We start from the raw sequence: 72,089 nt of genomic DNA, 5'->3' as shown, positions 1-72,089 counted from the left end.
CCTGGTTATAACTTGTATCCTGGTTGATAAAATGCCAACTGTAGGCTACATTATTTGTGCCTCCTGTGGACTGGGCAGCTGCTGGAGACACTCAACAGCCACGTATTTGGGGGCATTTCACATCCCTGGTTTCTGTCCAGTCTCAACCAGTCTCTAATGTTGTGCTTTTTTTTTTTTTTAAACCCGTTTCCCTCCCCATTTTTCATGACAGGTTTCATTCTTTAGAAAACAAATCTCCTCTCTATTCTCTAAACCTGTCCCACCACACCCCTCCTTATCCAGTGACAACCTTGCCTTTTACTTCATGTTGACATTAAAGCCAACAAATGAAAGAGCCTTCCACTCCTTGCCCCCAAAATACCAAGCTTCACAGTATCTGTAAACTTTATTCCTTCCTTCGTATCTTTAAACAGCTGTCTCTTTTCCTCTCTAATGTTAATACCTTTTATCTCTTTCCTTCTGAATTCTGATTCTTCCACATTGCCCTCTCTATTGACTCCTGACAACTTGGTTTATTTATTTTGGGGGACCATGTGAAAGAAGAAATAGAAAACAGAAAGCATGACCCCCATCTCAAACTGGCTAACTCAAACACTGATAAACACTGGACAGCCACACTAGAGAGAGGCTAAGACTGGTCCCAGGGCTTAAAGCCCCAGAGAAAATCAAGTTTGGTACAAACCAACCTTTTCCGTGTGCAATGGCCCACCACCTCCTGTAGTACCCGCACCATATTACTCTCCCAACAGTGATACAGAGCCTTCATTATTTTCTCTGGATTGAAATGACACTATATAAAATTTCCATTTCAAAGTTTCTCAGTTACATCTAGTTGCATTAGCACAGTTTAGAAACCTGTTTGACACTGACTTTGTCAATAATTGAACTGGCACAGATCAGATCCGTGTGTATGTGGCTATATTTGTTGGACTCACTTAGGATAATTTAAGTCATGCAAATTGTGTGACCTCTGGTTTAGCTGAAACAGTCCTGGACTTCTCAGAAACCTTGATGAAGTCTTCCACAATTGCATAAGTTAGATAGTTTAGGAATTTCAAACTTTAAGTGATCGTTTGGTTCCTTTTCTATTTTATTTTTATTTTGGTTAAGCAGGACTTAAAGAATTGAACTTTGATCTTTGTTTTAAACACTATTAAAAATTTAGGTGTATATACATGTAGCTCTTCAAGACCCAGAGTTTCACTACACTCCAGAATATGGTCTCTGTGTGGTACGTATAAAGCTGCAGGCTGATTTTCCTTGAGCACTTAATCTATTAATTTAAAATCTTAAACTTTCTTCTCTGGAATTTACATTTACCTTCAGTTACCAGTCTTTCTCCCCTTTCACAGACTAATTCAAATAATTGTCTGGATTTTCTGTCCTTAGTATTATACTTACCTGCTACATACAATCTCATTTCTACTCTTACCACTCTGAGGAAATTGCTCAAATCAATGAAGCCAATGCCCCCTTATTGCTAAATACAATAAATGCTTTTTCCCTTAGCTTCACCTCTCAACAGCACTTGGGAAAGCTGCCCACTCCCTTTTTCTTGAAGCACTTCCTTTCCTTGGTTTCCATGACAATGCATTCTCCTGTTTTTCTTTCTACCTCTCTGGATGCTTTGTAGTTATTCTCTACCCATCTCTTAAGTCTTCTCTTACTACACACTCTCAGATGGAGAGGAGAGAGAAATTGTACAGCCGTCTGACAATGCTACAAAGACATCCGCACCCACCAGTGTGCCATTTCTTTAGCATTCTAATTTTCTGAAATGCAGGCTGCAGGTAGTTGCCAGACTGCTGACGGTGGTTTAAGGCCACCCTTTTTTTTTTTTTTTTTTTTTAAAGATTTTATTTTATTGGGGTAGGGGAACAGGACTTTATTGGGGTACAGCGTGCACTTCCAGGACTTTTTTTTTTTCCAAGTCAAGTTGTTGTCATTTCAATCCCAGTTGTGGAGGGTGCTGTTCAGCTTCAAGTTGTTGTCCTTTCAGTCTTAGTTGTGGAGGGCGCAGCTCAGCTCCAGGTCCAGTTGCCACTGCCAGTTGCAGGGGGCGCAGCCCACCATCCCTTGCAGGAGTCGAACCAGCAACCTTGTGGTTGAGAGGATGCGCTCCAATCAACTGAGCCATCTGGGAGCTCAGTGGCAGCTCAGATCAAGGTGCCATGTTCAATCTTAGTTTCAGGGGGCGTTGCCCACCATCCCTTATGGGACTCAAGAATCGAACTGGCAACCTTGTGGTTGAGAGCTCACTGGCCCATGTGGGAATCGAACTGGCAGCCTTCGGAGTTAGGAGCACGGAGCTCCAACCGCCTGAGCCACTGGGCCGGCCCTAAGACCACCTTTTAAGCAAGTTCTGCAAAGATCATCCAGCTTTACTCCTTAGAATGTGGGGGTGGAGTACTTTATACTCCATCTTGGGACTGTCGTTGCAGCTGAGAAAAAAAATCTCATTTAACGATCTGTTAGAAATATGTATCTTTTTTTAATGTTCTCATTTGAAGTCTTGTTTTTCATTCCAAACTGTTCTTTGTTCTTAACATTAAATGCATCTCTCTAGCCTGTTTGACAAGCCAGACAGCTTGCTGAAATAAAACTTTCATTAATGTCTTAGTTTTTACATTCTTCTTGATGGCCATGAGACTGTGCCCTTGACCAAGTGAATTACTAAGCAAGGAATAAGTATTAAATATTTCCAAGAGTCAAGATGAGTTCAAGAACAAATCAGGGTGCAGTGATCTCATTATATTTCTGAAGAGGCTGTTAGGTAGTTCAGGGAAGTGTGTCCAGGCATTATGAATATGTGCTTCTACAAAACATTTGACAAGGTCTCATGAAATTCTTGTGAACATGATAATATTGTCTTGGGTTCAAGGCAATTATGACCGAGTGATGGTGTGCAAAATGTAGATTAAATAATTGATGTCTAAGTGGAAGAAAGTTCATAGTGTGTGTGTGTGTGTGTGTGTGAACATGGATATGCATGTATGTTGCCTCAGTGTGGAAGACAGTCTAGTCAGAAGTCAAGATTGTGGGTAGTGGAGCCAGACCATCCTGGGTTTAGATGAGGAGACATCTATAGACTACTGGAGTACGTAGCACAGCTCCTGAAATTTAGTCAGCCCTCATAAATGTTATCTACGTTTATTGCTATTACATAATTAGCTGTATTTGGTAAAGATGTAGCAAGTCTACTTAGCCAACTTACAGGTGACATATTAAGAGGGAGAGATCCTAAATGCTTTGAATGACAAGATTGGGAATGCTCTTAATAGACTGGAATGATCATCAGGTGATATTTGTCAAAGATAAAAATGTAAAATCTGCTCAGATCTCCCGAAAGCCAACCGCATGTTATAGGATGGGGTGACATACTTACTGAGAACATTCCATCCAACGTGGATCAGGATGTGATGTAGAAAAGTAGAATCTAGAACAATACTCTTGGTTATGTAGCCATTTAACACATGTGGCTATGCAAAATGAAATTAGTTAACTAAAATCAAAATCGAGCTCCTCAGTTTCATAACCACATTTCAAGCACTCAATAATAGCCAAGAGTGGCTTGTGGCTACTGAGTAGGAGAGCAGAAGTATAGAACATTCCACCATCACAGAAAGTTGCATTGGACAGTAGTGGTCTAGAATGCAGGCAGTGGTCATGTGTTTCTACACTGCCCTTGGTAAACCCACATCAAGGGTATGGTTTTGTCAGAATCTGGGTAACCCTCTTCAGACCAAATGGAGCATGTTAGATCAGAGGGCCTGGAGAGCAAGATAAATAAAAATCATGTCATATGATGAGTGTTGAAGGACCTGGGTGATTAGCTAGGGGAAGAGATAACGCTTCCTCTATGCTAAGTACCAAGGCTATCCAGTGGGTGAGGAATTGGATGTCCTCATGGCACAAGGAATAAACCAAGGACCAACTAATAGAAGCTAGAGGAAGCAGGAATCATTATGCTACATAAACCCAATAATTTAGAGGGGTTCTGGAGTTAGAGAGTTTGTGTCCATCCCATACGGTCTCTTCCTTGTTGAGGGGCCCTGGCAGGCCCCTTAAACTCTCTCAGCCTCAGTTCCCTCATCGGTAGAAGAGGATAATCTTAGTATCTTCCTCACAGCATTGTTGAAGAGAATAAACAACATAACATATACACATATGTTATATATACACATATAATATATACACATAATGTACAAATGTTAGCCATTATTATTATGTCATATTCTGGCTGATACAAGGAAGAATCATTGAAACATTGAATGAGCAGCTTGGGACTTAGTAGGTTCCCATCACAAGAAATGTTTAATGTGTTGATGACTTTTTGGCAGGGAGTGTAGAGGGCACTGAAGCTTTGAGTAAGAGGTTGAATGGGGGTTTTAAGATGCCTCCCTATATATGCATCTATGGTTATTTTGTTCATTTCAAGTTTATTTTTACCAAGGCTATCCCCAAGCCTTGAGCATTTTTTCCATGGTCAGGTAGCAGTTAATAGTGCGTTGCTGACCTTGTAGGATGGAACAGGAAGGAGAGGAAATGAGAGAAGGAGAGGGGAATGATAGTTGAGGCTCGGCCTCTGTGTCCTGCCCAGTACTTCCAGTTTGTATACCTCCAAAAGGGACTAGAGAATCTCTGAGACCTTTCCTCAAAATAGAGTAGATATCCTGGCAAGAATGAGAGCTGGGGTATCCTTAGAGTTTGTGGAAGGAGTTCTGAGTGATGTCCCGGATGGTGTGTGCCTGTTCTCGCAGCAGTTCACCTAGTGGCTAAATGTGGATTTCTAGCGGCTGACAGCAGCTCTAAGTGCCCCCTTTGAACAGAATTAAGGGAATTAGGGAATACGGCATATAAGAAAAGTCTATCAGGTCAGTAGCTGAACAATTGGATGGAAATATATTTTCAAAACTACTTCTTGCAAAAAGAAGGAGATAGGCATGGATGGGAAATATGATGAGTGTATGTTTATGTGTGACAATATGAGCTAACGTAAATACTTCATACCCGATAGTTAAGTTATTGCCCACCTGGACAGTATTCAAGTGTAAAATCATAGGAAAATACCAGAAATTAGCAGGGGCTCAAATGTAATTCTCCAAATGTAATACTACTCAGATGTAGTAGTAGCTGAAGAAATTTTAGTTTAGTTTGTGAATATTGTATTCTGCCTTAAACTTATGAATCTTGCATCCAATGTGCCCCTGCTTTGCCTATTTCCTGTCATCTGTATTCGCCTGGTCTCCTCTTGGAGGAGGAGCACACCTGCGTGGCTCATGAGGATATGCTCGGCTGGTGGCTGAGCACAGCGGCTGCACACCAGGGTTTCTCTGTAGGGAAGGAGCCCCCTGGGGTGTTCAGGTTCTGCTACCCAGGTTCTGCAAATGTGTGACCAAATCACTGTGTGTTGGGTTCTTAACTTAGTAGGATGTTTACTCACTAAGTAGTAAGTATATATTTACGCATTGTAAGATTTTTCTGGTGTCATTTTAAAAATATTCAAAAATGTATTTTATTGGTCACTGTCAGGAATGTGCTATTAGCACGTGCAGAAGAGTCTGTGGATGCAGGGAAAGGATCTGAGAGTTGTCCTGGCATTATTTTTTGAGCGGCAGACCAAGAGGATGCAGAGTACCCGCAAAGCACCTATTTTTAGAACAAAATTCCAAATATGGTGTTTGTTAATTGGCGACGCAAAAAAAAAAAAAAATTAAAGAAGTCATCATGTGATATTATAGAAATGTCTAACCACTATGCTGTACTCCTGAAAATAATATAAAATAATATTGAATGTCAACTGTAATTTAAAAAAAAAAGAATAAGAAAGAGAACAATAAAAAAAAGAAAAGTCATCGTGACTGCTTCATCTAGGGTTACTGACAGCGGTGATAGAACCGAGGGAAAGATGGAAACTCCAGAGCCCCAAATTCTATACTTTGAGACATGCTTCCTGTGGAATAATTTGTGGCTGGGTTCATCAAGTGTATTTTGTCAACTGTGGAGCACAGACATAGATTTATCATTTCTCTATTGTTTCTCTGGTTTATCCCTCATTATTCTGTCCCTAGAGTTTACCCAGTGTCTGGTACAGGATAAGTCCTTAATTGTGTTTTGTGTTAAACTCTGTGTTTCCCGCTTGCCCTCTTCTCACTTAAGTGGAATACAGCCTGGATCTCAACTGCAATTTGGTTTCGTTTGTTCAGAGCAGAATAAACTTCCTTGAGACGTTTTCAGCCTAACCTTGATAAACAATCACGAACGTTGGCAGAAACCGAGGCCTACTTAATCGCTGTACAAAAGTGCTTTTCAGTCCCGTTGCTGGGTGACAAGCAGCCTGGGCTGGCCGACAGGCTGGCCACATCTCTCGTGCTTCAGTAGGTGGCACTCCTGTTCTCTGTGTGCTGAAGCTGGCGGCCGCGCGGAAGCTGTGGGTTTGGGCAGGCAGAAATGCAAATCATCAATTCCAAGCAGCTTTTTTGGGGCAAGCGGCAGCGCAGACTCATTATCAGTGTGGTGGCAGCTGTCCCTCCTTGCAGGCAGTTGCAGAGTGAAGGCCTTTGGAATCAGACTGCGAGAGTGTAGATGTTAAGGACTGAAGCCACTGGTCTAAAACAAGCAGGTTAGGAATCAGTTATCTGGTTCCCTGCAGACACATCCGCGAGCGAGCCAGCAGCGTGGAGGCTGGGACCAGACCGCAGGCCGGCCCCTCCCTCCTGGAACTCTGGTTTGGAAAAATCTCATCAAAAAAGCTAACTCTCTAAAGCCACATCTTGGAACCAAGTTAGTGAAAAATCTAGGCTATGTTGGATTGGTGACAGAATTGTATTTTTCATATGTGTATGCTGGCTTCTCCTGGTCAGTCTTGATTTCTAATGTTCTGTCTGATCGCTGGTATAAGAGCATGAGCTCTTGTCAGATAGTGCCACTCCTTGGGGTTCAGAAAATAGGGTCATTACAATTACAGTCCATCGCCTGACAGCTGAGCCTCAACCAATGTTATGGACTGAATGTTTGGTCCTCCCAAAAGTCCTATGTTGAAACCCTAATCTCCAAATGTGATGGTATTAGGAGGTGGGGCTTTGGGGAGGTGATTAGGTTATGAGGACAGAACTCCCATGCCTGAGGTTGGTGCCCTTATTAAAGAGGCCCCCCAAGAGCTTTCTCACTTCTCCCACGTGAGCAACAGTAATAAGGTGGCCAGGTGGGAACCAGGAAGCAGGTTCTTATTCAACTGCTGAGTCTGTAGGCACTTTGATTTTGGACTTCCCAGCCTCCAGAACTGTGAGAAAGAAATAGCTGTTGTTTAGAATCTGTCTAATCTGTGACATTTGTTACAGCAGCCCAAGTGGACTAAGACAATAAACAACGTGCCTCCTCTCTCTAATTCAAACTCATAAACCCTTATACAAAGTGAGGGGGAACCTTGAGCCGTTGAGATTTGGGTTTTACTAGTGTTTTACTTTATGGGATGAATATCTGCCATGTTAGCACATTTTTGTCTACCTTCAACAGAGAAGCAACAGCTGTGTCTTTTAAAAATTTAAGTGGATACAAAGAAACTACACACGTATGCTGGCATGCACACACACATGCACATAGAGCAAATCCGTGTTGTTATACATCAGAAGAGTGGTTCCCTCTAGAGAGCAGGGGAAGGGATGAGGGATCTTCTAGGATGCTTGGCTATGTTCTAGTTCTTGACCTGGGTCGTGGGTTACATGAAAGAATTCACTTTGTATTAATTCATTGTTTTTTCAATAAAGAGTTTTTAGAGATAAATTGAGAAATGATGTGAGAATGAGATTTTTAAAACATTTTGATATAAGTTATTATACTTTTAAACTTTTTGGTGTGTCCCACGTTAGTCATTTGAGTTTCCCATCTCTGTTATGCAGAACTCTTTGGATGCAAATGACAGCAACCCAATTTACACCCTCAAACGAAAAGGGAAACTATTTCATCTAAAACGACCAACTGGATCTAGGGGCTCAAACATGGTTATCGAATTATGTTTCTCCTTTCCTTCTGTAACTCCTTTTACTTCCTCTTGACTGTATTCTGCACTGGGGTTATCTCCATGTGGTAGGCAGAATTCCAGCAGAAAGACCCAACAGCTAGATTAGACTGGACCATTCTTGGTAAATTTAAGCACCCTGGGTAGGAGGGGTTCAGTGCCCGCAAACCCCAAGATAACATGAGTAAAAACAGTCTGGTTGCCATGAAGCAAATGAACTCCACGACAAGTCAAATACCCTCTCGCCCCTCTCTGAAGCCCCTTCATGATGGAAGTCTCGGAGCTGCCACTGTCTGAACTAGATATTGTGTCCTCACGCGGCTTCAGGCCCCACCCTGAGGCTAGGACTGCGTGAGGAGGCTCGGGCTCTGTGACTGACAGTCCCATCCCAGACTACATGTACTCAGGCACAGTGCTTCCTCTAAGGAAGGATGCACGCAGGCAAAAGCCATGCATCCACTCTTTGCTAAATCATTTGTATTTTTGCACATTAGAAAAATGTACTAAATACTGTCAAATTGCCCTTCGAAAGAATTCCTACAAATGAACAAGAAAAAGACAGACACCCAGTAATGGACCAACATTTTATGAGTTATGCATTTGCCTTCATCCTTGCTAATAGGGGATATTATCAATATTTAAGTTTGGTCAGTCTAATGGGCAAAAGTGATATTATCTCATTGTTTTGTTTTTCTCATTTGCCTGATATGTTTGGTTCTTTGCTAAACGTCTATGGACTGCCCATCCCATCAGGTGCCAGTGGGGAAATGGAACACACTGAGAGTGGTCATGTCTGGCAGGGAGGACAGCTTTGCCACTGACATTAGTCAGGATTGCTGTGCATGGCGGGAGTAAAAAGCAGACTGGCTTGTAGTCATTTTGTTACTGTTTTTAAATTCCCTGTAGACAGTGCCCTCTGCCCACCATTGCCTGCCCGTGAGTGGGCTGCTCCCACCGCCTTCCCCACTTTCTTTTGAGTTGTCTTTCCTTCGTGCTTTGTATGATTTCTGTTTGTATTCTGGACATGAATGCTTTGTTGTGTTTATTGTGACCATCTTCCATTTTGTTGTTGTCTTTTAATGTTACTGATGCTCAGTTGTTTCTGTCCCTTTAACTTTTGAAGCTCATCAGTTAACTTGTATGGCAGACAATTCATTTGTTATAAAAAGCTCTCACTCTCCTTCCTTTGGGTATTGCTTTAAAGTACTCCCAGGCTGACTCAGAAGACTTCTGGATCAGTTAGCTGATAACAGGCAAAGGGGCAGCCAGATGGTCCAGCTATGACAGCACAGCTAGTCAATAGTAGGTATTTTGGAGCGATGAATTGTATCACAGCAAAAAACCGTCTCTCTATGCAAAGGATGAAACGTGGGCCTGACTGATTGGCTGGTCGCATCTGCAATCAACTCTGGTTTGCTATCTTCTGAATCACTGATTCAAGCATAAATGGATTGGACACTTTCTCTTTTAATACAGGGAAACATTAATACTCAGGGGCTTGGTTTCGGCGGGATGATAGTTTCACAGAGATAAAGGAGACTATAACTTTGCTTCCAAGGATGCCAAGTTTGTTAGAAATAGTGGCCATGTAAAGAGCTTTTCTCTCGTTTAGAAAGACCAGAATCAAGGTAAACTGTTTACAACATTTCATGTGTTCCCTGCTCAAGCTGTGGCTGGTCTATGTGAAGAAGAATCACACTGAGAATTTATCAAGACCTACCATTGCCTGAGGATGGGAGTTGTGAGTCAGTGGTGGCTGTCTGCTTCGGCTGGTGGTAGGTACAATTAGTTCATGAATAGCTGCCACTATACTTGCAGCCTCATCCACCTGCCTGTTTGTTTGCTTAGAAGGCAGATTATCAGCCAAAAAAGAATGAGCCCTGTGACCCTAAGGAAAAGAGGATTAGTTGTGCAAACAAAAGTCTGCAACAGGACATGATCCTATTAAAAAACAATCTAGTCACATGACTAAAACCACATCTGCAGTGTGTCAGCTTTTCAGTTCCCAGCCCCATCACGCATATGCCATGAATTCGCACACAACTACACACATGTACATAGGCTCGCATCAATTTATTATGCATAAATACAGTCACATGCAATGATAAGCATTCACATAGAGCTCCATACATACACACACTCTCACAAAGCTACACAAGTAAACTGGCACTCATACATACCCTCCCACACCAGTATGCACTGACACACATATTCACGCACAAGTAACCACACACCCATTTCATAAAACCCTCCTTCTCTTCTAGGAACACAGACTTTTCCACTTAGAGATCTGGGTATCATTTGTAATGAAATGCTTATAGAGGTTACCTTCCTGCTTTTCTAATTACTGAACATTGTGGTTAAGTGGGACCTCTCGGTGTCTCTCGCAGCCCCTTTCCTTGGTAATGAGTCCCTAGTGCAGGTAGTGGAAGGAACCTTAGGCCAGAGTCAGATGACCAGGTGCTCTGATCCTGGGTGGTCTGGAATCCTGTGTTTAGCCTTGTAACCACTGCCATCCCAGGGACTAGCACACAACCTCACAGAGAAGGCCTTCATTGTTTGTTGAATAAATCGAAGAATTTGTGATTTTTCCCTTAATGCTTCCTTTATCTAAGTTTTAGAAATAAAAACAATTAAAAAATACTTTCGAGTAATTTCCTGTCTCCTTCTCCTTGCCTGTTTTTTAATAGTGGTGCCAAAGGGAATGTGTAGATCTCTTAGAAGAAGATCCTCCCCAGCGAGTGGAAAGCCCTACATAATTTTGTAAGTCTCTTGAGGCTTTCACCAGAGATGCCAAAACCCTCAGACATCATCTAGTCCAAGGCTCTTACTTTATAGATGAGTAAACTGAGGCCCAGAGATGTTAAGTCATTTCTCCAAAGCCACCCAGCTGCTTGACAGCAGAACAGAGACTGGGGACTCAATAGCTTGATTGCTAGACTACTGCTATCCAACACTTTTCACCTTGATTAGACTTAACTGATTTTATTCCAGGGAATAATTCCTTGGTAAGAATGTTAAGAAAACAAGTGCATTGAACATGAATTTCTTTACCCAGGGCATTACAATAGTCGGTGAGGACTCATACTGGGTTGGGTAGAGCAATTGCAATATTCTAATAAATCTAGTCCACGATATCTCACTGGTAGTCCTCCATCTTACACGTTTCACCTCATGCCTTTGGGTGGAATGAAAATCATCTCTGTGGTACTATTATGTCTATCAATCTGAACTCTGACTTTCAAATTTTCTTTTTTTAAAAAGCGATAAATTTATTCACATAATCATGTTCTTTTTATATAATTGTTTTATTTTTCGTTTAGAGTTGACATATAATATTTTAGTTTCAGGTGTACAACATAGTGATTAGATATTTATATAACTTAAGAGGTACATCCCAATAAATCTGGTAACCATCTGACACATACATAGTTATTACCATATTACTGACTATATTCCCTATGCTGTACTTTACATCCTCATGACTATTTTGCAGCTATCAATTTGTGCTTCTTAATCCCTTCCCCCTTTTCACACACCACCCTGACCACCATCCCATCTGGCAGCCATCAAAATGTTCTCTGTATCTATGAGTCTGTTTCTGTTTTGTTTATTCTGTTTTTTAGATTCCACATATAAGTGAAATCACATTGCATCTGTCTTTCACGGTCTGACATACTCCGCTGAGCACAGTACCCTCCAGGTCCATCCATTCTTGCTGTCACAGATGGCAAGAACCCATTCCTTCCATGACCAAGCAATATCCCATTGTATATATGTACCACCTCCTTTTTATCCATTCTTCTATTGACAGATACCCACCCAGGCTGCCTCCACATCTTGGCCATTGTAAACAATGCTGCAATGAACATACGGATATATACTTCCCCTCGATGTAGCATTTTGGGTTTCTTCGGATAAATACCCAGAAGTGGGATTACTGGGTCCTTTGTCTCTTGTTATAGCCTTTGTTTTAAAGTCTATTTTGTCTGGTATAAGTATTGCTACCACAGCTTTTGTTTGTTTTTTCCATTTTCATGAAACAACTTTTCCCATCCCTTTACTTTCAGTCTGTGTGTGTCTTTCAATATGAAGTGAGTTTCTTATAGGCAGCGTATATGAGGGTTTTGTTTTCTTATCCATTCAGTCCTCCTGTGTCTTTTGATTGTAGCATTTAATCCATTTACATTGAAAGTAATTGTTGATAGATATGTGGCTGTTGCCATTTTATTATTCGTAATTTTGATTTTTTTTTTTTCCATCTTGAAGAAGTCCCTTTAACATTCCTTGTAATACTGGTTTGGTGGTGATGAACTCCATTAGCTTTTTCTTGTCTGGAAAGCTCTTTATCTGTCCTTCATTTCTAAATGATAGCTTTACTGGATAGAGTAGTCTTTGTTGTAGGTCCTTGCTTTTTATCACTTTGAATATTTTGTGCCAATCCCTCTCACCTGCAAAGTTTCTGTTGAGAAATCAGCAGATAGTCTTATGGGAGCGCTTTTGTAGGTAACAAACTGCTTTTCTTTTGCTGCTTTTAAGATTCTCTCTTTGTCTTTAAGCTTTAGCATTTTAATTATAATGTGTCTTGGTGTGGGCCTGTTTGGGCTCATCTTGTTTGGGACTCTGTGCTTCCTGGGCTTGTATATCTATTTCTTTCACCAGGTTAGGAAAGTTTTCAGTCATTATTTCTTCAAATAGTTTCTCAATCCCTTGCGTTCTCTCTTCTCCTTCTGGCACCCCTATGATGCAAATGTTGTTATTCTGGATGTTGTCCCAGAGGTCTCAAACTCTCCTCATTTTTATAGATTCTTTTTTTCTTTTTGCTGTTCTGATTGTTTTTTTTTTCTTCTTTTTTTTCTGCTATCTTCTCTTCCAAATCACTGATTCAATCCTATAGTCTGCTGGTGATTCCTTCTAGTGCATTCTTCACTTCAGTTATTGCATTTGTCACTTCTGACTGGTTCCTTTTTATGGTTTCTATATCCGTTTTTTATGCTTGCTTTCTCTTTGTTGAAATTTTCACTAAGTTCCTTGAGTATCCTTATAACCATCGTTTTGAACTCTATATCTGGTAGGTTGCTTGCCATCACTTTGTTTACTTCTTTTTCTGGAGATTTCTTCTGTTCTTTCATTTGGGATGAATTTCTTTGTTTCTTCATTTTGACTGCCTCCTTGTGTTTGTTTCTACGTGTTAAGTAGGGCTACTATGTCTCCCAGTCTTGCCTTGTGGTTCAGTGTTGCTAGTCACCTGGGCTGGGTGCTCCAGGAGTGTCCCTTGTATGGGTTGTGTGTGCCCTCATGTTATAGTTCACATTTGATTACTGTTGGCATGTCAGTGGGTGGTATTGACCCTCAGGCTGACTGGCTGTGGAGTTTGGCCATGTCCATAGCTTTTAGGCTGCTTTGCAGGGGGCTTACCCCACAGAGCAGAATCTGCCCCAGTGGGCTCTGGTAACTGTTGAGACCACCCTTTGTGTGTGCTGCTTGTGGGGCTTATTGGGTGCTGTTCTGCTGTGGTCTAAAGCCAAACCCCAAGTATGTTGGTTCTGGGGCCTCTTGGGAGACGCTCTAGTGCAGGCCCCAGTTAGCCACTGCCTGTGACCAGCTGGGGAGCGCCCGGTAGATGCTACAAAGTGATTCATAGATGGTCGCTGCCTGTGCTAAACCTGGAGGTGTGTGGGAGAGGCCACACTGTGAACCGAGGAGGGTTGCCACCAGTACTGGGTCTGGGGTAGCTCTCCCAAAAGCCAGGACACTCTGTGGCCTGCTGCCACCTGCCAGCTCCCATAAGGTTCAGCTGCTGATAATGCCTCCTGCAGTTTGCAAGTTAGGTGAGGCAGAGTCCCAGCTGAGTCAGCAGGGCGGAGGAGCAGAGCTCACCAAGCCAATCAGATTCAGATTTGGCCTGTGGGTGTGGGCTCAACAGGGGAAATGGTGCCCACCTGCCAGCTATACGGGAGGAGCGCTCCATACAGAGAAAATGGGGGCTGTCCCTCCAGTTCTCACCCAGAAGTTACACAACTCAGTCTCTCCCCATATGTCTCCGATGCCCAGAGAGTCACCATCCCTCCACTGGAGTCCAGGGTGAGTGCCTGCACAGGCCCTGTAAGAGGACGTCTGGGTTTCCCACAGCCTTCTGTCCCACCTGAATGTTTGGAATCGCCATTGTTTTTCACAGCCACAAGTTGTAGGGGCTCCTCTTCCTGGCACCAGTACTTCAGGTTAGGGAGCCTCGTATAGGGGTTGGGGTCTCTCTCTGCTTTGTGAGGAAACTCTGTGGCTTGAGATAGCTCTCCTGATTTTCAACTGCCAAATGTGGGTGTGGGACCAGCCCATTTTGTGTCTCCGCTCATCCTACCAGTCTCGACGTGGCTTCTTTGTAGCCTTAGTTATAAAACCTCTGTTCACCTAGACTTCAGATGGTTCTCCAGGTTGATTGCTCTATAGTTTAGTTGTAATTTTGATGTGTTCATGGGATGAGGCAAGCACAGTGTTTATCTACTCCATCATATTAGATCTCCCATTGGGCTGCTCTCTATTTTCTAAATGTTCTATAATGTAGTTTAATTGTTTTTATACTGAAAAAATGCAGTTATTATTTTAAAAGAAATGCAAACAAGAAGAAAGACAATACAGCAACAATGTGGATAAACATGTCTAAAAATTCCTCAGGTTGAAGCTGTGATATGGAGTGTATTAATGTCATTTTACAGCTCTTGCCTTCTGCTGCCATCCTGCTTTTACTTTAGGGTCAACCAATTTATGTGTCTCTTCCTTTTACTGTTCTTAATAGTCTTAAAGTTTTATTTTTCTTTTGTATAATAGCTATCAGATTTAAAGCCTTTTTTCTTCTTACTTTCCCTTGCCTAACATAACGTCTTCTTGCTTGGCTTTTATGGTAGTTTTGTGTTGTTTGACATAACATGTCATTAATTGACTGCCAGTTCTGAAACAATGAATTTTACACCTAGGTATGTTTTAATTATGATACGAGGTAATAGAACATTATAATATATATTACTTTTTTAACAAGTCAAAGTTAAAATGGGATTGACATTGGTGTTAATAGAGAGCTGAGGCTCTAAGCTCCAGCAGGAAGTACGACGTGCACCTGGGTTTAACCAAGCTCGATTGTGTTGTTGAAGTGATTTATCTAGTTTCTTACTTCCTGGTAGAATGAAACAGCTTCTGTGAATAATTTTTTGTGCCACGGATCAATGAATTTGTAGGTTTGTTTTGCTAATTAAGTGTTTCTATCAAATATCTTTATTCACACAGGAAATGATTCCTTTTTGTAGTTTGTTCTTGTCAGTAAAGATCATACTAAGTATCCATTGAAAATACAGGTAAAAGACTCACCTACAGGAGCAAAATTAGGTCAAATTCTATACATGTGAGTTTATGTGTATGTGCGGGAGTGTGTATATTCACACAAACATACAACAGCAACCAGCACTTGTAGAACTTCTATCAGGAGATAGCACCAACAAGACTGAACTTTAGGTACTAAAGACACAATTTACCGGGGTTGAGAAAAAATTGTTGTTATTATCATTTATGAATGTTTCTATTCTAATGGAGTGTCCTCCTGGTTGATCTAATAACTGATTTTTGATTCTAAATTATGAAAAAGAAAATAAATTAAATCTTGTGCAAATTTAACCCATATACCCAACTTGCTTCCTAAATTCTACTTGCCAGTTTATGATGGGAACAAATTTCAGAGACCAAAGGCATCATTTTTATTTCATATCTTCTTTTAGCAAATTCTTTATGTTTCAAATTATTTTTCTTTTTCTTAAATACTGGATTTAACTATTGGTTAGAGTTGGAAGGGCTGAGGAGATTTTCCTGAAATTTCTCTAACGATCTCTTAGTTCATTGCAGCCTCAGTTTTGCAATGAACACATAATACTTTTATTATCTCAAAAAGAAAACAAAAAAGGGGGGGATCTATTTTAAAACTGTGTATCTATACTAGGCAAAAAGGAGCAAAAACAGCCTTAAGGACAGCGTTGAATCTTTTTTCCCTTCTAGCCAAGCAATCCTCTTCTCCAAGCGTGATAGGAAATGTCATGTTCAAGAAGCCCCTCCTGGATCAGTGTGGTCCGGGGAGAGAGCATACACAAAAGGCAGAATGGTTGGGCCTCTTTGGGTCTTGCTAGAGAAAATTCTTGCAGCAGTTAGAAGAACGGAGTAGAGGCAAAATGAGCTGACACATTCTACACGCCCTCCCTTATACTTCAGAGTATTTCTGAGAGGACACATGGCAGAGAAACTTGTGGAAACATAGTCTCGTAGGAGACTGACACTGAAGAGAAACATTGGCCGTGTGATAACTGTCTGCCATCAGCTGGTAGCCAGGCAGAGGGGCATGGATCTTGCTCTCTTGTTAGCCTGGGCAGTTGTGTTCACTCTCTTGCTCCCTTTCTCTTTCCTTCTCTTTCTCTCAACACACACACATACACCAAAATTTTCAAAGTATTCACATTACATTCTTCTTACTCAAGAGACCAAAAATTCAACCAACAATAGAATAAAACCATAGTCTTTCCTAGGCATTGTTGAAGCATAGAAGTAACAAAAGTAAACATAAAAAAGTAAACATAAATATAAATGAAAATAAAAAATAAATAAAACCACTGCTAGAGCATTTTGGAAGAGAAGTACCTTTTTAATGGATACATTGATTGTAGTTATTTCATTTGCAAAACACCAACAATTCTAGTGTTTCTGGTAAGTAGTCTTGGTATCTCTAGAAATAGTTACATGAACTTGATAAAGACCTTCTTTAAGGTCTTATGAATTATTGTTACAATGAGTAAGGCCCAATTTTAACACAAAATACATTCTTTGAATATTAAAATAATTCTCCCAAAGCCTCTATTAAGCTTTGCAAATTTCAGGAAAATTTTTGTATCTGAAACTCTGCCCAAGATATATACTGGGTAATGTGTTGCTATGAAAGCTTTTTGGATGAGGAAAAAATGAACTTTGGGTCTGAGAATATTTGATTTACTGGATTTTGGCTCTCTCTTCCGTTTCTCTTGCTAAACGTTTAGACTGAGACTTTACTATGATTATCTAATCTTACTCCATCTTGGAAGTCTAGCCTTTGTAAATAGTGAAAAAGGAGACCCTCCTGGATTGTTATGGTGAATATTTGGCTCTGAATTAAATGAATGTTTAAATCTCTAAGATTTCAAGTAATGTTGAATTTGGCTGGGTACCCTGTGGTTATAATATTTTAAGCCTTTAGAAATACATGGGTTCTCAAATAGCGATATGCTTTTTTTTTTTCCTGACTAGCATTTTGTTATTACCCTCACTGTCTACTTCAAACAAATTTTATGCAGTTTACAATTCTTGTAGCATATGGTTGCTGCCTACAAGACTTTGTGTGCCTTGGCAGACAGCCACATGTGACACCGAAGAATGATTTCCTGCATGAGTAGTAGAAAATGTTGCTTTTATCCATTTTTCTACTTGAGTTCAACTTTTAAGGTAGGCCTGGGTTAAATCTTTTTTTCCTTTCCTCCCTCCATCTTCCCTTCTTCTCTTCCTTCCTATTTCTTTGGTGTAGTCTCTCTTTACACCAAGTAGAGTAGTTTGTACTGTCAATATTATTAGAGGTTCTTGTCGAGAAATGATAATATAATACTCATGTACTCGTAGACAACTCCAGGTGTTTCTAACTTTTGCCTTCTCCTGAATCCTCACCTATTTTTCCAAGTCATTTTGAATATGGACCCATTTGTCCTTTGCTTTGTTTGTTCTTCTGGCTATAGAGAATTTCTCAAAGCAGAGAATGTGTTTGTTTGTAAGCCTCACCACTTGTATTGAGACCCTGTGTGGATTTCTGTTTTGGAAAAATAATAGTTTTTACTTAGCAATATCTGAGATGAGGCCTGGGTATAATTTCCTACTGCAAAAGAGGGGGTTAGAAAGAAGGAGCAGTTATTCTCAGAATATAGACTGAGGCAGTGACAGCAAGAGGTGGTGGGAAACTCTTTGGAGACAATGGTAGGTGACAGGGAGGGAACCGAGGAGTTGACAGGGGCAGGTAAATATTCTGCCTCAAGACTATTATTTACAAACAAACTCATTCTCTGCTTTGAGAAATTCTCAAGACTTTGGTAGCACAAGAGGCAGGGGATGAGCATAGCCTCTTCTCAGTCTGAGGACCCCAATTGTTCCATGCCTTAGCACTTTCACCCCACTTCCTTTCCCACTTCCAACCCTTTCCTTGCAGGAAGCCATGAGTGGGTTGAGTTGCAAGGCATGGTCTGAGTTGTGTAGAAGAAACAGCTGGAAAAAGTGAGCAATTTACAGCTCCGAGCATTCCCCTGTTCTGTTTATGGCCTCTTGTGGTCATCTTTGTATCTGTGCATTCTACACAGATTTGCAATCTAACCCAACTGTTGTTCTGTCATTCGATCAATTGGTTGAATTTATTGATTGATAATTGAGTTACTTATTTTTGCCCTAAATACTTGTGTTCCGAACCTACTTCTGATTTCATAGGGCATTAGTCTACTGTAGTTTCAAGTGCAAGTAAGAGAGCATCTTTTTGACTGGCATCTAAATATTTTGCATGAGAGAAATTCAAAAAAGGATGAGAGAAATGTATGTAAATATATACATACGTATGATATAAGCATGTGTATATATGTGCAAAAGCACATATATGTATATATTCAAAAATCAATCCATAAGTATATATGCACACATATGCATATATTATTTATATAATGTTTAAATGGAACCTGGACGTCCGTTATTTACTATGGAACTTATTAAACTATGGAAATAAATACAACATCACATTTTCAATAGTTATATATTGTAGTGGAAGTCTTTAAATACCTAATATTACTGTTGATTAACAAATTGAATTAAGTCCAATGTTAATGGCAAATTATAATAATATAAATTTTCTATTTGTATGTTTTGTTGCCATCCAGGAAAATTATACCATCAACCAGTGTTAAATAGAAAAGCTCCGTATCAGTTATAAATTGAGAACAAATAGCAAAGGCTGAATGTGCTCTATATAACATTTAAAAATGTTTTGATTCTAATTAAGTCTCTTCCAATAGACATCCCTAGTCCTTAATGCCTCTTTCAGAAGAAAATCTGTTATGACAGAGATGTGAAGTCAGGAAGGTCAGCCTCCAAGGGCGCGATGAGGGTTAGTCTACTTCCTCTAGATTGGGGTCGGACACTTTGGGCACCTGGGGTCTGGCTGAGACCCCTTGTAGCAGACCCTCTGCTGCTGCTGGTGGAGGCTGCCTATTGGGCTCACAGCCAGGAGCTCCAGCTGGAACTTGCTCACCTGCTGAGGGTGGTGGGGCAGGACCATTTGCCTCCATTACCCACAGGGAGGCCTCGGAGGGGGAATGTGGGGCCTGACTGGAAGCTTCTGCCTCTGGCTTCCAGGGCTGCTGATCAGCCTGTGCTTCAACATGGAGACCCTGGTCTTGGAGCTCTGCTTCCAACACTACAGGGGGATTACTGGCTCTGGGGGGCTGTTGTGACTCATTGCTTCCTTCTGCCTCAGCTTGGGGAATTGGGGGAGGCAGGGGACTGTCTGAATGGCATGGAGGGCTCAGAGGGGGTTGTTCTGGCTTTTTGAGGGCTGCATCACTGGCCCCTGGAGGACTGCCGAATTCTGGCTGGAGTTCTTTGGACAGGTCGAGGGGTGACCCAGGATAATGAATTACCGCTAAGGCTGTGGCCAGACTTTTCACAGCATCTTGAACTCTGTTGGCGTCCTCTGTGTCAGCCTCTTCACCCCCTGAAACAGTTGGCTCTGGCTCTTCGTCCGAGGTGTGCTGAGTTTCATCATCCTTTTCAGGCATTTTCGCTTCTCTAATTTTTTTGTACAGTTCATTTCTCTCTTCTTGTAAAGCTCGACAGAGATTCTCTAGCCTCCCAATTTTCATCACGAAGCACTCATATTCTTTTGCTCTCAGTGCTTTCTGTGATTTGAAAACATACACATGCATAAAACATCATGAAAAGCAAAGCTGCCAGGATGCTTTTTGGAGACAAAATCATTGGTCCAGGAATTTGTCTACCAGGCTCTCGGGTCTGACCACAGACTGGTGGCTGGATAGACCCTTGGTCAGAGACATCAATTCTTTTTTTTCTCATTATGTGCTAGACTCTGGTAGAATTTTAGTCATTCTGGCAGAGGTTAGGAAAGAAAGATGGCAAAGCCTCTCTCTGCTTCAGTCCAGGGCCTCTAAAATCAAAGATGATTTTTCTGCTTGTGAGACAGCATGTAAGTGAAAGCTTGTGGCAAAATGAATGAGATGGACGGGCACTTGGCCATCAGCAGGGCCTTATTTATCCTATGGATAAACTGCCATATGCTAATCCAGTAACTGTCTGATTGATATTGATGATAATAAGCTCATCTCTTTGGAATTGGTTGCAATTTGGGATGAATTGTTAGAACAGTCATTATAACCAGAGAAATTTACCACACACTAATTCATGATGCTGGCTGCTCAAACTGTTCACTTTTCCTTCTTTTCTCTAGAAATGACGGTGTGTTTGTGCATGACATTGTTCTGACTCCTTCGGCCCATCTTTTTGTTGCTCTGTACCCTTTAAGACTTTTTTTTTTTTTACTTGTTTACACGGAGAGACCTCCACCTGTCAGCCTTGCCTCTCAGGTCAAGGTTCAAGTATCGTTGCCTGCATAGTCTCAAAACCTACTTGGAGCCTGATGTAGTATCAATGTTTAAATGACCGTTGGAGGAATTAATCCATCTCCACATCTGTCTATAAAATAGCACATATCCTGGGTGCTTGGGCTAAGGTTTTCTCTCAATATGTTCAAATCAGTGAACTAATTCATTCTGTACCTGTCGTGTGCTAGGCACTGGGGAAAATCAAAGACAAGTAAGACACCTGCCAGGCCTTTGAGGACTTCACAGTCCAGCGGGCCTGCTGCTGCTTTGGGGACAGCTTCGGGATCCACAAGTAGACATGGGAGTTGGGAGTCACAATGCTCCTTGGGAGCCTGGACCCAATTCTAAATTACTTTGCTCTAATTATTTTCATTATATGCTCATCTATCACATCCCAGAAAAATGCAGGCCTTTTTCAAAGGTAATCACTTATACTATTAAGTTATAATTTTCTACGTCTGAATGTTTTGACGAGCCAGGGGAAAATAAGCTAAGGGAAAAGCTTCCTCACCTCTTCAATCATGTCCAACAGAGCTTTGTTACAGCTCTCAAACCGGGCTTTCCACGTGGCTGTGTCCTTTTCCAGCTTCTTCATTTTCTTAGTTGTCTACAGAAATTAGAGTGCTTTAATATTAACCCTGAAGAGTTAATATATCAAAGAAGCTATTAGTTCCATATGTGATATCAAGAAAAATCCTTTTGTTACCAGCCGCTGAAGTAAATGCAAGTTTAAGGTCAAGGAATGAAGACTGAGTAGGGAAAGTCACAATTTATTCCCGAATCATCTAGGTCAGTGGTGAACAAACCTTTTTGGCCCTGGAGCCAATTCAGGAAACTTAGGGCCGCACTGTTTTGTCATTGGTTTTTCTTTCATTTAAAATTAAAATAGCAAAATCAATCAATCAATAAAATGAAAATAGCTTAATTTAGTCCCCCAAGCTTGCGATTTTGATTATTTACTTTACTGAGTAGAAGACTATGAGTGAGAAAGCTGGCCTGGCTCTTTAGCCATTACAGTGTCAATAATATCTGGGTACATCGGAGGAGTAGCCACACAAGGCAGCTTTCTACTTTCTCAGTCTTTACGTTTGTCGAGTGCAGTAGGGTTCACAGAATGCAGTTACACAGCATTTCATCCTTGAAACAGTCCCCCAAGGAGGTTCTTTTTTTCACCTCCACTTTAAAATGGGGCTGCTGAGGCTCAGAGAGGTGGAGTAATAGTCAGGCGAGTTAGCAGAGACTGGGGCTGGAATTATTTCATTCCATTTAATGCAACGGAATGACTGGTCGTCTCCAGGCTGGGGCTGGGTACGTGGGATACAGAAGTGAATGAAACACAGCCTGTCTTTTTCAATCCTGAAACTACTCGCATTTCTGGTTGTAGGATCAGCTAGAGCTCTCTGCTTGGATAAAGGACAAGGCACGTAATCAGGTGCAGTTTCCCTGGTGAACCACAGCTGGGCACTTGCTGCCTTGTGCCAAGCTGCCTGAGGCTGGGGGAGGCCAGATGCTGGGCACAGGCTCTCAGCTCCTGGGCTCTACTAAGAAGCTAGGTGAGCCTCGAGTGGTTTTTCATTTTGATTATTTTTTACCCAACTTGTTAGTTGATAAACTTTTTAAGGTCATCAGCCCTTTTCAGAATTTGATGAAATTTGTGGGGTCACACTCAGAGAAATGCAAATATGAATGTGAAATTTTTTTGCTTATTCTCAGATTTATTACTGAAAGTCTATAAACTCCAGATTAAAAACTTGTGCTCTTAATCATGAAGATTAAGATTTCTCTTTAAGATTTATTCCAATCTTAAAACTATGTAATTTTTAAATAAACATTTTTCCTGATCTAATATTTATTTCAATCTTAAAACTCTATAATTAAAATAACATTTTTTTAATTGGGTAAATCCATCCAGGAGTGGGAAAGCTGTAACTGTTAACAAACGTTGGTCTACTTAAATTTGCTCACTGAATTATGAAAGTTCTCATTTTGTGAAAATGTTTTGAAAAGGAGGCTTTCTGTGCTTAAAAATGGTTCATGCCAATGCTTGTTCAGAAGCACAATTCTGATGCTGATCTTGTTTTGGGAAAACAGTACATTGAATAGGATTTAAATATTATATCCCACAATACTATGAACACCTTATATTTGTAAAAGACTTTTAAAATGTTTAAAACCATTTTAAAATATATTCATTTATTTGAACTTCCCACTCTTGTGAAGTAAGCAAGAGAAATAGTACCTTGATTTATAGATTTAAAAACAAAAATTGAAGGAAGTTGAGTGAATTGTCCAATACTACTTGATGAGTAAGAACACACCCAAAATTTAATTTAGACTTCCATATTCTCATTCAAACGCTCTGTAAGTTACATCATACTACATATTTTCTCTTCTAAGAAGGGTCCTATGAAATGGTATTTTCTACCCTAATATTCCAGTCTTGCATATTTGTGTAAAATTTTTTCAACTTTTTTTTTTATTAGTTTCAGGTGTACAGAACAATGAAATAGTTAGACATTTATTATTTATATCCCTCACGCAGTGACAACCCCCTGACCCCCTCTACTGCCCCTCTGACATCGCATACAGACATTACATTTAAATTTTTTTTATCTACAGAACAGATATTTTTTTTATTTCAATATAAACAACATAATGTTAAACTGCTAGTTCTTGCCTTTATTTATTTGTTTATTTTATATATATTTTAAAGCTATCCATGGACTAGGGAAAAAAATAGTCTTCCTTGGAAAGAAAATGTATCCTAGTGTTTTTGGACTCTTCTTAAGATTAATTCACCAGATACTTGCCAATAAAAAAAATACAGCCCAAATCACATTGGCACCTATAAATGTTTCATTACTTCATGAAATGCACTGGAATATGTTAGCGAGAGAAAAATGAGCCCAAAGGAGAATTGCCTGTCAAATTAGAAAATGTCAACGTTTCGTGTGGGATAAGCAATACTCACTTTATCCATTTCCTGTTTGAAAGTGGCAAACACCTCATTGCTTTTTGTCAGTGTGCTCTGGAACTCTTCAAACCTTCCAGAGTAGAGAGTGAGCTGTAAGCAGGGGAAAGAGTGAATCTATTTTAGGGCTGCTTTCTGAATGCTTCCAGAACAAAACAACATGTCATTGTTCATTATTTGAGAAGAAAAATGATTTAAGGGAATTCTCAATACAGTGTCAGTAATACGTTCAGTTCTTTTATTGACTATCAGATCAACCTAGGTCAGTGACTATAATTGAAGTACTCCTTTAAAGAAAAATGAAATAATCAAACACGTTATCACCATTGCATGATATAACTTTTACCAACAAACATTTATTGAGCTCTGAACTTATGCATGAACTCTTATGTACAAAAGAATTTAACGTGTGGCTCCTGCTTTTAAGGGACCTGCACTCTGGATGGGAAGACAATCCCAAAGACCACTTGACTACAGGACTGTGACTACAAAGTGACAAGGCAGGTAAGTGCAGTGCCTGGTCAGTGAAAGAGCCATGTTTGTGTAGAGATGGTGAGCCTTGAACTTGGTCTTGGAGGAAGTGAGGATGTAGACAAATGAAAATAAGTGATACAAGAAATGTGGGCAAGACATGGAATAGGGCTGCTGCCATTACGCAGGTTGTGCCACTCTAAACAATGACTATTTCCATTTTAGACATTGTGGTTTTGTATATTTATGAATCCAGTGTTCTAGCCAATAGCAGTTAAATGTCCTTTTTCATCAAAATCAGTTTCTTATACCAATTTTCTACAGATGGAAATAATGAGTCTTGAGGAAGGAATGTCTTTTTCTCATTTGTACAAAAACAACATCGTATGTATGGGTTAGCACTGGCCAGTGCGCGGCTCACCACGGGAGGATAGAGAAGAGCTTTTGTACCTCCACATCCTTAATTCCAAAGCTTGCCTTTGGGGATTGGGTAGGATAGGAAAGGAAAGTTGTCAATGCTTGATTGTTAGCGACAGTAACACAAGAATAAAATTTTGCTTTTGAAAATCATTTTAAGATAGCATGTTTTGAGTGAGTGGACATTTAATATGCATGGTTCAGGTAAGTAAAGCCTGCATTTTCAAATGAGCCTTTGGTGCCTATAAGTGCCTGGAACTGCCCCAAGTCCTCCGATGGGCACAGAAACGTCTTTTGTGTAAAGAAGCAAGCCTGCAGCATCCAGCAACAAACAAGAACTTGAGGCTGCCCTTGGTAGGTAGGCTGGGATGCTTGGGTTATTGGCCAGAAGGCAGGCACCAGCTGACTAGCTGCTGGTACCTGTGAGCCTGTCCTTGCAAAAGCAGAGAAATGCACACCAAATGAAAGCCAGCAGAATGGAGAGTTCTTAGTGTTGGGGTGGGAGTTAGAGGGTGTGTGTGGGAATCAAACAACCCCTGGAACCCAGAAAGTATGCTCATAAATGGTTCATTCTCAAATGATTCAGAATAGTAAAGGTTTTGCTGCACACAAGAACAACAAAAGGACACCATAAAACCTTTTCATAAAATACAAATTTTCCGAAGAAAAGTCAGACAACAGCTGACCATCATTGTGAAATCATTCATTAGCACTGTGAGCATGTGACAGAGTTTGGGGCAACCAACTCTGGTGATCTAAAATGTGTTTCTCATGATTCCTTGGCACACAGATTACAGATGCCTGGGGAAAGGGGCTTCAGGGAATTTATGGCCAGGAAGGTTTTGCACGCGTGTGCATGAACACACATGGTGTATAAGACACTATTTGCTCTTACTATGTGCTATGCATTCTCGATATATTTAATTCTGTTTCATTCAAAATACTGGCTGGGATCCACTGAATTGATTTCAGGGCCCATGGGTAGGTCAGGCCTCTCAATTTGAGAGGCTCTACCCTAGTGTAAGCTCCTGTGGGACTAGCTACTAATACTGCACACAATCCCGAGACCTAAGGTGGGGGCAGCTACCCCCAGCTGATCCTTTCACCTTCTGTCACAAAAATCTGATGATTTTATTCTTGGCCAAGCACTCCTATTAACTTAGTTGTCTTACTTCCTCCCCTTTCTTTTTCCAACGTTTCAGTAATTCCAGCAGAGTTACATGAGGGTCACAGATTCTATCTATGGTCTTCTGAACTGGTCCTCCCAAGCCTCTCTTGTAGTCCTGTAGTTGCAGGCTGCAGACAGGAGGGGGCAGGAGTGAGCAAATGTGCGGTCCCTCTCACAGAGACAAACTTGGCAGTGTTAGCCGAGCAGCTACACCCGCCCCAACCAGCTCTCCCTTTGTTCGGGCAAAGTGTTCTTTTTGTTGTATCAGTTGGGCAGGTTGAGAAGACAGACACACCCAGAGGGCCAAGAAATAGTGTCTTGCTTCATTACCACCTCTTCTGGCCTTTTTCTAATGATTTTTTTTCTTTCATTAAATTTTGGTAAAATATACATAACATAAAATTGACTTGCGTAACCATTTTTAGTATTCAGTATTTTAGAGTTCAGTATTGTATATTCACACTGTTGTGCAATCATTCTCCAGAATTTTTTTTGTCTTGCAAAACTGAAACTCTGTACCCATTAAACAAGAGCTCCCCATTTCCCCCTTCTGGTGATTGTTTTTAATGTTCTGCTTTTTTTTTTCTATTTGACCATACATCACAAAATCTGTGTGGATTATAACTTTCTCAAGTAACCAACTCTAACTCTCCCACTATTCTATCTAAAAATGTACACTCCCTGTTTACTGAATGGATATTTGTTTGGTAGTAGTTTCCCTCTCACTAGTTTGCTGACGTGATGCATGTTTGGTTTGGTGTGTCATGTTCCTACTCTCACTTTGGTATTTCAGGAAAGCATGGAGGGGACATCCACAGTACCTCTCCTGCCAGAGATAGAAATAGAAAGCAACTATTCTAGCGTTGGTAATAATAATTGCCTCAACATTTCACTTTCAAATGGGCTGAGTGACAGACATATTCCTTTAACTGAGCACCGAATTTTAATTATAAACATTCATAGCATATAGGAAACAGAATTGTGTCCAGGAATGGTCTTAGCAAACTTGTGAGATTTGGTTTGGGAACAAGTCAATTATGATAGCAGTTGCAGAGGAATCTCCTCTCGTCCTATACTGATAAGGTGAGGACTTCTGAGTTGAAAGATCATGATGGCCTGTCTTTAACAACTTACTCACTGATCTTTCCCCTTGGGCAGTATTTTGTGTCTGCGTTGTCAGGTATTGCTGACTTTCCACATCAACTACCATCTTCATCCTTATCGATCCAATGAACACTCTATCTGTAGTGACAATTGCATCCCATTGATCATCTCTGACATTTACTCTATTGCTTTGGTTTGTATAATTGAAAACCAGACATCTTTTCCCTAAGTGAGAAGCATGCCCCAAACTGGCAAGCTGTTGTCTTATGATTGAAAAGTGACTTCCATCTAGGAAAACATAATTCATCCTTGATAGTTCCCTTGCTCAGATGGTAGAAATGGGACTAAGGACTCCCTCTCCTATCACCCATCCCTTTCAAGATATTGTAAAACCAAAGGAAGTGTTTGAGAGCTATGCAAAACAATCAGTGATAGACTTTGTTTTTCAAGGTTTAAAAGTTTTAAAAATGTAACATTGATCCTGAATGAGTCATTCTCTAGTCCAGAGTCTAATGATTAATCTACTCTTCTCAAGTTCATTATCTTTATTTAGCATAGCTTCAAGTATGTCTATTGTGCCCCTCAAGGCTCAGTTGTGAATAGGGCAGAGACAGGGCCAGAAGCCTTGGCTTGCTTCTCTGGGCTCCTGCTATGACAGTGAGGTCACACCTCCTTTCCCCCTGCCTGCCTGTGGTTAGAGAGCTGCCACAACCTGCCACCTACCCTGCACCAGGATATAATGGGTTCCGTGACCGCCTAAAGGATGACCTTGAGTTTGTAATTCTAAAGTTTGGTCGTTTAACTCTGGGTCCTTTCATTCTATTGATAGTCAAAAACATTATGGCTCCAATGTCTACGTAATTAGTATTTTAAAACGATTTTGATATGTTACTGGGGGAAAACAATTCATTGTTGCATTTGGTAAACACATTGGAAAAGCATGCTTTAGGAAGGTTAGAGATCCAAATGTTATCTGTGTTTCTGTGTGTGTAGTGGTATGATTTGTGATTTTAACTTTCTTAGTTTTCTTGTTTTTTATTTTACAATGAACAACTATTCATTAAACTTTTTCATTCATTCAATCAACAGGGTTTTTTTTTTTTTTTTTTTTTTTTCTTTGGTTTGGCTTTATAATGAATGAGTATTCAGCAGTCAGCCCATAAACATTGACAAGTGAATTGCCCAAATCTTAAATTAATGCTGCCCAGCCTGGAAGGGCACTTTCTGTGAATTTACTTTATGTGATTTCACAGTTGCTTCAGCGCTTGGGCATTTCTCCCAGCAAATGACCTACGGCACGATGGCTGTCCTGGAACCTGACAGGGAATGTTTGCCAGGAGAGACAGAGCCCTCAGGATACAGAAAAGATGGATAGATCTGGCTTTCCCCCAGAGTCAGCTGTTGCATGAGGCTTTTGAATTCCCACAGTCTAGTCAAAATACACACATGACATCAGAAAGCCAAATCAAAATCGTTCCTGACTTTCCACCATTTCTAGACATTTGCCACCGATCAAGCCAACCTCAGACAGTGCAAAAACTTGGGTGCTGACTCTATTTTCTAAATTCCCTTTATTATAAATAATATCAAACAAGTCAGAACATTTTCAGTACTGACAGTTATAGATGGCACATCTGAACATTTTAGGCTTTCTTCTTACCTTGTTAGGGTAATGGGTGAGGGGAAAGAGAAGACATATGAACAGATAGGTGGGAACCTGGATACCATCTCATTCTCGGTGACCATTCTAGTGCCCTCATGTACATGTCAACAAACCTTTTGACTGGATGTTGTCAGTGCAAAGGCATTTCTTTTTCTTAGACATACATAGTGCTTTTATTCTTACTTAAAAATAATAAATATAAAGTTATTCTTCATTTTTAACTCCTTTCCCTCTGCCTCCTGCCACCTTTGGTTCACAGCCTCTTGGGTAGAGCAAGGCGAGCATATCCCAAGCATTGTTTCCACCCCCTGCCCCACCCCACCCCAAACACACGCACTTCACCTGAGCCTGCAGGACTGTCTCTTGTTCCTTCAGCACTTTGGCCTGAAGTTTCCACTCTGCTGCTTGGTTCAGCAACTGTGAGGAGAGAGAATGCGTGGAAGGACTGTCATTTTGTCTTTTAAATTACCATTTGGCTGTCATTTGTATAAACTCTGTATAAACTTAATAATTAACCCTCTTAAGTAATTTTTTGGGGAACATTGTAAAGAATCTAAGAAATCTAAAAAGCAACTAGTCTAAAAAGTTAGATTCTCAACTAAAAATTAGTGGTTCTATTGGGGGAAAAAAAGAGAAATCATCTTCAACTGAAGCATTAATCACACAAAATTCAACCTCCCACCAAATTCTGGAACCTTCTCTCGAAATTCTGCCCAACCATCATTTAGCCTCTGCTTGAACATGTCCAGAGCATCCCCACCTGGGGCACTGTTGTGACAACTGTTCCTTTAGGTTAAACCGAAAATTAGTCTCCTAAACCCCTGTTTACCATAGCATGCAACAGAATCTCCTAGGGCACATGTTAAAATGCTAATCCCTCTCAGAGACTATGAGTTAGAAATTATTTCGTGGGTGATTGGAATCTGTACTTAAAGCAAATACCCAAGATGGTTTAGATGTGGGGGGGTCCATGGGTTACAGTTTGAAAAACATTAGGTTAGAAATTTGACCTATTGTCTCAAATCCTGTGTAAGGTTTACAAAATAAGTCCTGTATAAGTTTGCAAAATAAGATCCCTTTTCCTTAAGGTAGCTCTTCAGATACAACCAAAGTCCCTCATATGATGCCTAATCAGAACTGGGAACTGAGGGGTTAAACTGAAAAATATTGTTTTAGGCATAAAAATGACACACACGTGAAACACGTTATTTTAAGATGTCTGTTCATCTGTTTATCCACTTTGATATAGGGCTCTGGTGTTTGTTTTGGATGTGGACTTTCAGATTGGAATTCAGAGGGGTTTGTTTTGTTTTTACAAAAACCATATCCATGATATGCCATATAAGATTTAGAATATTGTTTATTCTTTGAACAAACATGGTGGAACCTAAAGATACTTGTGAAGCCACTTGATTGTTTAATTCTCTAGAATTTTACTACTTTCTCCCAGTTTTTATAGCTACTCACATTTGACAACTATTTCTTGCTATTTGCTTACGCCTAGTCTTTCAAAGCATTAAGCATAGTTTTCATAGAAATAACTCTTTCTTTTCACACTTGTATTGCTTCAGTTAATGTATGATTCTGTTGGTTTACATAATGCAAAAATAAGGATAACTGGAAAGAAAAGGTTTGGGAGCAAAGGGCTGATTGATTCTTGATCTGCACCATCTTACTTCATGGTGACAACCATGTGTAGGCAGTCTAGAGTGACTCACTAGCCACACGATTCGACATGCTGTGGGCATCTGTCAGTGCATTTACAGAGAGAACAGTGAACATCATGGGTTAATCTGTTTAGTCATTCAGGTGGCTATCAGTTAAGAAGATTCAAATGTATTTGAAGGTAGCCAATATTCAGAGGGTAAGGGGGGTGGGGGGTGGGAGAAGATGGTAAGGGGGATCAAATATATGGTGATGGAAGGAGAACTGACTCTGGGTGGTGAACACACAATGGGATTTATAGATGATGTAATACAGAATTGTACACCTGAAATCTATGTAATTTTGCTAACAATTGTCACCCCAATAAATTTAAAAAATAAATTAAAAAAGAAAAAAGATAGCCGATTTCAATTTTCTTCTTTTTGTTTATCTTTACTGTATAAAAGTGTCCATGAGGTCCATGTATTACTTTGATAATCAGAACAACAACAACAAAGAAAACAATGAAATCATTATTTTTAAAACCTTGAAGGCATCTTTTGTCTCATTCAAGTATGTTTTTTCCCATGGCTCGACCTCTCCATTTGTAAGATGGGTAATATACATTCCTCTATACCTCCCAGCATGCAGTGCAGATGAATTATTATAGAAGTGCACTAATTGGAGAGGTCTGGGCTCGCTGTGTGGTAGAAGACCTACAGTGCCCCCTCTGGCCATCTGAGGAGCATGGTGGCCCTGTACTTGGCCCCTGCTTTCCTAAGCAGGTTGAGGAGGCCTGTTGTGATGGGTGGTCCTTGACGGAGAGGAGGCAGGTGGCTGCTTGTTATACTTGGAGTGAGGAAACCTCCCAGCTCTGATGTGATATTTCATCACTTTCAGAAAGAAGCATCAGAGCTAGAAACTGGGTAGGTGGCTGGCCATCTTTGATGAACGATGGGGGCCTATCTTTCTTTGACTCAAAATTGGCTATGTGTTGCCGAACCAGGGTAGGAAAATACATAGCATGGTAGTTTCTTGCTAAGACTGGGTCACCCCACTTCTGCCCCTCAGCCTCCCTCACATGAATCTTTGCCTAGTCGTTCCTCTGTCATGTCTCATCTATTATATACCAAAAGTACTAATATCCTGTAGGAAGCATATTTTACCTAAGTGGGTAATTATGACAACAGTGGAACATCCATTTTCTTGGATATGATTAATAACTAAATTTATTTTTTGATTTGAGAGCTAGGTTGTAGACGGCTTTAATAATTTAATCTTTTTATTAAGAGCACATGGACTTCTGATTTGGAATTATTCAATGTCTACTAGGTTATGTTCTTCAAAATTCATCCTTTGGTTGCTACATTTGAAAACCAAAGTTATTTTTAAATTATTATTCTAACAAAGTGAAGTGATTCTGGTCTGATTTTAGGCAAAGTCAAAGCTTGTGATCAATTGTTAAATGGCCAAATTCCAATGATTGGTCTGTTGACTGTGTCCTATATCTCTCTCTCTCTCCCCAGCAATAGACACACACTTCAACTCTTGCCTCTGAAACACACCTCTGAGTGTGATGTCCTGTCACAGTTTGGGTTTGGGGGCAGACACACTTGGGTGTGCAACACATCTTGGTCACCCAGTGGTGTGTGACCTTAATTAAACAAGTTGCACCTCTTCTCTGAGCCTCTCATCTGTAGAATGGCCTGATAGCTGTCTTGGAGTATGTGGAGTTAATGAGATGTCAGTAAAAGACACCACTGAGTTTGTTAACCCAAAAACTAACGAGTCTTCTTTGACTCCTCCCTTTCCTCCCTGTCACCATCTTCAGTTCACAGCATTGCCTGCTGGTTTTACATTGAACACATAACTTTCATCCATGGCCAGCTTTCCTTCACCACTGCCCGCTCTCTAATCCAAGCCGTCATCATAGCACATCCACGTTGCTGCAGTAGCCTCCTAACTGTCCTGCTTTCTTGTCCCTCTTTAGTTCATTTTCCATTCAGGATCCAGACTCATCTTTTACAGATGCCAAGCAGATCATGTCACTTCCTTTGCTGAAACTACCCAGTCCTTTCCCATTATATTTAGAATAAAATCCGAACTATTTTCCAAGCTTACAAAGCTATACAACTTGGTTCCTGCTTACCTCTTCAACTTCATTTTGGAACTTTCTCCCACTGGCTCAACATGCTCTTGCTACCCTGACCTTCTCCCGTTTCTAGAGGATGCAAGCTGGTTCCAGCATCAGGAACTGGGGCAGACACTGCTACTGGAGACCTCCCTGACTCCTCCTCACCAGGCAGGGCTCAGCTCAAGCCTCTCCTCTAGGGGAGGCCTTCCTTCTGTCCCTTCTCCTATTGCCCTAGTTGCACGTATTGTTATCTAAAATTACCCTTTCTTGTTTGTTTGCTTGTTAATTGCCTGTCTCTTCCCAGTTAGATGCTAGTCTCCATGCTGGGTCATGGCCTTCTCCATCTTGTTCACTGCTATACCCCAACACCTGGAATGGTGCTTAGCGCTTGACAGGTAGTTGAGAAAGATTTGTGAATGGATACATCATTATTTTATGCAGAAAGTAGTTTAGATATAGTGCCTCCTACTGGGCTGGCTAAGTTAGTCTCCAGGGAAGCTCTGGCTCTTTCTCCAGCAGTCTAGGGCTCTGTGACCCTTCTCCAAAACAACCTCCTCGGGGGTTCTCTGCCCCCGCGGCAGACCAGACAAGCATATTGACACAAGCAAATGATAGGTACATATTCCTTTTCACGTTTGTGTCGCTCCTCTGCTTCCTTCATCATTTCTTGTGCCTGCTCAAGTTTTGCGTCCACCAGCTTCTGCTGCAGTTCTCTGTGTTTAAATATTTTGTCCAGATGCTAAGGAAAAAATAAAGTGCACGTATCAAGCTTGACTTGTTATTGGTGCTGAAAAATGTAAATTAAAAAGTAATATTCACATAAACACACATTCTCCAGGTTTTAAGATTAAAAAAAGGGGGGGAATAAATGCATTAGCATCACTTATGGCTTTGTATAAAAGCCATAAATTGCTGAAGTCCCCTGCATTTTGCAAACGTGGTGGCAAAAAGTGATGGTGTCAGAATTCAGCAAACAATTCCAAAAGGTCCCATTATTTTTCTAAATTGGTAACTATTAGATACAGTGCTACAAATGATGTACTTCACAAGGGCTGCAACACTGTCACTCAGTATTTGGGCTCTTTCTGTGAATATAGAACCACATTTAAGTGCAACATTAATTTATCGTGGTGAATTCTCCTCCATACTGTTGACTCCAGGGTTGGGAGGAAGCTCTGGGATACCAGCATGTGGCCCTAGGTTAGGGGCTGAGGTCACAGTCCCCTGACTTCAGCTCTGTCACTCTGGTGGATAAGACAAGGCCGAGGGTCACAGGTGCATTGATATGCAAATGTGCTTCTTTGTGCCACCACACCTTTTGTTCTCTCTACCGGTGTGGTGAAGAGAAGCTTCTATCTAACTCTACCTCAGGGTGGAGAGTTTCTTGGTCATTAGGGGTTCCCAGCGGCAAGAGGACATGAGGAATTCTATCCTTGGGTGTTACCGAGAACCAGTCCCAGGAATATACAACCAGTTTACCAGGCTACCAACCTGAGATCTTTCTAAAGAATGTGGCAATGTTTCTTTGTAGCTCCTTATGTTTTGCTTTTGCCCAAATCTCCACTGTGTAGTGGGGGCTGATCTTTGTGACAAGGTGATCTTTATGAAAGGGTAGCATGGCGTTTTGGCTTACTGTGAGAAGTTTCTCGATTTACTTAAGTGCTGTTACCATGTGCTATTGGCTCAGTTGTTTTCTTGACAAAATCTTAGCATGTTGCCAACAGAACCACTTTGACTATGTTATGCTACATTTTAAAACAGACTTAAAATTTGGGTGCGATGGGGAAAGAAATATGATATCTCAAAATCCTAAAGGAACATCTGGAGTCTTAAAAACATATCCAATATTAAAATATAATTTTTGAATAATAAAAGATCCTTATAGTTTCCCTAATGTAAACTATTGAACGCAAAGCTCTCTTGGCTTTTGTAACAATGGGTAAGTGATTTAGTCTCGTAGCCTCTGCTTCCATCTATAAAATATGGGTAATATTTTATTATCCAGTGCATAAGATTGTTGAGACAATTAAATGACATATTGTATGCATAGTTCTTAGCACATGGCATACACTAAGCTCTGAATACATAATATCATTATAATTATATTTATTACATTACTAATACTAGTATTGGCTTGTGGGGTATACAGAATACAGACCCTTAATGATACGGCGATTCTTAAGAGGGACTGTGTGTGATATTTCTTGGCTCTGCAGAGAATTAAAAAGGCTGAGAAATACTGTTTTTAAGGATAACTGTGCTCACAACCTACCACTTTCTATTTATTGTCTGTGCTTTGCAGTGATTCCAGTTCTGAGGAAATTCCATGTGACTTTCAGCCAGGTATTTCGTAATACCATCTGGTTCTACTTGGCTCGTAGAAGAAATCCAATCCTAAATATTAATCAATTGAGAAGGCTGGCCATAACTTTCTGATTAACCACATCCCCCACCTTCTCAACCCAGGTCAGGATCTGTATGCAGTGTTCTAAGTTGTCTGATGTGGTTCTCACCTCCTCTCTGAGCTCATACTGATCAATGATGCTTTTCAGTTTCTCTGCGAGCTCTGTGTTCTCCTGACACAACTTCATATTTCGCTCACTCTGCTGCTCAATCTGGGCCTGGATATCTGTCAAGGTACTCTGGAAATGACTTGTAATCTCTTTTCTTTTCTCTTCTTCCTCGCGTGCCCGTTGTAGGGTTTCTTCCTACAGAAACAAAAAAATAAATAAAGCAAAATCTTTCGTTTTACTCGTTTATATCACCCCAGGTTTATAGAACGCAGGGTGACATCAATAAAAGGAGATTAGTGTGCAGGGAAAGTGGGATGTTTTTTCTCAGTTCTCTAGAGCTAATCTTGCTCAACCCCAAAATAAATGTATGAGCAAAGGTTTCAGTTGTGAACACACAGTCACTCGGAGCAGGTGCAGTGAGAGTCTTGAATTTGACAGCTGGTGATGAATAAGCTTGTTTTAAAGATGATGGGTCTCCTGCTGAGTGAATAAACTGCAGCGATTTCTAATAAACATGCAGTCGCCCGGTTTTGATTTCTTGACTGTGGCCTGGAAGAAAGGGCACTTGGTTTTACTGATTGATGAGACAGATCATGTATTGCTTTGGTTTGGTACCAAAAAAAGAAGAATAGATTCTACATTCCTCTATAAAAATTATGGCACATTAGCCACGTAATTGTGTTATCCAAGTTTTGTAAATATAAGTGATCACAGCATAAGCTATTTTGGTAGGAAAAAATCTTTCATCAAAAAACTTGAAAAGGAAACTAAGATACCCTGTTTCCCCCAAAATAAGACCTAGCTGGACAGTCAGCATTAGTGTATCTTTTGGAGCAAAAATTAATATAAGACCCGGTATTATATTATATTATATTATATTATATTATATTATATTATATTATATTATAGACCTGGTCGTATATTATAGTAAAATAAGACCAGGTCTTAATTTTTGCTCCAAAACACTCATTAGAGTGGATTGTCCGGCAAGATCTTATTTTTGGGGAAACACAGTAGCTAGAGATCAATTACAGCAATTCAAGAATGTAAAAGAAAATCTTAGAAAATATGCTGGATATTTTATTTCTGAAGACCAATCATTCCACATGTCATGTAGGGTAATTGAAATGTTCAATGTAAATTTTGAATCTGAAAGCAATATTAAGTTCCAAATCTTCTTTAAATCTAAAATGAAACATGTAATTTTCCCCTCTTTTGCCTTAACATGCAAGGATTGGAAATTAACTTTGGTATCATTTCTGTTCTCTTTTCTCCTAAATCAAAACTCTCCCTTCATTGCTAACTAACAATGTATCCAAATTTCCTCCATATCTATATTGAGTATTGTTTGCTTTGTGATTATTTCTCTTATTGTTTTAGAATAAAAAGATTTAATCTTGCTACATCATACCAAAGATACACTGCTGACAAGTGATACAGACATTTTAGGATTCCTTTCAGTTATGATTAATTGTTACTATGAAAGCTTGTTTCATTGTTGGCAAGTAAAATTATACTGCATTTGCTTGCTGACCATGACCAAATTGTATAACAGGATTTGAAAAGAGGAATAATGCTATAAACAGAAGTAATTGTGCAAATCTTTATTATGATAGTAGAATAATGTGATCAAAATAAAAACCAACGCTGAACATATATGCTCTGGAAATATTTTAATTTATCATTTAGAGTCCTCTTTCCTTTACAATATTTACACAGAGTTTCTAACTCTAACATGACTCCTGATACCAGAATCATAATTTACTCATGGTATAAACATTTCTTGGGTGACAATATCTTAGGGATATTGTAGAAGATATTGGTACTTGGTAATCTGAAGAAATTAACTATCAGAGATATTATTTCCCTGAACATTGTGTGCTAACACTTATTATACATAATTTCACTGCAAATGATTATGGCCATTTGTTAAGAGCAATTGAATATACATATGATAGTGATTGTTTCTTCATAGCTCCTGATTAGCTTAGAAGTCAACAAGTTCCTGGTCATAAAATTACAGACATGATCTGAATGCCATTTGCATTTATGATTATCCCATCCATGAATGAATAAGTAAATGAAAGAACCATCTCATGCTATGCAGCAACTCTGAGTTTTTCACCGGCACCTGGCTACAGAAAGAAGGTGGATGTTATGATGGTGTTAAAAAAATGTCAAACCAACATAGCACCCATTCTTGGCCCACAAAATGACATTTTGCATTTTATATTGTGTTGTTTTTCAATGAGAGAAAAATAAATCTAGCACAGTCTTACAAAATTTGAGTCAATTGATAAAGAAAATGCAATCATTGGGTAGTGAGAAAATTTTCTTTTCTTTAGCAAGCACATAATTCAAAGTAAAAATTAATACTGCCAACAAGATAAAGAGACATATTCTGAAATACCTAAGAAAACAAACTTTGCAAGCGTCATGTACCTCTTAGAACTGGTGCTGTGCCTGGCTTGTGATCCGTTGGTGTTCTGTACATGTTTATTTAATGAATCAATGAATTATTAATTTACATATAGACATATGAGTATGCTCATTGATATAAAGGAAAATATTGTCTCAATGAATGAAAAAATAGAAAATCTCAGGAAAGAAAAATAATCTAAAAGAAAGAACCAAGTGGAAATTCTGAAGTGAAAAGTTACAAAATATGAAATTTAAATATCACTGGGTGTACTTAGAGCAGAATAGACATGAGAGAAGAAACAGTCAGTGAATATGAAGGTAGACCAATATAAATGATCTAATCTGAAGATAAAGGAGAAAAACAATTGGTGAAGAACACGAAGAGTGACTCAAGGACCTGTGGGACAATATCAAAGGTCTAACACACATAGAATTAGAATCTTAGAAGACAAAGAGAGAGAATAGGGCAGAAAAAAATGTTTGGAGAACTAATGGCTGAAACTTCCCCAAATTTGGTGAAATATACAGAGTGCCAAAAAAATGTATACACATTTTAAGAAAGGAAAAACTATATTAAAATTGTAATACTCAATATATACTGATAACGAAAGATGAATACAAGTCATGTTTGACTTCTGCAATTAAAGGAAGTGCTCAAAGCTGTTACCGTCAGTGTCCAGACACTTCTGATTATGGTGAACTACTGCTTGAGCAACGTTGACCAAAGTGTCCACTTGTATACATTTTCTTGGCACCACCGATCTAAATTACAGATAAAAGAAGCTCAGCAAATCCAAACTAGGATAAATATGAAGAAAAGCACGCCTGGGCGTAAGGTAGTCAAAGTTCTAAATACCAAAGACCAATAGAAAAACCCTGGAAGTAGCCAGAGGTAAATGACATATCACATAAAGGGGGATAATAATCCAAATTACTGTTGATTTCCATTATTGAAACTATGGGGGTCAGAATGCAGATTCTATACAAGGCTGAGAGAAAGAAAAAAACCCCTTATCAACCTAAAATTCTATATCCAATGAATATAGCCTTTAGTAATGAAAGCAAAATAAATTTTAAAGATAAACAAACAAACAAACAAAAAACAAATAAGAGCACTAACTGCAAGCAGCTCTGTACTATAAGAAATACTAAAAGACGTTCATCAGCCTGAAGGGAATAGATACCAGACAGAAATGTAAAGATTCAGAAGGAACAAAAAGCATCAGAATGATAAATAGATAAATATCTGGGTAAAAAGAGATAGTTTTGCCTTTAATTTTAAAAGATATATATATATATGTATATATATGTATATATATATATATATATGTACACACACATATATATATACATATATATGTGTATATGTGTGTGTGTGTGTATATATATATATATATATATATATATATACACATTAAAAAAATATATTTATATACTGGGAGTACCAAAAAATGTATAAATGTATACATATTTATTTTAAGAGATGTTGTCTATGCTCAAGCAGTAGTTTGCCATAATCAGAAGTGTCTGGACATTGATATGTTGATGGTAACTACTTTGAGCACCTCTTGTAACTGCAGAAGTCAATTAATACAGTTTTTTCATATATGTGTGTGTATATATATATATATATATATAAAGTTTAAAGTAAAAATTATAGTAGTGTCATGGGCTTTGTAAATATATGTAAATGTAATACTTATAACAATTACAGTGTAAAGATGGGTGCCAGTAAATTGACTTTAGTTACATCGTTTCTACATATTATGTAGAGTGATACAGTATTAACTCCAGGTGGACTGTGAAAAGTTAAAAATGTATATAGTAATCATAGAGCAACCACTAAAAATGGAAAGAAGTATAATAAAAAAAATCCAAGAGATGAATTAAAAGGGAATTTAAAATATATTCAAATAATCCAAAGGAAGTCAGGAAAGAACAGAAAGCAGAGGTGAAAAACAGTAAAGAAGTAATAAAATGGTAGATGTATATCCAGTCACTCCAACAATTACATTATATGTTAATGGACTAGTGCTCTAATTAAATGGCAGATATCATAAGACCAAAAAGAAGCAAAGTCCAACTACGTACTGTCTATAACAGATGCACTTTAAATAAAAAGTCTCAGGTTGAAAGAGCTATGCCATACAAGCAATGAGAGTAAGAAAACTGGAGTGGCTATATTGATATCAGATAATGTAAACATCAGGCTAAAGATGATTACTAAAGGACATTTCACAGTGATAAAACAGTCAAGTCATCAAGGAGACCTAACAACCATAACGATGTATATACATTATATAAATGCTTCAAAATACATAAAGCAAAAATTGACGTAATTGAAAGAAGTAGACAATTCCACAATTATACTAGGAGATTTTTAAACATCCATCCCTGAGCAACTGATAGAACAGCTAGATGAAAATTCAGTAAAGATATAACTGATCTAGAGCTACTTGTTACTTATGGAACATTATACCTAACATCTGCACAGACCTTCTTTCCAAGTGCATTTAATATGTTCATCAAGACAGACCACATATGATGGGCCATAAAGACAAACACTTCTAAATAATCCCTGGGTGAAAGGAAAAAAAAAAATCAGAAGGGAAATTAGGAAATATTTTGAATTTGAATCTTGATTTTGACACTTAAAATATGTGTGACCTTGGACAACTGATTTGGATTGATGAGTCTCAGTGTCTTCAATAAAATGGAGATATTAACCTTCATAGCATTGTTGCAAAGATTAAATAGAATAATATATGTAAAGTACTTAGAACATGTCCTGGAATAATAATGATACTTAATTTCATTGTCTGTACCTGGAGCCATTATTGAGGGTATGTGAGTATAGCTATAGGATCTCTGGCCACGTCCATCATTCTGTGTTTGAAGGCTACCCAAACAGAACAAGCCACATCATTCACTCTTTAAAACTCCTTGTTGATAAATCTTCCCACTATATCTGATTTGATATACTTCCTTACTATACAACACTGTTGAAAGCCAGGAGATTTATGTTAACACAGAGCACTATTAATTGAACATGTATCTTGAGTTGAAGACGATGCTCCCATTCCCAGTCCCCCATCTAATCCGGGGTTCAATTGTCCCTAGAGCAATGATCGAAGAGATACCAAAAGCCCATCTCCATATACAACTCATAATTTGAGAGTTAGAGTTCATCACACTGGCCTTCCATTTCCCAGATACCAAAAAACAATGTTAGAATATGAGTAACCATTATCCTCTTCTATTTTTCCCCCCTAACTTCATTGTACGAACTCAGCAACGATCTTAATCTCTCTTTTTTTTTTTTAAGTATCTCCTCTTACACACATGTAATAATAACTCTCTCATAGGAATATCGGTGTCTAATTCTTGTTCATCAAAAGCTTTTGGATCTTCAGCCTCGAAAGGGGATTGTGGACGCATGCAGTATTATCTTGGAGAGCCCTGCATCTTAATTTATTGAATGGAGCTAGTGTCTGCGTGTGTAATCAAATTAACCACACTGCTAGAGGCTTATGCTCTAATTAATGACACCCATGCAGACTGAACGAAGTGATCAGTCTATTATTCTTAGATTGAATAATCAAGTCTGAAGAGCTTCAGTGTTTTTTCAAGTAGCTTCTTTTTTCAGATGACTACTGGCATTTCGGCTCTCAATTTTGCTTCACTGTGTCAATTAGCTTTGTGTCAATTTATTTCATGTCATGTAGATTTCATTCTCATACAAAAAATGTTGCATTTTTACAAGTTTGTGTTTTAAAGAGTAGAACTAAGACCTACCTCAAAAAACAAAGCAGAACAACCTGAACGTAAGAAAAAGGTACGGGGAATGGCACACATTTTGCTAAGGGCCTGCTCTATGTCAGCACTCTGTGGGCACTTTACAAATGTGCCCTCATTTAATTTCCCCCCCAACCACACAGTGAAGTTGATATAAGCCCTATTTTATGGATGAGGAAACAGGCTTGGAGAGGTAACATAATTTATTGAAGCTCACACGTGAGCAAGTGCCAGGGTTAATACTTGAACCCAAGTCTCTCTCATTCTAAAACTCATGCTCTTTCATGAGCAAACGTCTGTGCTTGTGCCGCAAGCAAGGAAGTGTGTGTTATACAGGCCTTGGTGACACGTACCTTCAGGGTCTTGTTATGTCTTTGCAGCTCCCGGCACAGACTCTCCAGTTTACTTCGAGCGAGGACAGCTCTGCTGTGTTCGCTTTGTAACTGGTCCTTTTCTTTTTGGATTTGTACCTGTTTCTTTTGTAGAAGCTTTAAAGTCTTTTGCTCAGTGCGATGTTCATCCAGCTAGACATGGCCATGCAAACATAAAAGAAAATGGCAGGAATCTCTTTTGAGTTGATAAAAAAAGAGTAAAAGAGGAAATACCTAAAAATCACTCTGTGGTAAGGAACAACAATTCTTTTTTTTTTTTTTTTTTTTTTTCTATTATCACTTTTCCTCTGGAATCAAATGAACCTCACCAATATTACCTTTCTAGTACTGTAGATACGCTTTTAGAGCATAGCAGTTACAGATTTTTCTTTACCATCACTATTATTATTGATTTCTTTTTAATTTGATCTTCTTTTTTGTGGTCCGGAAATAGTGTTAGCTAGTCTCCCCAGTGATGCCGGTCAATATTAGAAAGGCATGTCTCAGAATTTGTAAACTGCCAGAAGTCATAGTAATTAATGGCTTGCATCGGAGCAATGGTCAGCAGTGCATCTGCATGGTTTACAGTTAGTTCTCAATATTCTTTCTCAAAATAAGCTTATAGCAGCTATTTTTTAAAGTAGGAAAGAGAAAAGCAGCCTTCTGGGAAATAGAAGACGAAGTCTGTGGGTTGTGAGGAAGGAGGAGAAGACAAAGTACCTTTGACTAAGTATTAACGATTTGTCACCCAAGTTTCAGAAATAGGCACTGCTCAAGTCAACAGCATGAATGGCTACCATCTGTAACATGCCCACCGCACACCCGCTGTGCTTACGGCAAATAAGTCATGACAATTGTTTTTGCTAAGTGCAGGTGGGGCCTTTTCTCACACTCCTCCAGTAGCCATAACTAAAGTGTCGGGGATGGCCTGGAAAATGAAACCAGTGTATCCTTGGACTTGTCGTCTCAGATGCTAAAGTTCTAGGGTAGGGTTGCCAGATAAAATGTGGGACACCCAGTTAAATTTGAGTTTCAAATAAATAAGGAATAATTTTTTAGTGAAAATATGCATGCGACATACTTTTACTAAAAAAGATTTATTGTTTGTTTACCTGACATGCAAAGTTAACTGGGCATTCTGTATTTTTATTTGCTAACTTTGGTAACATTTTTATGGACTTCTAGTTGTGATGGGAGGCATTTGGGGATCCACCTTGTGAAGCCATCAGAGACTAACATACTCTAGAAGTGTAGATCTCAGACTGACATCAGTGTGGCCACACGCAAGTAGCAGGCTTTGGTCCATTTCCTCTGCTGGACTCAGTTCCCTGAGTGCCTGAAGTGCGCTGAAGCAAACCAGGTGCTCATCCTAATAATGACCTTGTTGGCTGATCAAGAGGAGAAGCCCTGGGGAGCCCCTGGGTGCTTCAGGACTCCAGGTGGTTCTGGCGCCTGGCATAATGGTACCCTGATGCATGTCTCAGTTTCTCCATCTTAAAAAAGCATTTGTTTTCTCTGAACTAGATGAACAGAACTATCACTTTCTTTCAGTTCAGAAGTCATTTTACTCCTTTCCTCCCTCCCTCCTGCCACACTGTAATGTCTGTTATAAAACCTTGCCTGATCAAGCCGGGGATATTCATAATATTCATACATGATATTCTATCTTCACACTTATGGGCAATTTTTACTTAGAGAATTAGCGTCAGGAAAACTAGGCTCATATTACTATAAATATTGATTAGAATTGATATCCTTCTTGAGGTTCAGTTGGAAAATCAGTGATATTGTATTATATATTTCTCATGCTAACCTTCTGTTCATAGGATAGATGAGGTCCTTTCATTTTGCACCATAGTTATTAGATAGGGGTGAAACTTCTCCTGCTTTTTTTTTGGACTTTAAATGACCTATTGTCCTTTATTGAAATTCATATATTGTGTTATTGCCATTATAGTTTAGACTTTACTTATTGAAGATTAAAACATATGTCAGGGTTTCTCAACCTTAGCACTATTGACATTTTGGGCCAGGTAATTTTTGTTGTGGGGACTGCCCTGTGCATTGTAGGCTGTTTGGCAGTTTCCCTGACCTCTACCCACTAGGTGCGGGTAGCGCCCCCCACCTCAATTGTGATATCCACAATATCTCCAGACAGACACTGCCTGTTGTCCCATTGTGGGCAAAGCTGTCCCTTTTGGGGGAACACTGCCCTGTGTGATTCATCTGAGCATCAGGAGGATACCCTACATGAGTTTCACAAGTTGGAAGAGATCATCTGTGCTTACTCATTGAGTATTTAATGTTACAGTTTTACTGCAAGATCGTACACATCTGAGATTTAGCTAGGTCTGTCTTGCTTTGTTCTAAATAAAAATGCTTAACTCTCTGACAGTTTTTTATTTTAGAATGTGGCTAATTTTGTTTAAATACTTCAGACTTATGTGAATGCATATGGGGTTTCTTAATGAATGAAAACAAACATATTGCAACTGAGTCAACTTCAGTCAAATGCTGGCTTTGTGATTTAATAATAACTTGACACAGTTCTTCTGTACAATTGTAACAGCCATATAGTAAGATTTATGTCTGCAGTTTCTTTTGTTCTTTCTCTTTTTATTAAGTTAAACAAGTAAAATTAATGCCAAGTAATAAATAAGAGTAGTATTAGTGATGTTGATGTAACTACATTAAAATTGAGGAAATCTGCAAAAAATATTCCTCCTAGATCATTTCTTAATTTAGTCATGGGCTGTCCTTATTTATTAATGAGCTTATCCTTGTTTATTAATGGACAGTACAGTAGATTATTAATGAATAGTACAGTAATATTACAGGATCAAGAATCTCTAAGGATGAGTGATCTAGAGTGGCAGTTTGATGCACAGCTTTGAATATGATTATTTATTCTATTTAACACTTATGTTTCAGACACTTTCTATAGTAATATCCAAATCAGTGAGCAGGGAAATAGGTTTTAGTCTCCAAGTAAAAGATTGAAAGTCCTCATAATTTTTCCTTTCTGAAAAGGAAATGTAACAGTTTTTTGGCCAATCATCTCCTATTTATTTTTTCTAGAATTATCTTTTAAAGTATATTATAAGACAAGATACAAATGTCAAAATATAGTAACTTGAATGTAGTAGGATCTCTGGAAAAATAACTTCTGTGGGGGTGACTGCTTGGCTAGGAGAGTGAATAGGTGGAGGGAGTTCCCTGAGACCGAGGAATAGTCCCGGCTTCTGAAAAAACTCTTGGGCAGACCGGAGAAGTAATTCTTCTCCAATGTACTGCTCTGGGGCTGCAGCACTGTACATGGACTCCTGTGTTATGCTAGACTGCTGCCCAGTCCAGCCAAGTGCAGAACGTGCACTAGAAACTAAACATGAATAGCGTTGGGATGAGTAGGCAAATTGAAGGCGCAAAAGGAAGATCACATGGAAAATACTAGAAAGAGGATGAACAGATGAGAGTGTCTTATTTTTTTAAAAAAAGATTGTTTTTGACACCTAACTTATTATATGTGGCATTGAAATTGTTCATAGATGGCTAATAGCTAATGTTAAATAAGTTACAATGAAATCGATATACTGATCCTTGCTTTATAAGTTTTTACCATTCTTTCGGAAAGCAGTATGGTCATTAAAAAAACAAAAACAAACTTTCATACTGTTTAATCCCAATTCTGGAACTTTTTCCTAAGCTCATAAGAAAGGGAAAGAACAAATCTAATGCATAATGATGTTCACTGAAGCCATATCTGGTAAAACGAAACAGTGGAAGTAATCTAACTGTCCCCAAATTAGAGAATCAGTAGATATGGCCACTTAATGGAAAATGACATAGCTTTTACAAAATATAATTACGAAGTCTATAAACTACATGGAGAAAATGTCTGTCATATGAGCCAAAAAACCAGACACCAAATTATAGCCGATCTTTGAACAACACAGTTTTGAACTGCATGGGTCCACTTATACGCAGGTTGTTGTTTTTCAATAAATACTATAAATGTATTTCTTTACAATTTTCTTAATAAAATTTTCTTTTCTCTAGCTTACATTATTGTAAGACTACAGTACATAATACATATAACATACAAAATAAGTGTTAATCAACTAAGTTATTGGTAAGGTTCTGGTCAACAGTAGGCTATTATCGTGTTGCCCCGAAAATAAGACCTAGCCAGACAATCAGCTCTTTTGGAGCAAAAATTAATATAAAACCTGGTCTTATTTTACCATAATGTAAGACCGGGTTGTATATAATATAATATAATAAACATAATAAATATAATATAATATAATATAATATAATATAATATAATATAATATAATATAATATAATACCGGGTCTTATGTGAGATTAGAAATATTTTTCTAGATTACAGGATTAGAAACATTTTTGTATTGTCTATTCAGCATTTTTCTTATATCATCATGATGTAGTTTATGTGATTAAAAAAGAATTAAAAAGTATTGTTGGCTGGCAGAGTTAAGCATTCAGCAAGTCCTTCAGGGTTTCGGAATGTCTCTGGGTCTATTGCATAATAATTCAACATATTAGGAAGTGCCAAGATAAAAGAAAGACCAAACAGGGATTATAGGACTAAAGTTAGAGTGTGTGTGTGGGGGGGGAGGTTGGAAAAAGCAAAAATAGTCACTCATTAAACTCTACTCCATCCATAGGGATAAGATGTAACTAGGGACCCGAGAGGTTTGTGGCTCTGAAGCGTATTTGGTTTCGGATGGCCTCTTTTTAAAAACAAAAACCAAAAAGCAAAATTCAGAAAAGAGAATTACTTCCAGGGCCTCAGAGGGGCCCATGCAAGTGAGAAGCCCTGACTCTTAAGCTTCTTTGGCTGCATGGCAAATCTGCTTTCAGGAGCAGGTCCACCTACTGCGTTGGAGGAATTGATTTACTGCGTGTGTGGATGTAAGTTTCATTTTCCTGTCACTGTTTTTTCCAAATGAAATAAGTAACTGAAAAAAAATTTTTAAGAAAAGAAGCAGATATGAGGGAGAAAGTAATTGTGATTTTTGCAATTATTTTTAGTCTTTTAAACCACAACTACTTTTTGCACCAACCTTGCTTCACTTGAGAGGCTGCCGCTTCTCAGCGGTGGGCCTCACACACCCTGTGGTGGTACACACCCCTGGGATGTCGCTCCTTCAGCAAGTGTTTGTGGGGGTTTACTGATACCAGATGTATTGGCTTCACTGAACACTCCCTTTTTCCCCAACTGGCCCATTGTAGGAGTACTGGTGAGTACAGAACACACATCATGGATTCTCTGATGTCAGGGAGTGGCTTCTCTTCCTCCCAGTATCCCTAACTTACTGAGAGGGAGGCTGCATGTGAAAGACCTAGAACTGGGCACAAAACAGTCCACATCAAATGCTTTGCCATTGTAGGGGAGGGAACGTAGATCAAAGGGAATGAATGAATGAATGAATGAATGAATGACTAAAGTCAAGACCAAATGAGAATGTGTCACAAACTGAGGGGATGGGATTAACTCAAACTTCTGCCTTTTTTAGGGGAACCCCCTCAAAGAAATGTGGCACAGACCGAATGAAAGTTTGCCTTTATGTTGAGTGTACTTATGTTTTATTGCAAAGCCAAAAAGAACTTTAAAATATTCACAATTTTCAATTATCTATAATTCTCTCTTCCATCCCCCAAATTATACACATACTTGAAGGTGGAGTAGACTCCAACTGTATCCTCTTTTCCCCCTTCTGCTGTTATTTCTCCTCAGTTTTTCTGTTTCTTTTTCCTTTAAAAAATTTTTTTGAATTCTAGCTTTGTCTTATCTGAGGTAACCGGTTATGGCCTATAATGATGTGCCTGGAAAGCTAGCAGCCTCCTTTCCCTCAGCTATAACCGGAGCCTGGATCTAAGAAAAACAGTTAATCAAAAATCTTACCAATTCAGCATACTTCTTGAATAAAAAATCAAGCTTTTCTTCAGGAGTTTGCAACTTGTTCAGATTTTGCATTAGTAGGTTGGCTTCTTTGCCTTAAAAGAAAACAAAAAGTATAAAGACATTTTTAAAAGTAAGTGTTGAACTTAAAGTCAGATGATACGAGCTAGAATCTCAGGTTGTCCACTCACTAGGTAGTATCCACCCTTGACCAAGCCACTTAACCTCTCTGAGCCTCAGATACGCATTTCATTTCCTGTAAGAAGGGGTAGCACCGACCTTACAGAGTAACTGAGAATTAGTTGAGAACTTTGTGAAACCGTGTGGTATAGTATTAGGTTGATGGTAGAATCTCAGTAAATGTCTGCTATAACAGTAGTCCCCAAATTTTCATCCCAAGAATTCATTCTCATTACTACCCCCCAGCCCATATTCTAAACATTCAAAAGAATTTTGAAAATATCAAAAGTATCAAAAACACCGACTTCATGAAAGAATAAATTACCCATTTCCCCAATTGGTGATGACAATAATAATAATAGTAGTAATAATGAGACAGAGAAGGACATGGAGACGGAGACGAAGGCGACGAAGAAGAAGCAGTCACCATTCCTGACTACTGTGAAACGGCCAGCATGATACATGGAGTTGCTAGAAGTCCTGCCTAAAGCAGAGAAACTTGACTGTTTAGTCTGTCATTTTTTGTTGTTCTTTTAGTACCTCTTTCCCTCTCTTTTTTGGGGGGACCCCATTCTCTTGTTCCTGTGCATGAACCCATTCCATGGGGTTTGGGTGGGAATAAGTCTAATCGTATTTCTTATCAAGCAGAGAATGAAATCAATATACAGAGAAAATGGACGCAAGACCTGGAGGGCCTTGTGCACAGGCCGGGCTGTCTCTCTCTGGGTCCAGGTTTCACTTGCCTGTGCGTTTCCTTCTCCCTCACAGACCTTAATCTCTGTTGGCAGTTTCATTTTCTGTTCCCGGTTGGAGTTTATGCTATATTTTAAATCTCATCTGTTCATGATTATTTGACAGTAAGCCTCGGATTCTTTTTCCTCTCTTTCCTCATTGTTCTTCTTTTGTCTACTTCTGCTGCAATTGCCCAGCCTGCCTTTCTGTGGTGCGTGGGAATCTTGTCATTAAGTAGCCATTGGGAAGGAAGAGAGGGACCCCGAGCCCTACCTCTACCACTGAGCATATCTTCTCAAAAGTCCTATCGAGGTGAAAGGGTGAGAATCACTCTGTCTAATCTGAATAGGGCAGTCATGCCATACAGTAGAGCCCATATCCTGATATAACTCTGCTTAAGAAGATTAGCAATTTTGACAACCTCTCCCCCAAGAAAAGGCATTTCCCCTTTGCTGGAACTTTTGCTTTCATCCTGGACAGGCAGATAAATCATGGAATTAAGGTTGCCAGATAAAATATAGAACATGGGACATAGTTCTAAAAAAAAATTACGTATTGTATTGTTTATCCGAAATTCAAATTTCCCTGGGCATCCTGTGTTTTATTTGCTAAATCTGGTAACTCCAATGGCATCAAAGAATTTCAGGTCTAGAAGGAACTTCAAAGAGTACACAGACAACTGGTTAATTTTAAAGATAAGAATCCAAGGCCCAGAGAGTCCAAAGTTACATGATTAATACTAGCAGAGCCAAGGCTTGAATCCAAGGTTTGTCTGCTTGCTCTAAATCGCTCTACTCCCATGTGGAATTCTGATGCCAAGGAAACCTAGAGAAATAAAAGGAAACTTTTTTTGGGGGGGAAAGAAATGACCTCATTCCTAACAGCTGGTTTTGTCTATCTTTGCCCAGTGAGTCAGTTCATATTAGTGACATGGCCTAAGACCGGGGAGAAGGTGGGTATGCGTGGTGCCCCACCAGCTCTCCAGTTGTGGCCTGTGGCATAACATCCTGCCTTTAAACTGAAAACCACTGCTGCCCCATCCCCACCAGGACTAGACTCTGACTTATTTGTCTAGCAGCTGGGATGATTTGTATTGTACAGGTCAGGCAATCTCTTCATCCTTGTCTTCAATCTGTGTGGAGGGGGCCCACATGAAGTCTGCTGTCCTGAGTTAGGGTCATCTGTTAAAAGCAAGAGACTGTACTGTTGATCAGATTTGGTCCAGGACCCAGCACAGTGTTTGGCTCAGGGCAAGTGCTCAGTAAATATTGGTCATAATGGGACAAAACAAAGCAAACCAGCGCACAAGACTGTCAATCAAATGAATACTGTGTGATTTAGAGAAAAGATAGGTCTTACTGTCACCAGTGTCATTTAGTGTATGCTAGGGTACCTCGCAGTGTGAATACCAACATGTAAAACCATTACGTGTCTCATTTGGGGAAACAGAGATGCTCAAGTGAGTCCAATGGCCCTCTTTTTCAGATTTTGTATCATTAAGTATCTTATCTCCTTTTTTGTTTTATTTAACTGTGAGAAGGTTTTTTTTGTTTATTTGTTTGTTTTTGATTGTCACATTCATTGAGGTCTCTTCTCACATGCTGTTATTTTGTATAGAAGATTAACAGTCAGAAGCATTAGTCTTTCCTTCAACAAAAAAATCCAAGAAATCAAAACCAGGTATGTGCAGAATTCATAAATTTATGACATCAGAGAGCTTAGTTTTTAAAATTCCATTGGTGTTGGTGGACTGGAGTGGTGTGTGGGTTTATCATGGAGGAGAGGAATAGACAGAGATTTGTTCTAGAAAAGCTGTGATTACAGTTCCATGGAAATGGGGTCATCTGGTGACAGTATCAGACAGAAGAGGAAATATCAACCTTTTTCAGGGACAATTTATTGGGAGGGGTTGGTCTGCCTTCTCCCAGTGTGTCATTGTAAAGCAACATGATTGTGAGATTAGTAATGAAAAAAACCAGCGGCAGACCTGAAGTCCCCATTAGAGGTGACATATGGCCACCATCCCGCAGCATGCTGAGATTGGTGGTTAAGTCTATATGAAAGTAGAACTGCAGTGCATCAAGAACAACCGTGTCTCACATGGCTGTGGCCACTGGCACCGTCGTAGACTGAAGGGAGTGTTGGAATATGAAGGAATTATTTTCACATCAAAGAAACTAAGATCCTTGATGAAGTCAGCTTATAAAAATGTAGACTGCGATTTTTCTTAAACTTTTAGCATAGTGATGACTGTTTATATGAAGTTCAGTGACAAATTACGTAGATTTAATGAGTGTTCAAAACTATACTTTTTCTCTTCCAAAATTGTCTTTTAGAACTTTGGGGCTAAAATGTGGTCTTGGATACACATGTGCACCACTCTCCTCCCTTCCCAATTTCCAAGTGTGGTGGCAGAAGCTTAAAGCAGGAAAAGACTGTGAATGTCCTTTTCAAATGTTAGACCCAGAATCATGTTTCAGTGTTAATTTTGTTTTCTCTCTAACATAATTTAAAGATAACGAGGGTAATACAAATAATTCCTGAACATCTATAGATATCTTTTAAGGGAAATGTATGTATGTATGCAGATAGAAAGAATAGTGTAAGCTTCCAAGTATGTAGATAGGAAGGATAGTATACCGCGGGTGCCCAAAAAATGTATACAAGTGGACACTTTGGTCAACGTTGCTCAATCAGTAGTTCGCCATAATCAGAAGTGTCTGGATGCTGATGGTAACCGCTTTGAGCACCTCTTGTAATTGCAGAAGTCAAAGGTGACTTGTATTCATCTTCTGTTATTGGTATATACAGTTTTCATCTCTTAAAATGTGTATACATTTTTGGGGGAACCCTCTGTAGTTAAATTCACACTGGGCTAAGGTTGGGAGACCTGGGTTCTAGAACTGACTCTGGCATCTACTATAGTTGAGTAACCTTTTTTACAGACTTTAAAACTCTCTGGGCCTCAATGTCCCTTGTCTATAAAATTGGTAGGTGACCCGTGTCTCCCCAGATCCCTCCACATAGAGGCATCCATGGTGAGCTGTCACCTCTTTGGATTTGACGATTCAATGACTGAAATAGCTTTATTATTTTTAGCTTGATTTAAACAACAGCAACAAAAATAACATTGTTTGGAAGGCATATTTGTTTTCATTCAATATTTTGGTCCACTCAAAAGTTATAAAGATTATCTTACCCTCACTGTCAACCTCTCATAGTCATGGTTTTTATTTGTTTTACTTGGTTTTATTGACTATGTCTGTTTTAAAAATACTACCTTCCCTGTATTTTCTAGACACATTATTTTCCATTTGGCTCACATTTTATTTCTCTTGTATTTTAGTGAACTTATTATTTGTAATTGGAAATTTGGCTTCTCACTCATTTGGAGAATGGACTTGAACTTTTGTTGCTGTTGTTTTTTAATTAAATTTATTGGGGTGCCAATGGTTAGTAAAATTACATAGGTTTCAAGTGTACAATTCTATAATACATCATCTGTATATCACATTCTTATTAGGTCAGTTGATGACGTGTTTAAACTACTAGCAATTTCTTTGCTATAACTATTAAAAAAAGAAAAAAAAACTTTCTTAAGAAAAAACTTTAAGAGTCTAATAACAAGGAAACAATTCTAGGGAAAACAAATAAAGCAAACCTTATAATAATAAAGAAACATATCTGAAAGAGCAGTAATAAATCCTTTCCCAGTGCAGTTCAGAAGACAACACTAATAATTTCATTGAAGACATATTTTTCTCTCTCCTTCTACCTCCTTACCTAAACCCTCCTCTCCTTTCCAGATCTGGCCTAAGTTTTATTTTCCCTATGAATCTTCTCATGAACCTTTCAGTCTCTGCTGATTCTTCTTCCTCATGAATTCCTCTAGTTTCCTACCATCTCTTCCAAAAAACAAATTTAGCATTTGTTTTAAAGCATCAGTTTATTTCCCTCTCAGAGTGAAACTAGAAATCAAGCTAAAATGGATAAAACAGACCATCTAAGACAAGTGACCATTGTAAGGCAGAGTAAATAACAGATGACATTTTAGGATACCAGTTTCCTGATCAAGTTGCCCCTCAGAAGGGCACTAGTAACTAGAAAGATGAAACCCATTAACTGGTGTTCCTCAACCAACAGATCAATTATTTTAATATATCTTTGGTTCTGCAATATTAATGACTTAAAGCCTGCCCCTTGCTTTCTTTATGATTAATTTCACAATCACATCAATTAGTTGACTAGTTGAGTAACTTTTTTCTTTTTTTTTCTTTTTTTTTGCAGTCTTTACAGCTCTCTAGGTTTCAATATTCCTGTCCATAAAATTAGTGGGCTGACTAGATGTATTCTGAGCTTAGAATGGACCTGTCAATCAGCTAGCTTTGTTTCTCTACTGGGTTTATGCTTCAAACCTATGATTTCCTACTCAATCAGTTATCAATCTAAATATTCGAAGGTGTATGTTATCATTGTTTTGTGCTTATTACTTTTTGATGCTTGTGCAGCCCACATAATGTTGACAGAGAAATGATTAGTAAGACACTTTTAAGCCTAAAGGATGGGGTGGGGAAAGTAAGAGAGAGACTTCAGATGATAACAGGATGTGTCATGTTCTCTCTAATGGTGAACCTGTTTTTGTTTCTTTCAGTTCAGATGCCAAGGAGAGAGTGAGTGTACCAAGTAAAGAGATTTTAGAATGTTCCCCCAAAAGCTCTGGTGCACAGTGTGTGGATTGTGGGAGGATACTCAGCCTCTAAAGGAAAAATAGGTCCTGAGTGCTTGGGTTGTAGAGACATTTTCCAAATATTCAGAGGTATTCTATGAGAGAAGAGTATTTTGCTTTAATAAGTTTAGGAAACATTATCAACTATGCCCATCAGTATTGGAAATTTTCATTATTGTATATATTAAAGGTCAGAGAATTCTGTCAATAGGAAAACTTTAACTTGGTTTGAAATCTCAAATATCTCAAAGTTGGAAAAGTGAGAACATTCCAGTGTTTCAAAAATCCCAATAAAACAAATATTATCTGATAAACATACAATAATTAAAAACTCATCTTTTATCAAATATGTAAGCAAAATCTAAGGGTATATCTTCAGGTATAGGAAGAATGACGACTAAAATTCTATAAAATGTCCAAATAGATTCTAAAAGAAGACCAAAACTGGCACTTTATATTTTCTCCAAAGGGTGGAGGAAGCACTTTTCTGAAACACTACAACCATTGCTTCCACAATCTATTTGTGTCAAAATTACCCAGGGTGCGTTGGCCCCAATCCAGACCTACCAATTCGGAATCACTGTTGCCCATGAGGAGCATTTTTACAAATTCTGTATTTGATTCTAATGCGCAGTTAAGTTGGAAAACCATTGGTCTAGATGATAGTGAATGCCACTTGATAAATGGCCAAGAAGCCAGCTAAAATCACTTGCAGGCAACTGAAATAATGTTTAAAATGGTGGTCACATATTTAGATTAGCTTAAAAATGTTTTAACTTATATTGTAGCTGAAACAGTACAGTGATTCAAAGAATACGCTTATGGGGTTCAGAGGAGTGGAATGGAAGGGTAGGCAGCTTACACACATGTAATGAGAGTGGACATACCTGGATGTGCTGATTCACAAACACTGGCTCTCATCAAACCCATTTAATTGAAATTTGGTATCTTGTAGATAGTGGCAGAATTCGAGTTATGGAATTTTTTTCTCTCAAATGTTTTTTGATTATTTGGTAATTATGAAGTTAATACATATTTTTAAATAACTCACGGAAGGCAGAATAGAAACCAAAATTGGTCATCTTTAACTTTTCTCCTACTTTCTTCATATCCATCCCCTCAATACAACACATACACATTCCTCTGTAGAAGTAGTTTTTAAAGTAATAAAGCAAAATAACTTTCCTGGTTAGGAACACTTGAAGTCATTCACCTCTGAGTTGTGATTTTGTATTGTCTTATGGAAAGTTTAACAATGACTAATTGCAAAGGGACTTTTTTGAGATGCTTTGGATAGAGAAGGAACAATAGCTCTGTCACGCAGAGCAACTTTCTATTCTTTCCCAAAGTTCCAAAACACTACAGTGATTTCAATCTTGCACATTGGAACTTGGTATTATCTGGGTTTATCTTTTGCTGGGTGGCCCAAGTATGCTTTTTGAATGTGTCTCTTAGCCCTCCTTGAAAGCATTGCCAGCAGTGGGTTTTAAGCTGCATAGTAATGTCCTGTGCCAGCACAGACACACATTTGAGTTTACAGGTAACCGGTTACTGGAGTCTGAACCGAGCTCTGATTCCAGTGCCCATAATCTCACTCTGCCACATTGACTTCCAGAAATAAATAGTGTGATCACTGCCCTTAATAGATTCTCCATCCAGCTTGGGAGGCAGCTATGTAAACAACACGATGGCTGCAGAAAATTTAATGGAGAACTAAGGAAGATGATGCTAACTCTACCTGGGCATGTCAGGGAAGGTTTCACATAGGAAGTGGTGTTTGTAGTGAGTGTTTCAGTGAAAGCCATGAAGACAGGCAGGAAGAGGGGCTTTCATATGTGAAGTCACATACTTTCCCTGGTAGCTAAAAAATTAGTTCTCTTACTCTTCTTTCACAGCCATTTTTGGTGTTACCAATTCCTCATGTTCTCTTCACAATTTTCCTGTACCTGTTTTAGTCTATCCTAGAAAATAATTAGTTTACATGTCTGTTTTTCTCTCCATACCTAAAGCTCCTTGACTAAAGGGGCATGACAACTTATTTATCTTTGTGCACCTAGCACTGTGCCTCATAAATCTAGGTATTAATAAATATTTGCTGAGCCAATGAAATCGTGAGAGCAAGAATATTTTCTGCAGTTGTTGGCATTCTAAAATTGATGTATTTCTAAAGAGTTTTGTTAAATGAAAAACATTTTATGTAGTAATGGAACATATTACTGAGTAATCTAACAGACAATCAATTTAAATATCCAAAACCATCCTACACTTATGTTCTGTTTAAATCGAGATTCCATTAGCTTTGCTTTAAATAATTTCTCATTCACTCATTCATTCATTCTTACAACAAATATTTATTGAGCACCTAGCATATGCCATCCATTGTCCTAGACACTAGGCATCTGATGATGTCAAAATACATATATAGTCCCTGCCCTTGAAATAAAAGAGCTAGTGGGGAAGACACACATTACCCAAATAAGATACATAGTACAATAGAAACAAAAAACAGACTTCATCTAGGATTGGGCTAAGAAAATGCCATTGAGTTGTGAGCTAAATGATGAGGTAAGTGACTGAACTGGGGTATGGGTAGAGATTTTTAGGTAGAGAAAATAGGATGGGCACAGGCCCTGTGCAGGATGGAGTGTGCGGGTGTAAAACACTGAAAGAGAAAATCAGAATGACTAGTTACTAGACAGTAGTAGAATGGTGGTGCTAGGAAGGGAATGTTGTAGAGTAGAGTGATAGGAGATAAAGCTGGAAAGACAGGTTTGGGGTAGACCATTAGGGCTGGAAAAACTATTATAGAATTCTGGTCTTTGCCCTAAGAGCAAGGGGAAGCCATTGAGGACAGAGGTGGGTGGGTAACATGTTGAAAGTTCACTTTAGCTCTATTGAGGGGAAAGGGCTGGGAACACGTACGGCAAGAGAAGATATGGGGAACCCTGAAGGAAGCTGGTAGTCATCCAAATATGAGATGTGGGTTTTAGTAAAGGTTGGAGGAAATGCCCTTTTTAGGATTAATTCAAAGAAAAGTCATATATTAAAACATAATTACTTGCCTAATCCTTTTAGGATTTTCTTTTCCAATTTTTGCTCTTTATTGCTGACAGTCTCTTTGGCTGTGGGTGGCTCTTCGGAAGCTACCGGTTCTCTCTCAGTTTCTTCAGTGACCTCCTCACAATCCCCATCCTCGTTATCGGCTGGTTCTGTGTTCTCAGGGTGCTCCTTGGCCTTGCTGGGACTCTCCTTCCCTGCTGTGCCAGCAGCAGACCCATACGTGTTAATGATGTCTTCCAGTTGTCGATTCAACTCTTCAGAGATGTCATGAGCTCCTGTTGCAGGCTGCACATCTGCCTCTTTCAGTGGTGCTTGGAGAGAGGTTGAGGAATCCTGATCATGTGGCTTCTCCAGCCCATTTTGACTGAGTAATGATGAACTGTCCCCCAGAGGTGTTGACGGTGGTTCTCCCGAGAGCTGTGCAGAGTGATTAGTCTCCATCCTGGGAGCAGTACCTAGTGGTAAGCACAGTCAGGTTTTATGCAGTTAACCTAGTTACGTGTAAATGGTAAGGATACCTCCAAATGGGCGCCTACTAATTACAGTTTCTTACATAGAATGAATGTACTTTTACAAACGATTGATCTTGCAATTAGGTAGATAGGAACAGTGGGACGCCATTTTTCCAAATGAAGTCATACTATTAGCATAGTTTGGTTTTGGTCTTTAAATTCCAGTAGTATCTCCTATTGTTGACATTAGCAGAGTAATTCAAGATATTGTTTTTTATGGCCCTATCTGTCATTTTGCTTAGAATAGCCAATTTGTGTTACCGTTTTCTTCTATAATTCTATGTAGATTTATAATCACTGGAAGTACATGGATGTATGCATTTAAAATATTTAAATTTTAAATGGTGTTATTTTTTTCAAAGTTAAAATAGTTAATACAAGAGCCACTGAACTTACTAAAATGCTTCATAATAATGTCCCTAAACTCTATTTTAATCTATAAATGAAGATTTGATTAATATGAGTACATTGATATAAATGAATTATTATGCTGGATACAGGAAATGTTTTCTTGCTTTTTCTGGTATTTTCCTTTTCCCAGATGAGCAACATGTAATTATTAATGATGAAAACACTTTTTTTTTTTTTTTTTTTTAAGGTAAACTTATTCTCTGGAATAATGCAGAGAATGAGGGAAGGTATAAATTAACATACAAACTGGCATGGAAACATGGTGATGCGTATAATAATAATTCTTTGAATTTCTGTAATACATTTCTTTTTTCCAGTATAAAAACTGGCATTCTTTCAGGGAAAAACACAGATTACAACATTTTCTTCTCAGTCAAGAAGTTCTAGGATAAGTTGACAATTTTAAAGAAATAGCCATGTTTAATGCACAGGGAGGAAATGAACTAGGGAAATTACCCAGGTGTGATATGGGTCCTTTGGAAATATGGGGTGAGCAATTGGCTGAGTCAAGGATTCCAGGATTTCTGGCTATCCCCATTCCTGGGGTTGCAAGAGATTTGGCTTAGGCCTTTAAGTTATGGTACATTTCCTTTGTAGATGATATTTAGTGGTGAGGGTGCTAATTAGCAGAATAAAAATATGACAGGCTCCTCATAATGCACAGGTTTTGCTGCTGTGGAGGTATGAAAGCGAAAACGCAAACATGCTGCTCTGTGCATTGCACAGTTTCCTCCTCCTGTTCTCAGGGCAGTAGATGTCAAATGCTTGGCCACCAACAAGAATGGAAAATTCAACATAGAAACACTGCCACCCACTTGTGGTCCTCACCAAGTACACATTAACTTAGAAGGGAGTATTTTTTTCCCTCTCATTGTAATCCACCAACTTTATTATCAAATGATACAGTAAACAGCTTCATGTCTTCATCACTGGAATTTCTTTATCCTGACCCCTACCTACTTCTTGGGCACAGTCATCTATATATAACTAATGCTCCTCTGAACTTGGAGAAAGACACATGGCACCTGCTTCCAGCCAGAAGCTATTTTAAGCTCTTCTAAAAGGAGCCATGGCATTTATCACTTTATCCTTGAAAATCAAGGGAAGAGAGTACTTTTTAATACAAATCGAAAACAGTAAATATGTGCTGGCATAAATTCATATGTGGGTTTTAAAGTGTTAAAAAGTCTTCTTAGGATGAAATAAAATCTAAAGTAAACCAAACTTCAAAGCAATGAATTTAAAAACTGACTGTCCATAGGAGTTTTGGCGTGGTTAGTTTACATGCAAGCATTTTATTTGTAATAGCTTTATTCTTCATTCCTCAGAGGCCATAATCATTGATGTTTTTATATTAATCCCATGGACAGCCTTTAAACTCATATTCTACATTTACTTTAAAACAGAATAACTGAGTCATTGTGAACCACAGGAAAACTCAATTCCTAAAAGTAGCCTCAAGATAAATCAGCAAGAGGAAAAAAAAAAAAACACACCAAAGTCAAAGAACTCTGTTACTTTTAAATTATCTCTTTCTAGATTAATTATACAGCAAAAATTATTTCTAAATTTTATCTTGCATAAATTTTATTGCCTGCCTTTTCTCTCCTCTGAAAGAAAATTTATCACTTGTACTGGCAGTCCCAGTGGATTATCACACAGACATCCCTTCCTGAGCAACACATTTTAATGATAAATAAAACAATGCGAAGTTCTTCAACAGTTCGCTGGCAATCTTAAAGTTGCAAATTTCGAACACCACAAACCGCACCCCACATCTTCTCACAGGGCTTGGGGGAGTGTTTGTCAAACTTACCAGAAGGCAAGGAGCTAAGCAGAAAGAAAGGAGAGGCAAGGGGCAGCAAAAAGTTAGTCAGAACAGCAGCAACAGCAGTAGACAGGCAGGCGGCTGTGTTCTTACAAGGGGACAGAGAAACCAAATACACACACACACACACACACACACACACAAACACACACACAGCGGGGGGGGGGGGAGGGGGGAGGAACATCATATGACACAGCAGAGAGAAATAACACCCAAGCTTCAGTGGCTGTCTCCTGGGTCAGTGTCTTAGAAAAGGGAAGCAGCTGGTAGATCGGATCAGACTCCATCTTGATTCCTTAAAAAAAAAATTAAACTCTCAGTATGTAGACCTTTTGCTAGTGCAGTTTTTCACCATTGTTGTTCTTTTGGGCAGAGAATTGGTTTTTCTTATTTCTTGGTTTATTTCCAGTGTGGCCTATGATTCATGTGCTTTTTTTCCCTTCTTATGCTAACTTAATCAGTGTCAGGTTTCTTATAGGAATCATGGAAAAAGGAAAACAATGGCATAACAAAAAGGAGGTGGGAGAACTACTTTAATTCTGATGTCATTGTTTGGTTTATTTATAAATTTTGAATTAGAAATTTAGACGGCTGTCTTGGCAGTGGGCTAGTATCATCTTCAGGCACATGGTAATCGGCGTGACCTCAGATTCCTGGTCTGACTTGGGTAACCGCCTCCGCATTTCAGATAAGCCCCTGGGGAAGCACTTCACCTTTTCTTCCTTAGTTGGCGGCTTTCCTACCTTCTGCAGCAGCATTTCGAGGTCTTCACCATCCTGTCCAAACCCTCAGTGTGCTCCTTAATCCCTCAGAAAAAGAACCTCCTCCTCATTCACCATAAAATGCTTCTCTTAACCTACATCCATTCCCCTTTTCTGTCTGTTTCTGGAGAATGTGTTCCCACACTTTTCCAAAGTAGTCTCCTCCATCAGAGCAGCCTCCATCTGCTCTGGCTACTGGCTGGGCATTGTGACACCCCCTGTGATAGGCAGAATAATGCCACCCCAAGAAGTCCTAATTCCAACCCCAGGAAACTGTGAATGTGTTACTTACTTTATCCAGTGAATGGGGACTTTGCAGATGTGATTAAGTTAGGGATTTTTGAGATGGGGAGATGATCCAGAATTATCTGGATGGACCCAATGTAATCTCAAAGATCCTTATAAATGAAAGAAGGGGGGAGGGGCAGTCAGAGTGATAAAAAGAGATTTGATGACTCAGCAGAGGTCAGAGTAATGCGAGGCCACAAACCAAGGGGTGAGAGAAGTGTTTAGAAGCTGGGAAAAGCAGGAAACAAATTATTCTCTAGACTCCCCAGAAGAAATATGATTCTGTTGATACCTGGGCTTAGCTCTGAACTCATTTTTGATTTCTGACTTCCAGCACTGTAATTAATTTACATTGTTTTTAAGCCACTAGATTTATGGTGAATTGTTAGCATAGGGAGGGAAAACTGAAATATTCTAATCCCCAACTTTTCCCTACCACTTTCTCTGTGTTCAGGGGGTATAAGTTATATATAGATGAGTACACCCAACATGGAGAGGTCAAGATAAAGAAATTCCAGTGATGTAGACAAAGCTGTGTACTGTATCATTTGATAATAAAGTTTGTGACATGAAATGGGTGAGAGAAAAAGTACTTCTGTCTAAGGTAATGAGTACTTGGTGCGGGCCACAGGTGGGTGGTATTCCATATTGGATTGTAGCAAACTGAACCAGTCAGCTCTCTCAGTAAATGTAAACAATGAATTAGTGATTCTCAAATTTAAGTAATGTACAGACTCTTAACAGAATAACTTAATCTTAAATTTTATTTTAAAGAAAAAAAGCTCTCCATGGTTGAACTAAATAATATTACTATTTGTATTGATATAACCTAATAAAAATAGGTATAGACTTCTGATGTTTATTGTTATATAATACAAACTTTAAAAAATCTTATTTAAAAAAACCCTACAAAAGCAATAAATACAATTCAAATTAACAACATTGCTTTTATGTGACAGATAATATTTTGTTGAACCCAAACTGCAATTTACAACATGAATATAGCACTGCCTGTTGTTGGTTCTTTTGAGTTCATGGTACTCTTCTACAAAGTGCTTTGTGAAATGACTCAATTTCTTCAACACTCCGTCCATTCAAATTATTACATAAGTTTCAGTCATATGACCTGCCATCATTTCAGTTCAACTTCCTTTGATACAAATGCATCATTTACTGCTCTTTCTCATTTTCCTGCAATTATTAAAATGTGCTACTTGGAGCTAACTTGATTAGGTATACACATGATAGTGAAGGTACCAAAATGACAGATATACATACATGGTCGGACAATTAAGTTTGTGAACTTGTTGCAACTCTGTTGCTAAACTTTTTTGATAACAGAAGGATTATTCATTATGAACTTGTACCAACTGGATAGTTAACCAAGTTTACTATTTGGAAGTGCTGAAAAGACTGCATGAAAAAGTTAGACGACCTAAAATTTTCGTCAACAATTCATGCCTACTGCATCACGACAATGCACCAGCTCACACGGCACTGTTTCTGAGGGAGTTTTTAGCTAGTAAACAAATCACTGTATTGGAACACTCTCCCTACTCACCTGATCTGGCCCCCAGTGACTTCTTTACCTGAAGATAAAGGAAATATGGAAAGAAGACATCTTGATGACATTCAGGACATCAAAGGTAATACGATGACAGCTCTGCTGGCAATTCCAGAAAAAGAGTTCCAAAATTGCTTTGAAGGATGGACTAGGCGCTGAGTCAGTGCGTAGCTTCCCAAGGGGAGTACTTCAAAGGTGACCATAGTGATATTCAGCAATGGGATATATAGCACTTTTTCTAGGATGCGTTTGCGAACTTAATTGTCAGACCTCTTAATGACACCAAAATGACAGCTACCCAGATGATCCCCAATAGGCTTATACGTTATTAATTACAAGTGGAACGAATACAAACACACAAACTTGTGGCTCCCAAGAATCCATCACGACCTGCTAGAGGCCCAAAAAGCTGGAGTAAGTAAATAACACAAATTAATAGAGCTCAGTTCATATTATAAAATCAACCTTTGAGTTACTGAAAGGAATAAATTTCTTTTTTGAAAATAACATTTTAATTTTTATGCAAATATTACTAGAAAATAATTTAAAAGTCAAATGATGCTAAATAGCTTATCACAAGAAACAATAATCCCTGTCCTGCCCACTACCTCTTCCTCCAAATTTGTCATGTTCCCCAGAGGTAATAATATTAAACTACTGCAGGTATTTCTCCTGTGATTTACTTTCTCATCTGTAAATATAACACCCATCTTGCTATCTGTCAACTCGTCAATTTTGGCATTACCTATTGTCTTCCCAAAATGACAGTTGAAGATTTAAATTATCGACACCCCTTTTTCTCTCCTCATTTCTCAATGAAATTACATCTCATTTTTAAATTCATATTCTATGTTTTCATTATTGAAATAAAATTCACTGTTAAATCAGGTAGAACACTACGACTATAGTTCCATTCTTTTGAAACTTTCTGGTTTTCCTGGAGTTAATAATTATCTTTTCATTTGCTTAGTAATAAGAGCTCTGTAAAGTGCCTCTCTATGCACTTTTCCCCAAGATCAAATCTGTTAGACAATTTACACATTCTAGTATATTTTTTAATATATCACCCCCACATGTAAACACCCTCAGAGCCTTGACTTCCTGCTCCAGTCTGGTTTGGTGGCTTTCTCAGCCTGCTGCACAGCTGTGGTCCTAGCACTTACTCGGCTGGCATTCTGGGAATTCCCCTTACCTCTCTCCTGTTTCCTGATTCCTATTCTTCCTCTTTCTTGGTTTACTTCTTCTTTTTATGAAACACACTATCCTTTGATTTCCTGAGAGAGTGTTTATAGGAGACTTTGTATGCCTCAAGTGCCTTTTCGCTGTCCTTATATTTACTTGACTGATAGTTTGGCCGAATATAAATTTTTACAAAATGTAAAAAAAAAAAAAAAGAATCTATATTAACATTTTAACATTTCTATCAAAAATGTGAAGGCATTATTCCCTTGTCTTTCACTTTTCAATTTTTTTCTCTTAAAATTACAAAATCATTCTTATTCCTGATTCTTTGTATGACCTATTTCTTTTTTTCTCGCTGGAACGGTTTAGAATCTTCCCTGAACTCTAAAGTTTCACAATGGTAAAATTAGATGTCATTCTTTTTTCATTTATTGTGTTGGATGTTTAATGGGTTTTTAATCTGGAGACTCATGTCTTTAACCTCCTTCTCCCTTTATCATTGTTTATCACCCTTGTCCTCCTCTGGACCTCACATCCTGAGTCCAGAGCCTTTCTAGTTAAGCTTCTCCAGAGAACAATCTTCAGGTAGCCTGAAAAAATGGACACAGGTTACTTGACTTTGTGAGTGGAATTAGGGATTTTTGGGTCTGACTGTTCGTTCTTCTAATAAAAAAACGGAAAAAAACAAAACAAAAAACAGCCATCAAATGATCCTACTGGAGTCCCCTGCCTTACTACTACTTTTGATATTATCTCTACTTGCCAAGTATTAACCTCAAGCTCTTTAGTGTTTTCAGAGGCTACCAGTTAAATTAGTTAGCTTCTCAATTGCTGCCTTTCCTGCAGCCACCCAACCCCATTTCTGTCAAGCACATTTTTTTTCTGTTGGATCATTTACGTCTTGCATTCTAATCCTCATTCGTTGTGGTTTGGGGTTTATGGATTCAATTCTTCTGGTTTCACTGATGTTAGAGTTTCTATTTTTGTTTCTGTTCTTCTTGTTTGCTAGTGAATTTCAGAAGAGAAACAGGTCTGAAAGCTCTTTAAAATGCTATCTTGAAGTCAAGAAGATCTGTTTAACCATTATGGTGGTCCAGTAACGAAATGAACTATCCCCCCAAAGTAAGAAGCTCCAGTTTCAGAAATATCCAATAGAGCCTGGCTGTTCTTTCTTTCAGGGAGACTGAAGAAGAAATTTCTTCATGGGGAGATGGAGGGGGGAGATAATTAGATTAAACGCTGCATTTAATATCTCTTTCAAATATAAGAGTCTATGAATTCTATACTTTTCTATTATGGCTTAAGTGAAACAGAAATGATATAATAATTAAGATTATATGCCTGAAAATCAGGCAACTTCCATATGAATTTCAGGTCTGTCTTTTACTTAGGCTATATGTTAAATTTCTTCAGCTTCAATTTCCTACTCTGTAAAATGGGGACTACCTACTTCCCATGGTTGTTATGAAACTAACAGTCAATGTGGTCTCTATGATGGAGACGTAATCTATGTTAACTAATTCCAATAATGATGCATTTAAGTGAGGTCTGTGAAATGGGAATTAATTTTTTTTAACAGCCTTTTGAAGTTGTTGCTGTCTAGAACCAAGTTCAATTTTGAGAATCCATTGTATCGTCTCCTGGTTGTGGTATCCATATACTTGATCCGGGTTAGATGTGTCTTGGGGTGAGGAACCAATCTTTGTATACTCTGTTCCTACTCAGGAAACATCACCTCTCTGTTTCTAGAATAGGAGGAAATGTGGGCTTGTGTCCAACCAGAGATTATTTTCAATGTAGTCTAAATACAAAACCAGGCAGCAAGTTACAATATTTGATCCCTATGGTGGCACCTTTTGTAATGTGTACCAGTTGTGTACAGTTGGTCTCCAGAAGTAAAAAGTATGATTCACATTCCTATGAAAGTAAATTGGCTTTATGCCTTTGAAGCAAGAATTGGGCAAACAGGATTTTCTCTAGTAAAGGGCAATGTGAACTAGCTTTCCCGAATCAAGAAATCATTTGAAATGTACATAAATATTGGGTACTATACTTGTGCATGAAACGAGCTCGGCTTTTTAAGTGGCCTTATTTATTTACATGTAAATACTTTTTGCATGTTAACAACAGAATCATGAATTTCTTCTTCTAAATAATGCAGGTAAATGTCAGGGTAAGCTCCTTTACCCTGATTCTCTGTTTAATCTGAATTAACAAGATTTTGCCACATGCATGTCAATATTTTGTTCAAGGAAGGTCAGAATAAAGTGTATCACATTGTATTAATATTAGACCCCACATCTTTGAAAAGCCCCTTCCTACTATACTGCTAAGTGTAGCAGAGATCTAGAATCATGGAACTGTGTGTTGCCTTGTTTATCTGGAACATGTCCGCTGAGGATAGAGTGGAGTTTTAATGGCTGCCATGGGCCACCACAGGGACATTATGCTGGGACAGCCTTCACTGTTCCAACCTCTGAGTGCCAGCATCTAGGCTTGAGGGCCACATGGCTGAAGCATGGAGATGTTTCTCCCTCAGTCCTGTCGAAAACTTGTGTCATCAGTGGTGTACTCAGCAGAGTTGTAGGATTTTCCTTTGGGTGAGGGTCTGCTTGTTGCTGCAGATTGGCAGGAAAACACTGCTGACATCTGAATACTCATAACACAGCCTTGGGGGCAGAAGCTCCTGGACTGCAGTGGCACAGTCCCTTTGTGGGGTCTGTCCCACGTCCTCGGGCTCATGTTCACTACAGGAAACTTGGGAAATATGCTCATTTGAAAGAACTCTGTTCACAAGATAATAAAATGAATGACAACCAGGAGGCAATGATACAGATCCACTAAAATGTCAAGTGTTGGTGGTCCCAACTTTGAGGTTGCCAAGCTACCCAGGGTTTTGGACTGGGACCCCTGTCAGGTAGATTTCTTCCCTCCTTCCCCTCTTCTCATTCCACCTTGTTGTAGGGTTTGGTGGCTACTGTGGGCGGTGCAGAATCTTGGTGAGGGAAGGGGGAACTCACAGGTCATCTCAGAGGGTCTGTTCAGAGCCACACTGACCTGTCCTCAATTAGACAACATTTGATGGAAAAAAACAAAATCAGCCCTTCCTGATGAGATAGCACTACTTGCCAAGAGTTACAGACAGTCTACCAAAGTGATAGATCCATGTGTTCTACTGCACAAGCACTGTGCCTCCTTTCAAAGGTTTGACAAAGACATCTTTTTCAAATAGACTTTCTGAGGTTTGCTAAGCAGTGACTACAAGGTTCACCTTTCTCTTCTCTGATTAGTATCAGAAGTTATTTTGATTCTTCTCCCTAAGGGTCATGAGCTCTGCTTTCCCCTACCTGAGTGTCACGAGGCCCTTCTTCCCCTGCTGATCACAAAGCAGTTCTCAGAAGGGGTTTAAGGTCGAGCTTGTATTTAAAGGAAAGCCTGTCACTTTGATGTATTAAAAAACAGGGGTGTGGCGGTCATTTAGTTATAATCTGGTGAATACTCTTTTCCTTCCTTCCTTGCAATGCAGTTTTTATAAAAAAGTATGGACCTAGTTTTAAAGTCTATGTGTGGTCTTTTTCTCCACAATAATTTGATGTGGTTTCATAGGATCTGGAATAACACAGACCCTGAGAATGGCACACAGAAGTGGTCAGCAGGTTAGGATCGTGTGAGTAAGTGCTTAGACCTCTGATATCTTTTTTTTTTTAAATCCTCCTTATGTTCCCTCCTTACCTGCCTTCTGTACACAGAGGCCTAGGCTTTGTTGTTTGAAGAGAGACCATTAACTGAATTTGTCTGGTCTTTAAGAACAGCCTTTCCTGCTTTGAATATCTCATTGAATATCTATAGGTTGTCCCTAGACTACATTGATTTACCATGTGTGCTCCTTAATTCAAGTTCACATTCAAGGACTGTGAAGGAAGCACCTCACCTTTTCTATTCATCTTTCAACCATCGTATGGACCCCATTCTGTATCAGTTTGGAATTGTACCAAATTGATCTTGTTAGTTCATCTTCTAATCAGTTATGATCCCAAATTGTGGTTAGATCTTGGCAGAGCTGCCTTGTTGCCTAATGCCAAGGGTCAGCAGTCAAACAAAATACATGTGAGGCCCCCGGCTTTGTGTAGCTTGGTGGTCCTACACTCAACCTGGAATCATGGCATCTGTGCGAAGGACAAATTCCTAATTGCCATCCTCAAAGACACCCAAGAGAGGTTGCAAAATCATTAAAAACATGAAAGAAAACGCAGGTGTCTGTAGAGTACCAACAAGTGCAACAGGTGACATCTTCAAGGACTTCGTTGTGGGAAAATGTCACTATTATTAGAAAGTAGAAATAGCCTAGCTGTTGGGGACATGAGTGTCTGAGTAACTGCAACCTTGGCTTTTACTCTTAGTCCAAAATCTACCTTCCTATGAGGTCCCCATAAACTACCACATATTCCTTCTCTAGTGATGCCAAGAAGTCTTCTATAGATAGTCTAGAAATACAATTAAGCCTATGAGACGTGATCACTATGTCGCCACGATTAGAGGTAATGGGTTTGGTCCTCAGACAAGGAAGTGTTGTCCTGCAGTGTCCCATACTGAATGGGGACAAGGCCCTTACCAGAGAACTGTGTTCACAGAAATGAACGCTTCCACTTCCTCAACTTCACTTTCAAGTTACTGGATATAGATAAAAATGAGCTCATTTCCCCCAGAGTACATATTTACATATGTATAATCATAAAAACTGTGCATTCACAAAAAAAGGTTGTCCTTTCCCTTAAAACAAAACAAAACAAAGAACCCTTGGCAGACTACTGACACATGTTTTTAAAATTCAAAATTTAAAAATCAGAGATCTTAGAATCCAAAGAATGAATGTCTTTTTGGGAGAAGTAACAACAAGCAAACAATTTAAAAACCACACTTAATTGAAACTATGAAGTTTTATTGGTTAAACGCACATATGAAAAACTTATATTTGAATATTTCGCTGGCATGGATTGTTGTATATTTTAGCTAAAAAAATAGGATGACAATATAAAAGTATATATATATAAAGTTAAATGTTATATGAATTTAGCTGTTTTAAATGAATATTTTTTATATAAAAGATTTAAGCTCATTAAGACAAATTTAACTTTGTGTGAATAAGAAGAAAGTAAGACCAAGGAAGAGATAGGAAACTTGGGTCTGAATAAAGATCTGAGAGGGAAAAAAGTGGCCATTTAAAATCTGTCCTAATAACAAAAACCTCAGTTCTAGAAAGACAGGGATTGAACAGTACAGTAACAACACCAAAAATTAATCTGGTGGGTTTTCTAGAACATGTATTCCAAAATTAAATGATGTTGTATTAAAAACCTATTAAATTTCAAAGGGTAACCATATCTATATTGTATAATGAAACTGGGAAATTTAATGGGCTTTTTCTCTATACGGATAAGTGGCACAAGTTTAGATTTCTACATAAAAACTGAAGTAAAAATATGTAATTACCTTCTGTAAATATACATAATGTTTCTATTGAACTGTCTTATTTTGATACATTCTGTTTATTGTCTGATATTCTAAAGTCGTTTTTGGAAGTTTGAATTCATAAAATGTTAAGTAATGGATATTTTTATGTATCCAAAGACCCCTGAAAATTGGAGTTCTGTACTGCTGTCATCTGTAATTCAATGAAAGACATATATGTTTTTGATAAATGAAAATTTGTTAGATGATATATTCGAAATATATGAATTTTGGATCATGAATCAAAGGAAAGACTTTCAGCCTAAACCTCAAAAGCCTGAGTTTGCATGAACTGTTATTTGCATACATAGTCTTTCTGCAGAAAATTAAACACTTTGAACTGGCCTGGCTCTGGCATGGAAGTGGTACTAACAGGGAGAATTACTTGGGTTTATAAAATGCAAATAAAACATTTTATGATATATTAGGTTGCTAAAGTAATGAGAAAATATTGCATGGTACATATAAGAAAGTGCCTGGGTTAGGAAAGGGAGCAAGATATATTTAAAAAGAGTTTTAAGATAAAGGCAAAATTTAGGAGAGCCAAAATTTAATTGAATGTGTGAAATAGAAATTAAAGAGGAGTGGGAAGAATCAGTTTGCCCAGCATCCACTTGGATAAATGAGTTTATACTTTTAATTGTGCAGTAAGTAATAGTGGGCTCGAACTGAAGCTCTTTCCATTCTCTTAGAGTGGACTTGACTAGCTCTTGGACTCTTTTCCAAAACTGGATATTAGCAACAAGAAAGTAGTAGTGACTGAAAGCTTCCACTTCTGAGAATGCAGAACTGGCAGCTGTGACCAAGACCTCAGACTCAAAAACCAGTGGAAACAAGTGAGACAAACCATCTGTCAAACAAGCATTTACATTGCCACAAAGAATGAATCTGGAACCAAGTAGCGGGAATCCACATCCTTTCTCGGGATCCCTTCTCAAACCAAAAGCGACTGCATAGAAAATATTGAGCTTCAGTCAGTACTTTACTATTTGTGTTGATATTAGGGTGGGTGCCTTGGAACTCTTAGTCAAATAAAGAAAATAAGAAATTATGCTTGCTTGTGTAAGAGAAAAGGTGCTGCTGCGATGATAGGATTCCTCAAACTAAGTAGGAACATTGTAATTTTAGAACAGAATTAAAAACATCAATGTAAACTTTAAAAGAAAACTTTTGTAGCATTGATACTGAATTAACCTAGGAACAATATTACCCGATGTTACACCCTATTACCTCGTTCTTGGTCTCCATATTTTTTTCACTAAAAGAAATTTAGGACTCTTAGAGAAACATCTCAATCTATGTATGTTTGGCCTCGAAATATATAAGATAGCTTGGATCATTTTGTGCCAGAAAGCAAGAAAGCTTTCAAAGATTAATAAAGCATGGGAAAAAAAACATGGGAACCTGCCTAGAAGAAGCTACCACTGGCCAAAGTTGTGACATTAAAAATTATAATAAACCCTGCAGTCAATTGAAACACATTTAATCTATTAAAGAGCTGTGTTTCCCTAAAGATGAACAAAAAGAAAAAAATTACGTGAAGTATTTGAAAAGAAGATGAAGGGACTGGAACTTATTACTGCTGAGTCTTGTTATTTATTTGGCGTTGTTGGCACATTTATTCTGCCTATTAAGAATACAGAAATTAGCTAATGTGAAAAATATCAGTTAGGAGGCATTTTCTGACACAAGGTGGGCATGTCAGTTGAAAGACTCCATAACATGTGACTACAAGTCGGACAAAAGTCAAGGGAAGTACCGAAAATTCAGTTGTACCAGTTTTTAAATGATGCCAAGTATGGGAAATAATGCATCATGTGTAAATGTCTTTAAAGGTAAATAGAAAAGGCAAAAACTTTCACAAAGCACAAAAGGAGGTCAACTTAAGTGAAGGAGCAGGAAAACAAGAGTTCAAGAGGTGAGGGCAAGGCTGTCAGCCAAGCCTGCCCTCGCATATTGAAACAAAGCCACAAAAGGCAGCATGACCGGACACAGCTTCAGACAAAAATAAATGCAAACAAAAGAGAAAAAAAACTGAGGTGGCTAGCTAAGAAATTATAGAAGACTCCCCTGCAGAAACCAGAGAAACTGAAAATGAAGGGAGTCCAGCCTCTGATGAAGCAAGGGAGAAAGAAGCTACGTCGTCCAATTAGTGTCATATACAAAGTCTCACCAGTGGTTCTCGTATGTCTCTTCTTGCTAATCCAGAGGTATCGGTTATAAATTCAAATTTTGGTAGTTCTGGGAAGACATTTTAAAGGAAAAAAATCCTACCCCTCATTTTCTTTTTTCTTCTTTTACATATTTAGGTGGGTGTCTTTTTTTTCAAGTGTAAATGCTTTTTTAAAAAGTGAATGCTGTTTTATGTATCAACTTAGCCACCTATAGGCTGCCAAAGGGCAGTTTTAATAGTCTACAATTTGAAGTATGATAACTAAATAGCAATTTGAAGTCATAATCATGCATTCCACATGACAAACATTTTAAAGGACTTACCTTTTAAAACCCATTTTCTAAGTAGAATTGTTCCCGTGAATGCCTGCTTCCTGTTCTTAGCTCTTCCATTAGCACTGTGATAGCTTTGGTAGTGGTGTCCAGTTTCCTTACTACTTTATTAATGTGTTGTGAAAATTGGACATTTTTGAGCATGCAGTGTGTATATACTAAATTTTGAATTGGAGAGAAATTAGGTCTGACAGCTTATCAATATTTTATAATATTGATATTTGAGATACTCTAAGAACAATTTGCCTACAAATTTTATGACAGAAAGTTACCGGAAAAATTGCTATGGATTATAACACATGAATTTTAAAATTTTCAGTATTTGTGTTAAGAACTGTTTGCAAACAGTTGTATAACATCTGTGGACTGATCATGGAACATGATAATTTTTGAAAAGAAAAGAAAAGGCATCTATATATATTATGATGTTACCAGTTTGTAAGTCTTTAAAGTCAAATTGATATTTACATAGTTTAAAAATCCCAAACACATCACTTGAATTATTGTGAATAGGAACTGTAGATTTCTATAGGTGGATGGAAGAATTAGATATTGTGTATGATGTAAATCCAGGAAAGTGGGCTGGATAACTTTGATTAGAGTTGTGGAATTATTAACAGAATAACTATAAGTAGAGTTTTGTATGTATCCTCAGGTCTTGGGAAGGATCCGGGTTTTTCACCTGTCTCTAAAGTAACCTCAATTAATTAGGAAGCAAGTTATCTTTTTTTTTTTTTATAAGTAAGTGTCTTTTAATGCCCAGAAGATTTAGAATTAACTATAGAAAAATTTAAAAGAGTCAAAATGATTTGTTAACGTTAGTATCAAGTAAGGAACTATAAGACCTACCTAGGCAAATAGCTGTGATTATAACATTTCATTGTTTTATTACCATTATCTATTAGCCTATATCCCCACTAGACCATGAGTTCCTTGGGAACAATGGTGATGTCTTTTATCTCAGAACTCTCAACACACTGAGTGGTCCAGAGTCAGTGATCAATAAATTTTCATGAATGAATAAATGAGGTCCTAAAGGCTGTAGTGAGATTTGGTTCTCGGCGCTATCTGTTTTCAAAGAGATCAGAGGAAAGTCTGTCTCAGTCCAGTACTACTGAGCTGCCATTTTGAAAGCCCCCTCCTGCAGGCATTTCAGAATGTAGTAGAAATACAGGAAAGAATTCCTCTGACGTTTTGATGTTTAGTCCAGGGCATATTTACAGATTGGAGGGGTCAAATTTCAAGGATGCTCCAGGGACACAGTCCTTGACATTTTCTGTGAAAAGATGTGCTATACAAGGATCTGCTGGCTAGCAACTATGCTTTGAATGCCACATGGCTGAGGCACGGAGACATTTTTCCTTTCAGACCCTAACCATTCATTATCAGGAGAGCTAGATAATAAGTTTCAAACCACTCCTTATGACAACCCTTCAAATGTCTGAAAGCCATTTCCCTTTTATCTAACGAGTCCTGCTTTCTTCAGTTGTTCCTCATATGACACAGTCTCCAGATC

At 38.6% G+C, this 72,089-nt stretch overlaps 1 protein-coding gene across 1 annotated transcript; it reads right to left on the bottom strand.

The window, feature by feature from the left end:
* Positions 1-16,670: 16,670 nt before the first annotated feature.
* Positions 16,671-58,911, bottom strand: TXLNB (taxilin beta). Its single transcript, XM_019732783.3, has 10 exons — positions 58,754-58,911; positions 56,017-56,469; positions 47,320-47,411; positions 41,373-41,543; positions 34,804-34,998; positions 32,910-33,029; positions 28,855-28,929; positions 23,690-23,782; positions 21,230-21,325; positions 16,671-19,998 (listed from the first exon to the last, which is right to left on the bottom strand). Exons 2-10 carry the CDS (start codon positions 56,453-56,455, stop codon positions 19,210-19,212), a joined length of 2,070 nt encoding a protein of 689 aa, XP_019588342.3. The 5' UTR covers positions 56,456-56,469; positions 58,754-58,911; the 3' UTR covers positions 16,671-19,209.
* Between the last annotated feature and the right edge of the window lie 13,178 nt (positions 58,912-72,089).

Source organism: Rhinolophus sinicus, chromosome 2 (assembly GCF_057876585.1).
Source record: "Rhinolophus sinicus isolate RSI-liver-muscle chromosome 2, RSI-T2T, whole genome shotgun sequence".
NCBI classification, from domain to species: Eukaryota; Metazoa; Chordata; class Mammalia; order Chiroptera; family Rhinolophidae; genus Rhinolophus; species Rhinolophus sinicus.
This window is presented reverse-complemented; position numbering and strand designations above follow the sequence as displayed.

What these genes read in the sequence shown, in the direction of transcription:
- TXLNB (XM_019732783.3), bottom strand. Translation starts at nt 56,455, where the DNA reads ATGGAGACTAATCACTCTGCACAGCTCTCGGGAGAACCACCGTCAACA. An exon ending in TCAAGAAGTATGCTGAATTG is followed by an intron (nt 41,544 to 47,319) that starts GTAAGATTTTTG and finishes GGCCATGTCTAG; the next exon opens with CTGGATGAACATCGCACTGA. An exon ending in GACATAACAAGACCCTGAAG is followed by an intron (nt 34,999 to 41,372) that starts GTACGTGTCACC and finishes TTGTTTCTGTAG; the next exon opens with GAAGAAACCCTACAACGGGC.